Here is a 72,089-nt window from a genome sequence, read left to right as displayed (position 1 = left end):
GTGGCTGTGAATCCCCTTTTAGGTGAGAATAAAGTAGCAGTGAACTTGGCCTGCACTGCAGCAGACAGCTTTTCCTGTTAACGAGTCGGCGCCGCTGTGTTGCTCATCTGATCGACTGACGTCTAGCTGCGGTGTGTGCTTCAAGTTTCAGGGCTCAGACGAAGAGACACAAGGTTAAAAACTTAACTTCCTCAGAAGGAGTACACACTTTGCATCAGAACTGGCTCTCTCCTGGGTTGGTAGGTTAGTAGTATTTTAAACGTTAACAGGCTGTAATGTAATACAAAATTACCATCAGTGAACATTTTTGTTGACTTATGAGCCTCATAATGTACCTGCAGTGAAGCTTGTTCATTCTATTTCCTCTATATTTTTCAGTTTCTCATTTTTTTTCTGTGTTATTCTACAAGTTCAGCCAACTGTATTTGAGATATCCATAACTTTCTCAGTGTGTAACTCATGGAAACATATTTCAGCTCTAAAAAAACAGCATATCTGTTTGTTGCACAGTGATGTATGTGAAATCTTTCATCCATTCAAATGTGCAGACTTCTTCCTAAAGTAAGCAGGTCAGAAAAGGTGAGGGTAGTGTAAATATAAAAAAAAAAAAGACACTTCCTTTGTGTATGTGTGTATATAGGCTAAGCTTGTCATGTGTACTAGTGGGTGTGTTTTCAACCTAAATATTAGTCTGACACTAAATAACAAGTGTTTTTCTCCTGTTGTTTGCCCAGGGAGTGTCAGAGGTGAAGCAAGGGCACCAAATCTTTGTTGAGCCCTTCACACATCATCTTTGCAATTTTTTTATTTTTTATTTTTCCCCAAACACTTTGTGTTGCTTGTTTCTTGGAGCGGTGATGAGGCTGCATTTCAGATAGACTGGGCTGTGCAAACCCTCAGTGTGCCTGGGATAGGTCTTGTGATAGTGCTGTTAACAAAACAGAAAACAACAGCTTTGTCTCCATCTGATAAAAAGCAAACCTGAGGTGTACGTGCCCAGTGTGCTGTGTGTCCTGAATCTGATTGTTGCTGTTTTGGTCACAGCAGAGGTTTAAAATGCCAACATTTTGGTGGAACTATAGAATCTGTTCATTCTTGTGTGTGTTAACAGGTTTTATATTATTGCACACACACATACAGAAAGAGAGAGAGAGAGAGAGAGAGAGAGAGAGAGAGAGAGATGGGGGGGGTAGGCAAATACAGGATATGTGTCTCTAAGGCAGCTGCCATTGTCAGGCACACATTCATATCCTCCTAGTTGTTTTACTGCTGGCTTTATTGGCCTGATGCTCAACAAGACACCCATAAGCAATTTGTATTGGAAGTAACTACTTAGTTTTCAGACTCATTATTTATCAATGGTGGATTGCTCACTCGTATGCATGGCACCAACTGAGGTATTGTGAGTTTTGCTTTATTTTTGTTTTATTTTATCATTAGTTTCCTTGTTACTTTGTTTGCGGCCCAGTGGCATAGAAGAGTGTCTTATGTTATAGAGAAAAAATGGCTTTGCATCAACCTCTCTAAGATAAACAGCTGCTGTAGAGATGGCAGAGTTGAGTAAACATTTCAATAAGAATATTTTCTCTCTTCACTGAAGCAGAGTAAGCTACCACTTTTATAAAATTGAATGGCAATGAATAACAAATGATCTGAGTGCTTTTTCCCCTCCTCTCGCACCCCTTTTCCCTTGTGCTGCTCATTCTTTTTTAGAGCAAGTCCGTTTTAGCTTTGACACATCTTCACAATAATCATAAAGTTTGTCTTTGCTATCTTCTCTCCTCTTTCTCTCAAATGTTCCAGCATGTATCTCTTTTCCTATGAACTCTATAGGCCACAGTAATTCTGGTATCTTTGCATGTTAGTGATTCCTATCAGTGGTGTCAAAGTCTTGTCAGAAGTGCTCAGTGGTTGAGCAGAGGGTTGTTATCTGTGCAAGCAGATAAGAAAGAGGTTGTCTGTGTCGCTGCATGTAGTTCTGTTTATGTCCATTTAGTAAACCTCTGTTTGTGTGTTTGTATTTTGTTGATATAGATTGTACTGGGTGGGTTAGAAGGAGCTAAAACTGTTCATCATTGAAATTTAAACCTGGTAAACAAGATTTAGGTGTTCTGTGGGCTGGCCTGACCAGACAGGTATGAGGTTCAGGGTTAATCCTGTCAGTGGAAAACTGCACTGGGGAAAACAGAACAAAAACAAGACTCATCCACCCTCCACCGACATTACTGTATATGCCTCTCTTGCAGCCCTGTTCTCCAGTTTTTTGATTTGTAGATTTCTACATTTAGTGTCTATGATCTTTGCATCTCCAGCCAGAAGGCAGCTGGCATGTCTACTTAATAAGCAAGCCATTGGATATTATATGTTGCAAACTGGCTCTGGTATTAAAGAGCAAATTCAATCGGTATTCAAATGTACAAGAATATATTACCCAATTTGAAAAATAATGCAGGCGTCAGGAGCCACTTTAATACAGAGGCAGTGGACTGGGTTGATAAATATTTCCAAATTGGATCAGCTTATTATTTCACCCAAAGTGACTCTGAAAAGCAAATTGGATACAGAAGGGGGTTTTATTTGCAGCTTCTTAGGTTATTTGTGTTTGGAGATTTACTGCAGCTATTCAGGAGGCCAGAACAGCCCACACTACACTCCCTCTCCAATCAGCCTCAGTTGCGTGATTAACATCTTTTTCCAATATAGTCAACCAAAATACTCCTTGATGCTGTTCTGCTAATTTAGCATGAAGATAATCTTGTTGTGGACTGGGCCATACTTATTCCTTTGTGGCCCTACAGGGTAGACATTTGTCTCGCATGAAGGTTTGAAGAGATCATCTACCATAGCAGCATTTATAGATAAGATTACAGTGTATGGACAGATTCCTGATGCCTAGGTCTTTTATAAAAGTGCCAAAAACCTTATTCAAAGAATTAATTGATGTTGAGTAGTGTCCTGTTTCCATTCTTAATTCCCATGCCTTTCCATTCACCAAATATGGTTATTGGAATCTACTCACCATGTCCTGAGCATAATCCACTTCCTTAAATTGTAGTAATAAGTAGGAAACAGTAAGCTGGCAACTGTTGTGTGGGGGGTGAAGGGTGGGTGTTTAGAAATTTGCTGCTGTCCCTCAGAGTCCCGTTTGATAATCTGCACCTTAACAATGTGGGTCATTTAAGTTCTTTTCACATAGTCATTAATTATGGAGGAAACAAGGACACAATGGGCATGGCTAACAATGAAGAGGTGACTGCAGTATAACATTTGGCAGAAAGGTCATTGGGAGAGTTCCTTCAGAATTGAACATTGCACAAGTGACTATTGGTTTCTGATCCCATGCCAAACTCAGTTGCTAAATCTGACCAATGAGGCATCATCCGGGACCTCAACCAGAAGAGAGGTCATTCCCATGTTTACCCATTTTAAAAATATCACCATTCATATTGTGTTGGATACAGCTGGGGCTTTGTTTGGCAGGCAAAGAACATCTGCGTTTCACATCTATGGGATGGTGATGGGGAGCGGAGGTAGGGTTTGTTTTGGGGCTGTGCCATAAGGAAGTTGTGGCATTTTTTCGTAAGAACAACAGCACACAAAAAGACGTCACAGCCAGTGTAAGTGTGTCATTTTGTTTCCCTAATGAGATAAAGTTGGTGGATAAGTTAAATTGAGCTCATGCTTTTTCTTTCCCAATTAGTGTGACAGGGAATATTACTTAGCAGGATACAATAAACAAAAATAAAAGATTGATTTTGAGTCCTTTTTGTTTCAACAAGTGGAAATCATTGGACACTTTTTATGTTGCTCAACACCTGACATGACACCTGGGCCTTGCACAGCGAGGGGAAAATGTTGAATAGACACTTGTTGCCAGCTGACGGTGGCAGAAATCTCAACAGTTTTTCCTGCTGAGCTCTACAGGAAACAAGGTTGTCATTCACTGACCCTCTTGCCTTCACCCACCTCAAGATTGCAATCTAGATTTGCATGCATACTTCTAAACCAACCAGTTAAAACAGTTCAAGGACTGGTCGGTTTGGAATTTGTAGTTTTCCAGTGACTAGCAGTACGTGATCCTGAAACTAAAAGTGGCAGACAAGCCCCAATAATAGACAGAGTTTCTGCTTTCCATCACACTCTATCTCTAAACCAAAACACCAAGATTTCATACACATCAGTGGCTCTGAATATTAATAGCAGATATTTTTAACTTGGTCCCCCCCCCCCTCTCCACAGCATTTGAAGATGATGCGATTGCTGTTCCTGTGTCTGCTGCTGCTGCCAGCCGCTACTGGTATGTTCTCATCTCTGTGATGCTTTCAGGTGATAAACATCTAATCAGGGTCTATGCGTCCCTGCGCTGGTATGTTTTTCTCACCTACCTGCGTATGAGCAGTGTCTGCACGGTGTGCAACAGGATTAATGTATGCACTCACTTTTGAATTATACGACCACCTGAAAGAGAAAGTGCTACAGCGAAACAAAGTGCTGGCACATATAAGAATAACATTAAAGGAAAGCTCTGAAATTAGCAACAATATTCCCATTGCTTTACTTTCTTGGTATAACAGAAAAGAGCAGCAGATAGAATCCACCAAATAAACTAAATTAAACCTACTGTAGCCCATATACTTTATGTGTACAGTCCTCTGAGTGTAGAAGCATCCTGGAGCAGTGTTGTAATGAATATTAATCTTTAAAACTGTATATTGTGAGTACTTTGAGTGTATTCTTATTCCGCATCTTTTCACAGCTGGTTCAGAAGAGAAAGAAGGATCAGCTGATGATGGTATGTTGTTCATCTTTTGTATGAAATAAGGGAGGCTATCAACAAGGGAATGTAACTGGTTCCTGCTTGAAGTCAATTTAGGGCTAAAAAGTCTGACTCAAATAAATTAAACAAAATTTATTTGACTCAACAGAGAGATCACGGCCATATGAACCAACAGAGGACATATTTGGTTAATTTGTTTTGAAAGGAATTATCACACTGTAATTTTCATTCTCAGGCCCTTTGCTTGTTTCTACATGTTTCCTGTACAATTACTGTCAGTTCCAATATTTGGCTGAGCTCAGTGGGTCCTTTAGGCCATGTATGAAGTAATTAACAGATGTCAAGGGTCACACCAGACATGTTTGTTGACATGAGCCAGTGAATTTCATGTCAAATAGAATAATTTATAAACGTGTGACCTACATTCATAATGCAGCCTCTTGGACAAAGAGAACAAAACCTTTCCCAGCAAATTTCTATTCACTTTAACCAAGTGCACAACAGGAGCTGCATGATCGTGTGTGACACACCTGCAGCTCTCCTATTTGCTACTTAATGGTTTCCCTTCCTCATCTGAAGTTTTTTTTATTCAGTCACAGTTTTGGTCACATCACACAGTGCATGTAGTTTCTTGTTTAAGTTTTGTTATTGCATACAGTTTAGATATCTTGTGCAATATTGATTTTTGTTTACAGTTCATTTTTTTTGCTCCTAGACCTTTTGGCCCTAAACTGACTTCATAAACCCTCAATCAATATTATTGCTAAAACATTAAAGGTATCTATATCCTGACTGTTATACAGTAGAATAATTATTACACTATTGTTATGTGCCAAAATGCTCACAATTGAGAAGCATGCATTTCTGTGCCACAAGCAGCTAATTTCTTCTTATCTTACAGATATTGATGATGAGGATCTTTATGGTAAAACTGGTGAGTTTATTACTTTACTTCCCAAGGGTGGATAGGAGGGCCGTACAATTTTCTAGTTTCTTCTGTGTCACACCCACAACCACTGTAATAGCAGCTGTCCAGAGGAGAGTATGTGAAGGTTATGGCCTCTGTAATTGTTGTCACTCAGTCAGCATTATGTATAGGGCGTTCTAGTCCAGTGAGATGTGTGAAGGGCTGTGGCCCCTGTTGGCTTTCCCTCCTCCCAACCATTAAGCCCTGAATAGAATCAATTAGCTCCCTGGAGGGGCCCTGTGGATTCTCCCGAAAGGCCAATGAACACGTCCACATCTCCCCCATCCTGCCGGTCAGCTAATCAACAATGGCATTCTCATTCTCTCCCCCCGCCTCTCTCTGTCACTCCTCATCTTCGCTTTGATTGACATTTGATAGAATTACAGATCTGTTTAGAACAGGGCTGCAGTCAGTCGGTTCTCCGAGAAGCAGCCTCTCTTGCAAAGAGCTACGATTCCTCTGAAGCCTCAACCCTCTGTAGGCACAAACACATACGCATAAGCTTAATTCCATATATGTTTGTAATTTTCCTCAAGTACATTTTAAATGATTCAAGCAACACACAAGTTAAAATGATTATCTGCAAGAGCAGTCCAAGATTTTGGGAAATATGCCTGCATATGACACTATGTCACTATGATATGACACTTTCCCCCGAGAGTTAGATGAGAAGATTAATAGCACTCTCATATCTGTTTGGTAAATATGAAGCTACAGCCAGAAGTCAGTTAGCTTGGTTAGCACAAAGACTGAAAAGGGGGTCATAGCTTAACTGGCTCTGTCCAAAAGTAACAAAATCCACCTACAAGTACTTCTTATTCTCACTAATTAGCACGTTGTATCTTCTTTATGTAATCCATACAAAAAGAGAGAAAAAAAAACACACAAATTGTGGTTTTACAGTGGTTTTTGTACCAGACTGTTCTAGGCCAGGCAAACATTGGTTCTTGTAGAGATTAAACAAACAAGTGTGTTCATTAATGAGCTGAGGTGTTGGTTGGTGGCCTTTGTTACCTGTGGACAGAGTCAGGATAGCTGTCTTCCTCTGGTTCCAGTCTTTATGCTAAACTTAAGTTATTTTACAGACACAAGAATGAATCAATCTTCTCATCTTTCTCTCAGCAAGAAAACAGATAATCATATTTCCTAAATTGTAGAACTATTCCTTTAATGACTTTTACTCCTCTATTGAAACCTTTAACCATTTGTTTAGAAATGTAACTCTTGATCAGACCTGTGGTGGTATTGTAGATTTGGGGGTTGAATTATACAGTATACCTGAAATCAGCATAACTTGTGTTAACTCTTCTCTTGTTCTCTTGTTCAGGTGCAGGGTTTCCAGATGTTCACAGCAAACATGCTCAGGGTTCGACCTTTGTAGGTAAAACTACAGGTGAAGAAGAAAAGTCAGGTTAGAAAAATGTTTTATCATATTTAGCATAATACAGTCAACTAAAATCTTAAAATTCAAATCAATGAATATGAAGGATTCATAATATCATACACTGGTATCAACTTAACCCACTTGCCACTGCTTGTTCAATACACTCATAGCCACCCTTTCACGTTTTGTCTTTTAGATCAGCTCACCCTGATCATTATCGTTGTAGCTGTGGCCGTGGTGGCTCTTTCAGTTGCAGCGATAGTCAGTAAGTACTCTGTGTTTTGTTCAGACATGATACAGTGAAATTTTTCACTCCCACTGTTGACAAATGCTCTGCTTTAAAGCCATTCTGTTAAAACCTAAGCAAATATGAACTTTTCTCTTATGTAGCTCTGATCTTTTTTCCATTTTTTTCCCCTTGCAGCCATAATGTTAGTAAGACGCCGCATGCACAGTCCACAGCAAGGGTAAGGTTGAATTTCTTCACTTACAAAATTGATATTTGATTGGAAATGTTTCCCTTTTTGTGTCATTCTTTTAGTCTGGTTTGAAGTATGCTGTCTTTTTTTCTTTTTTTTTATGTACTTGTACTTTATTTCACACTCAACAAGACAGTACAGCCAGTGCACACATTGTATCTGTGTCTTACTAAGACATGCATGTTCCATTTGACACCAAGTCAGCCTGGAGGTGACAGAACCAGTTTGGTGGGTAACAGCCTTTCTGCTGCCTTGCCAATTTGCCCTACTTCATCCAACTCGTCAGCATTAAAACCAGAAAAAAAAAACACTCAGGTGGCAAAACGCAACTAGCATCCACCCATCTGAACCCGTCTAGACTTGCACAGCAATTAGTACTATAGCCTGAGGCCTACACTACCAGCACTGAACACACCCCCCTTGAACTCTTTCCATCTTAGCCATCAACAATAGCCCTAAGACAGTGCCACTGGGTCTGTATGACCGAATGGGACAGGACCTAACCTGTTCCAAAGCTTACCTCATGAACTTAGGTCTGAGGAGGTGACTCTACTCAGGAATAATACATGCCTGTAAACATGATCCTGGCGTCATGACAACAATCTGCCAACAGCAATCAGACAGCAGAACAGCCTAAACCAGTTATACAGAGCGATGTTCTCTCCTTGCACTTTGCCTACCCTCTACACGTTGCTTGTTTAGCCACCGTTAGCTCTGGGAAGGCTCTTTGCAGAGTAATCAGTTTCTTTTGTTCTCATGTGCAGTATTACATGAACCTGCACGTTGGGTCAGAGAGGTTACAGAGTTCAAATTAGTCTCCAGAGATCTTCAGGCAGCAAGAGAACTGCCATTGTGGAGCAGACACCCAAGTCAATCTGCAAGGGTTAAATTCCTCCACGGGATTACTGGCTGCCTCCCGAGGCTGCAGTCAGCTCTGGCAGTGTTTGGTGCTGACTGATCGCTCTGCTGAAAAGAGGCTTAATCACACAGCAACCTCTGGCTTGTTGGATCAACAGTTCCTTGCCAGCTTTATAAGTCCCACCTGGGGATGAGCTGTGTTTTGAGGCGATGCAGTCACTGTGCACCTGTCAGAGCCCTGCAGCATGAGGCAGACGTGCCGTTTCCTGAATTCCGACACACAGGGATGCTTCTTGTGTCTTTCTGCTAACAAACTGAGAATGAGCCTAAAAATATCTTAAAGATGACATACTTTTGTTTTTAACGTGCATCCCTCCCACCCTCCTCCCTCTCTCTTCAGGGTCTACTCCGTGCCTACAGAGCAGGACCAGAAAGGGGCCGTCTAGTTCCTGATGGAGCCGCACTTTCTAAAACACACAGGAAAGAGAGGAGCAATGCACCGGGCTGTGTCATCTCCTACTCTTTGACTCAGGACAGTTAGACTTCTTTGCACAACAGCCTGCTTCTCACCGTTCAGTTTATTGCTCGCTTCTACACAAGCTCCTATTGATGAATATGCAATATGTGTTTTTTTTAACTGTTGTATATGTTTGTCTTTGTCCCAGCCATTTATACTCCACATACACATAATTTAGCCTGGGACATTTGGAACACATTCAAACCTTCTAATTGGATTCTATTTGAGGAATCTAAATCAAAGCCAGTGAATATGGCTTAAAGCTTCTTTTGTTAAAAGGGATAATTTAGCACAGCCAGAGCCCCCCCCCCTTTTTTTTTCCTACCTGAAACAAGAAATGATTCCCACCAGCTATGCAGTGAAACTGTATTTGCATTTGATTTGGTGTATGTGGAACAGACCTGTCGGTGTGAAATGGTGGTTGAGTGAGACAAACCATGCTAATCCACACTAAGCCAGCCCAGTGCTCACTTCGTTCTCCTATTCACTTGTCTGACATCTTCTGTTCCCGGCCCATTAGGAGTGACAGGAGGCAGTGCAATAGGAAGATAAAAACCTGTTCCCCCTCTTCTCAACCTCAGTAAAAAAAAAAAAAGAAACAAGTGGAAATAGCCAGTGTGAACACCGTCTTGCAAGGCAGCAAATTAATCGACCGCCATGAATGATGATGTTTTCTTTTCCACCTCTCTTTTTCGTTTTGAAAGGCTTTCACTTCAGTCGTGCAGATTGTAAATAGCCCTGTGAATGTTGCAGAGAGTTAGATTAATGCCTCACACACTGGTAGAGAGAAGCAGGGTGTGAGGGAGGGATAAAATCTCACGAATCAAATAAAGTGTTGGGCATGATTGGGGAAATACCAGCTATTCCTTTGTTTATACAAAGCATGATGGCTTCTCTGTTTTCATTTAAATGAAAATCAATCATGCTCTGTGAAGGAAAGCTTTCTATCCAAGAACCCACGGCTCCGGTTGCCTTATTTGCTCTGATACAGAGAGGGGAACTTTCCCTGGGGAAGGGGACATATCCCTCTTTGACATGTCAGTTTTTCATTTGTGGCTTCATGAGGAGCACTTATTATGGAGTCAGCAATGCTGAGAATGGTTAAACACTGGCTCCAATCCAGGCAGTTATATCTTAATCAGAGTGTGCAGTGACTACAGGTCTGTGCCGAAGTGCCTTAAAAAGGATGCATCCCAGGTTATTTTAACAATGACAAGCAGATTGGCAGATGTGATTATTGTTAGTGCATTTGTTTTACTGTTCATATTTGAGCTGTGTGTACAGTGTGTTATTTCTCAAAAGCGTAGCATTGCGAAATAAGCCTGAAATAGGTGCCAGCATTTCAAAGGCAGGACAATTGGACAAAAATTGCAGCATCAAACATTTCAGTTTTTTTTTTTATGTTTGTGTAGTCTATCTCTTCATATTTACTCATATTCCCTTTACATTTACTCACATTTCCATCAAACAAACCACAGCGCAACAACATTTGAATGTAGCAGAGTCTCTTCTTTGAATGCTTTTCCTCAGATGGAGAAAGCAAGGAGACTTGTGTAAAAACCCAAAAAGAAATACAGTATTTAGTCCAGTCTGCCCCACACATGCAACCAAAAAATATTCTCTGTAATTTACTTGTAACACCTCTATGCTGTGACACTACTCATGTAAATCTACTGTAACAAATGTAACTACTGAGCTTTGTTTCTATCTCAGTCTTATGTATGTGGAAAAGGTTTTTGCTTTTTCATAATGGCTTATACTTTTTCTGACAGTGTCCATATGCAATTATTCCAGCTTTTAATGTAATATATAATAATATATTGTGTGTATTTACAAATTTTCTGAGCTATGCATTTCTGTTGTGTCTCTTGATGGAAAATATCTTTGGATAACTGGTCTTTTTTATATACTTGTCGAGATTAAAGGGCAATGTCTTCTCTCCACTGTTCATTTATAAATTGTTTGTATAAAAGTTGTGGTGGATGGGAGTATTATTTGAGTATAATAATTGTATTATTTAGTGTCATATTTCAGCAAAAAAGTTTGAATTTGGTCTTAATGTTAAATACGTATGTTTATATGCACCTGTGTATGCAGATTAACCCATATGTATTATTTTTGCTAAGGACATTCCTTCATGGTGGTTTTTCTCTATATAATAATTTACAGTACTGTGTGTAATTCATGACCTTATAAAATATCACAAGAAAACTATTGCACCTGGGAACTGTATCAAGAATTGATTGTGTTTGCACAGCTGTGGTTGTTCTGATAGCAAGTAGAACATTGAATACTATATTATGTACCTATGCTGAACTTTGGATTGTGTTCATTTTTCCCATTAAATCTGTTATAAAATTTGTTTGGTTTTTCCTAGTTTGTTGTTTCCATCATTTTCACGCCATATGGATGCAAATATAATGCGCTAGTGGATGTTGTTGAATCTAGGACTTTACTCACTTACAAGCATAGAGCCACTAAGAGGCTTTGACACCCCTCACTAAATATCACGCTTTTGCCGAGATTGAAATTTTAGAGAGAGTGTGCAGGAGGAAGAGGTGACCCAGCTTCATTTCAAGATCCTGACACAACATAGGTGTTGTGCGAGACGGTCAAATATGGGATGCCAAGGGGTTAGTTTTCATAACCTTTAATAATAATCCTGGCTGTGAGACACTGCCTATGGCTGTGTTATCAGTTATAAGATACAAAGGTCATTAGAAACAAGCCTGCTTCATGGCTTAAGGTGTGATTAAAATATGAATCATCCTTTCATTATTTGCGAAGATAATCACTTTAATTTTTTAGTGCACTTCTGTAAAGTCTAGAAATAACACTGACAAATATTAAGCAGGTGATGGCTTCACTTTTCTCACTTGTCTGCATGATTCATGTTTCCTGTGTTTATTCAGTGTTTTTTTAATGACACTGTTACTAAGCAGCATACAGTCAGTCCACATGCACACGCACACGTTTCCATGTGTTGGTTGAGTGTTTTCCTCCTGATGGACTCCTGACTGGTTTCTTGCAGCTCTGTCCTTGTGACACTGTGTACATGCTCTCTCTCTCTCTCTCTCTCTCTCTCTCTTTATCCTTGGACCACTCGGTATGATCTGGAAAATAAATACAAACAACATTTAAAGAACACTATATAAGAAATCAATTATATTTAACAAACACAAATATATCACAGCAAGGAAAACAAACAATGGGGTTTGCAGTTGTTGCAGCCCAACAAATGGTTTAATCATAATCCTTTTGATCTATTAATCATCACAGAGGTTTTAGTCAGCATTCTGCTGAGCTACTATATGTCTGATGTGACTGATTGTAAGCCATACATCATCCAGTAGCCTGTGATATAAATTAATTAACTCATTCAACTGCGGTCTCTTAACAGCATGATGTAAGCACAGCTACCGTTCAGGCACAATGGACTGTAATTTACTCACTTTTGTTTGACAGCTTTCATTGGCTTTCAATATAATGGCTGTAAATACTTACTTTGATGACCTCTTGTGACACTTGGGCAGCCGACAGACCTTGCCACCTACAGTTAGAGAAAAGCAAAGGAGTGAGAAGGGCGGTTGGATATAATTACAGTCGTTTACAAGACATTACGAAACACAAAAGTGGCTTTCAGTGTCATACTTACAGCTAATGACCATTATACCGAGGATGAAGAGGAATGCTGCAATGGACAGTCCAGCCTTGCGCAGGGTCTCATAATCTGGACATATGAAACAAGTCAAACACTCAACTATAGGCACAGGTAATAACAGAAAATACACAGCCGAGGCAAGCCTCTTACCGTAGGTGAAACCTTTGTCCCACTTCGGATCTATGAGAAGTGAAAGTAGAAAGAAAAATACTGAATTAAGTTTGACTGTTGAACACAGGAAGCCTCTGCAGGAAGAAAAAAAGAGAGAGGATCACCAGGGAACAACAGTCAGAGATGGCATGACAGATCTACTGGCCCCGTTGACATGCTGTTGATGGTGTATCAAAACCCTATCTATGGTAAGCCAGCACAGCATGAGGACACAAATATCTTATCTCTTCTTGCATAGGGTACAATCAAGCATTAATCTGTTGGCAAGAGAGGAAGTGAGGTGCTCTATTCTACCACCCCGCCAAGGGTTTTGTTTGGAAGACAGGGAATTGTGATACTGTCAGTCTGCCCTGAGATAACAATAAAACCGCAATGCCTGTGGCATTTAAGGTAACTATGGAGCAGGAAATTTTTAAGTTACCCCAGGCAATAACTTGATGGGTGCCTTTTGTGGTGGTTTCCTTAGCTATGGATCCGGAGGATGTCACTCTGGATGCTGAATAAAAAAGACAGTGAAAACATTAGATTCCTCTCATTTTTTGATTTTCTGGCTCCTTTCCCGCCATGTATTTAATATTCATAAAGTCTAATATTTATAATACACAATTTAATAATGTAAAAAGCATCAGCATCATTGCGTATATTGGAACCCCTTTTTTCTGGGACAAACTGAAGCCTTATCTTTGCCATACAGTCCATACATAATTACTTCCTATTAAATTACAGGTACATTCCTGTGTTTAACTCCATTTTTAATTGAATCTCTGAATATTTCAGCGGGATGATTCTCAGAGGAAATTTAGGCTAACACTTTTAAAAAGCATATCAGTGCTCTCTCTGTGTCTCTCTCACTCTAGTTCTGTCTCTTTCCCCGGTGCTGTAAAATGCAACAGAAATACTCCTCTGTATATCTCAACAAGGACAGGGAGTTTAACATTTTTCTAATTACCTCATAATTAGTTTTAAAGCTGTCTGCATTCTTGATAGGGAAGCTTTCTGTAAGCCTTTGCTAGTGGCGTGAGGGGATGTTATAGCCTACTGGAGAGCTCACAGTCTATCTACCAGCCAAACTCAATGGCTCCACCAACTGGGTGTTTAAACAAGTGAGGGAGAGGGTGAAGATGGTTACCTGGAGTGGATGTGGATGTCGTTTGTGGTTCTGCTGTTTTCGCTTTGGGAGCTAAAGGGATAGAACCATAAAAATCACATCAGGTGAAACTGAAATTATTGGTGTTAGGTGTGCTAACGGCACATCAGATTACCTGTTGAAGTCTTAATTTCTGATGTTGTGATGATGTCTTTCACTGGGTTGCTAGTGCCAGTTTGCTGGTTTGTGGGCTGGTCCGTTTCTGGGGAGGAGACAACATCCCTAGTAACTCTGCTTTCCACTCTCCTTTCTGTCAAACAAGGAAAACAACTGAATTAATTGAAGCTGAAAGATATATGACATTTTGAAATTAGATACAGATAGATAGATAGATAGATAGATAGATAGATAGATAGATAGATAGATGGATAGATAGATAGATAGATAGATTATGGATAGTAATTAGGCTAGAGATTGTAAAGACTACAAAATGGTATTTGTCAGAATAGCCATAAGTACAGCACCAGTGGGAGTCAGAGCCGTGGGCATTGTTTTCAAGTTTTCCATAGAGCTGCTCGCAGACACCATTTGATCTGTGACTGTGGGATCCTGAGCTCTTGACACTGCGGGGGGAAAAAAGACACATTTTAATCACCAAAAAACACGAGTCAGATGAAGCCTCATAGCGAGGCCTCGAGACTGTACACTTTACAGGGGGAACAAAGAACAGTGTTGTTTATCCCAGTGACTTTCTCAAACAATGCTGTGATGTATCTGGGAGAGACCAGACTTGAGAATTTGTCTGGCCATGCAGGGGAGAGAGGCCTACAGATGCACTGAGAGTATGTCACAGTAATAGTCCTGTGAGTGGGACAGTGCGGCACAGTCACAAAGAAGTGGCTCTTACAAAACCTCTGGCTACAACAGAGCTGGATTGTTGTGCAAGACGACAGGACAGTAAGGCCATTGTCTGTTTACTCACTCAGCACCTTCCAATTAATGCTGAAGCTCTACAAAACCTCTACTTTCCTGGGCTAATGTTGTGATTCTAACTACTTTAATGAACCAACACGAGGGGACTTAACTAAAGGTGTAATGTTTGAAAACATTTATTGCTGGCTCAAATTTGTGTAAGTTTTGATATGTCAGATAAATTGCGTGTACATGAAAACATTAATTGTTTGATTTTGTTTGTATTAAAGTCACATGCTCATGGCCTGAGCTCTCAAGAGCTTATCCCTTATCTGGTCTAAGATAAAGTTGGAATTCAGTCACAAACATCTCATCCTTCGAATTTTCCTGGAAAGATTGTCCCAAGTCCTTTACATAGAAATCAGTCCACAGGCTGCTACAGTCAACCCGAGATTGTTGGGGAAGGCTAATTTTTTAATTAACATTACAATCCATTCACACATTGGCAATAAAAAAGCCATTAAATTGCTTCACATTCTTACATATAGTACCTATAAATATTTGTGACAAGCCTTTATGCAAATTCTTCAACATTTAAAGGGGACCTCCATCTACTTTACATATAAGGATATGTTTAACTATAACAAGAAGTGCTACTCAGTGAAAACTGTGGTATAATGTTTTGCTCAGGTCTTAGAAAATATCCATTTTAATCTACCAGGCAGTTAGGGTCTAACTTGGGTCTTACTGTGGACTAAAAATCAAGATATCTTGGCTTCTGCTGGATCAATTTTGACTATGTCATTTGATCCGTCTTTCACAGTCCATCAGCTTCATGGAGGTACTCAATCACTTGCGCACCGCTTTCAGGTACAACTTAAAATGACACAATGTAACTTTTGAAAGAAGAAGTAACATATTCTTCCTCTTATAGACAATATGTTGCAATGAAATACACTTACTAAATGCAATAGACACAGGCTTTGCTGTGGCACGAATATTGATGTGTAACTGACATTGAGACAGTTTTCTGACTTCATGACCCTTCACTACTTGTTATAGGGTAGAGCTAGCCCCAGTTTTCTATTGCAAAACACTTCAATTGGAATCTCCCATAGAGAAGTGCTAGGAAGCTGCTGTAGCTTATATGACACTTAAACTTAAACAGAGGTGGGGCAGTTAACCATGCTCACTGTTCCAATAAAGCATAGCTCTCACCTTTGTGCTATTTGTCGAAGTTTGTTTTCGAGTGTTGAATGGCCTCATTCTTGCTTCTTGTGGCCGTTGGAGCAAAAACTCCCACTACAACTGCTCACTGCTCAAAAACCGTGAAGTACCAGTAGGTGTTTTCCACCCTCTGGCCTCAGGGGGCAGTAATGAGGCCATTACAATGTAGTGTACCACAGGAAGATGCCACACCACAAGCAACACAAATGTGACATTAATACTTTAACTATCTGCTTAACGTCCCCACCTCAGCAAAAGTTCCATTGTCTCTCTTTTAAACCGCTTCTCATTCGACCTCTCAGTGAGCCAATTCAACGTTGTGCACTCACCTCTAAACATGACACACATGAAAATGGAGGCCAATAAGATCTGAAAGAAAAGAAAACACATGCGGAAAGGAGGTGAAACGATGATGTAGAAAGAGTAAACTAGGTTGTATCTCAATTAGTAACAAACTATATTTTCAGCGTGCTGTTTTAAGATTGAAATAACCTCAGCCAGTTTATCTAAGATGCACAAAGAAATCCAGAGCCTCTCAGACATTACAGGTGACTCCATAAGTGAAGACAGATCACATTAATGCAGCCACTCTGGTGCATCTGCTGTAGAGGATTGGCACAGATTCACAACATCCAGACAAAAAATATCTACTCATTAGCACACAGAAAGAAACTGTTAATTGATACAATGTCTTTACAGCCATTATAATGATGTTGTTCAGGGCAAGAGCACAAGGCAAACATAAACTAACTGGCAAATTTAACGATCTGCGTAGATGATTAAAGCAAGACAGAATTCACTCTAGAACATTTTGTACAATGCAGATGTACCACACAGGAAGATGTACTCATTGAGGTTAGCACCACATGGCCACTTCTCCTTCCTCCTCAAGCACACAGGCACCCACACTCCTCACACAGTATGACAGAAAACCGATTCTTACTTTGAATGTCAAACTATACGAGATAGGCACATCATAACTACGGCTTTTTCTCCATTTGTCAAAAAATGAGTGATTGGGGAGGCACACTGTGTAAGCTATCCTCCCACACGTGTTTTGAACTTTGTGGCACAATTGATCAAACTTCATTCCATTTTTTTTTTTTTTTTTTTAAAAACTTTGCTACTGTCATCAATTAAAAAAAATTGCATAGGAGGATGTGTCAAAACAGTTCTTTTTTAATATAGTGGAAATTTCATACCGGTGAGCAGCGCTCTCTGAATCGGTGGAAAAATATACTTCTTCCTCCCCCTCACAACATATTGATCCAAGCTTGAAACAAAACACTATGGAAAAACAAAAGTAGGCAGAAAAAACGGCCCAATATTGTATGGTTCTTTTAGCAATACAAATAACAACAGCTGCCAAGCAGGTAAAGCAAAGGCAGGTAGGGTGACAGATGGGATTCTAGGCCAGTGGTTCGTTTAAATCCACCCCCAGCAGAAAATGAATCTCGATCTTTGACCTATTCTGGTGGCAGCTCGTCCTCCAGGCTTGGAACAGTGTGACAGGTGAGTGTCTGTGGCCGTCATGAGCTGTGACAGCTCAGATTAGCAGGTCATGCCAATCTACATTTCACTCCAGAGCATATGTCAAGATGAGGCCTATTTCCCCTGGGCTGTACAGGCGTCTTTCCCTCCTCCTAGCCTGACCTGCCTGGCTGTTTGTCACATGTAGCACTCGCACTCGGTCTCTGTCTGTCCGCTCATCCGTTTGTCTGTCATCCTCCATCAATCTCCTCTCAGTCCGCTCCACCAAAACACCCCTCAGCCCCTCTGATATTTAGTCATCCATCCAGGCTATTATGCTTACCTTCGTATCCATCCTGTGAGGTGCCGGAGTCCAGACGTTTATCCACAGCCTCATCATCCACGATACTTTTCTGTGTATGTGACCTCTGAAAGGCTGATGGGGTAACTGCTAAGCAACCACACCCATGTACTCATCATCACTACTTCCTCATCCAATTGTCTGAACTCTGTTTCGCTCACCCACTCTTTCTCATGACATGGCCTCCTCCTTCTTGTTCTCTGGCTTTCAGTTTTTCACTCACCCACTCCGCTATGATCTCTGTGTGTAGTACAGCTGTCTCTCAGCAGTGACGGCTTGTCGTCTCTCATTTCCCACAATACAGTGGTTTTGTACCTGTGTGTTTGCTTGTCTGTCACCCTGTCTGGATGACTATCTATTTCCATGTTTATACAATCTTTTCTATCCACAGGTCCATCTGCCATCTGCTGTCTCACAGACAAAAAATGAATTATTCTGTTGTAATGAGAGATTGTTGATATATTTACATTCACTCAAAGGATGCAGTACATATTGGTGCATATTTTAATTATATGGCTTCTTTTTTATTGTTGAATATGTTCACTGAATATCATCCGTTGAACAAACACACTTCCTTGACATTGAGCATGTTCTCGTATACAGAATGTGTGGTTGCAAAGTTAAATATACTCTTTACTTTAAAATGCAAATCTTTGCAACAACCATCTAAAGAAGCAACTTTTTTTCAAACTTCTGTTTTGCTGCCAAGAACTCTGACTCTATTTATATGAAACCTCATTAAAAAGTCCACATCTCTTTTCGACATATTAAAACAGAAAGTCAACAGCTCCATGCTCATCACACTTTACTGCAGTTACGCAGTGACATAACCTAAATCCACGTTTTGTTTTTTCTTTTTTAGACTAACTATTGCTTCAAGGCTGCATGATTGGTGTGTTTGATTGTCACCCAACAGCATTACCCATCTGAGAGGCACAAACCTAGACTGTTACAGCAGACAAAGCTAGCAATTCATCCACACTCGCAGAGAACAGTCTTTGTCCAGAGTGTCGGGGTTGCTTTTGGATCAGCTTGTCCTTAGTTTATCACATTTCTACACTTTATTATAAACACCCCCATACAGTTTGCATCCAGACCCTCTTTAAGTAAGTTTTTCTCAAGTTTTCAGACACAAAATATAAACAAAGCGTTGACTCATTTGAAGCAGATTCCTCTAGCATAATACTCTTTTATCTTGTGCTTCCAGCCATTTATAGTATGAAATGTGCTGTGACAAGTTATCACTGACCAATTACAATCTGCTTGAAAACAAAAATGATTAGAGGAACGACAATCTATATATAAATGTAATATTTTCTATCCTTAACAATTTTCTTTTTCCATTTATTTTATCACCTTGTTCTGCATTAAAATGATTTACTTGCATGATGACACAATTTATTTTGGCATTGTATTTTTCCCTAACAAACAACATATTTTCTGTGAATGGATGTAGGTTTACATATATGAGTAGATAAATGTTTGAAAATACATTTGAGATGTAAATACATGCAGTGGAATCATTCAAAAAGCGATGGTAGAAATTCTAAAACATACATCCAGGTTTAACTGGTTATTGAAGAAGAAAAGCATTTTGGGCAAAAAAAAACAGCAGAAAAGATAAAAGGAAATGCGTACACCACCTTCAATCATAGCAACTAGCATGCTTACTTTTCTGTTATATATTTGTATTTTGACTTCCCTTTTCATTTGGTCTGGTACAGTACATACACTATGGCCATTCATCAAAAACACCTGTGTTTTTTTTGTTTTTTTTTTGTACAACAAAGCACTGTATTTTTTCATGGACTACTGTTGTGTTTATTCAGTTGCATTCTTTCAACCACATTGGAGGGCAAATTACATCTTCATTAGAAACAACAAGAGATCAGAGCCACAAAATAAGTCATAATAACTGCCAGTAAAATCATGTTCTAATTTGTAAAACCTGTGGTCGCTTTTGATTTGATTTCTGTTTAGTTCTAATTGAAAAATCTGAATAATGAGAGCATTGACAGGGTTTGCAGAAATTTGAGTTAAATTTGAGTTAGCTCCCCACTGATACCCCAACCTGTTAAAATGATAAAGGAGGATTATTCAATCTCATATTTGTTGTTTTTTTTTTGTTTTTTTTAAAGAAAAAAAAGAAAAACATTCAGTGGAGGAATAAAATAGATGTGAAAACCCTCCTAGAGCTGAGGTAATTAAAGTCTCTTATTTGTTTCTCTTTTGACATAATTGCACACTCATGCAGCCTGTGTGTTCGAGCTCCCTTGAGATTCTTCTGAACGCAACACATCAAAATGTTCATGAGGCAATTGAGGAAAAATAGAAGTTGACATACAGTATTGAGCTGTCAAGCCTTCAGTTTAGCAGATTACCGTTCCTGCCTGAGCTGAAACGATGCATCATGAACAGGCTCTGGTATGAACACGGCGGTCAGCTTGACAGGAACTTAAACAATTGTTCAGTAATGAGACAAACATACCTTGACAGCTCATGATGGAGAATAGTGAGCCTAACTGAGGGAACGCAGCTTGGTGAAACATGGAGATTTATCTCCAGGCAGGCAGGCCCCATTGAGGAAACAGAATTTTGTAGGATGGAAATAAAATGCGTGGACCATAACAACTTCATCAGAATTTAATATTACCTTTCATGTACTGTAATTAAATATTTCCAAAGCAGTAATAACACTATAAAGAGTGATGGCGTGTGAACCTTGGTCCGGCAACTCACACCTCACCACATGTTCAACAAAAAAATGATTATTATATTTCTATAAATAGAACAATAAATGAAGAATATTATATGTGTATCTCACTGGACTGGATGTTGTTAGTGCTGAGTTTAATGTGTGTGCATGTGTATACTCATGAGAGCGATGTCAGGAATCTTGCTTGAGGGAAAAGCAGAAGCTGCAAGCAGAAGCAGGGTGCATGCACATCTGCTCTGTGTAAGGATATAATAAAAGCCCAGTTGCTGCTTGTGTATATTACCAGATAGCAGGAAGCTAAAAGAACCATGGAAACTTTGAGGAAGTTTCTAATATCAGCGCACTAAACATGAAAAAGATGAAGTTACACAAATACACAGGGAACACAAACGCTGTTATCATGATACAGAAACAGGATTCTGTATGTTCTAAAGCTGGCATGTGAATGAGAGCATCAGTCTGCAGTTTAAAATTGCACATCATCAATAGATATGCACTGGTCAGATATATATAAATACAGACTGTATAGTCATGGCCTTGAGGCTCTATAATAACATGTCTGAATAAATACTGTAAGTCTGGCTGAATCTGTAACATGTTTTCAAAACTCTTCTTAGAAAGTCCTTTTATCAGAGAGCTTATGTTGATTTCAGTTTAGTTCGCCTGAAATATCTCAACAACTACAGGATAGATTGATATGTACTTTTGTACAGACATTCATGCCCCATTCAGCCCCTGTAAATGCTTAGTCTCATTTACTTTACTTAAATTGTGTTTTTATTTATGTCATCTTAATGGAATTGGTATTATATAATTTGCTGTCTATTCTGTAAGATTTTACCTTTGGTTTTATTATTTGTCAGTTTAAATTTGTTGCCTTGTGTAAATCATCTTTGGTTGTGAAACGTGCTCTACAAATAAAGATGATGACTGCTATCATTGTATAGGCTGTGGACTAAAAGTGTACAGTGAACTGCTTTCCTTGAACTACAATTTGAACAATAATGAAGACCAAAGAGAAGGAGAGGAGATTTTTTTCTGTGGCAGTAACCATAGCTGCAGCTTAGCCTAACCCTCTCATCCTGTCTCTATCTCCCTTTGACTGCCCACAGTCAGTGAAACAAATTCTCTGTACGGCTTCCCCCCCTCTCACTGATGTTGTGAGCTGAACTTCAATTCGAGAGAAAACAGGATTAGAGTCTGGCCCTAGATATGGCTTTACCTCCTGAAGACATAACCATGCTAAATACCACTCAGTACAATCCTATTGTAAGGATTCCCACGGACTAACTGTGAGGTCTGAAACTCTCTATATCACACAGGGGAGGGACAGGCAACTGTTGTCAGGTTCTCATCTGGCTGCACGTAAGAAAATGCTGACGTCGGACAGGTCAAAAAGGATTGCGCCATGAATCTTTGCTGCTTCTGCCCCAGTGCCAACCACAGCGATGTCGGTCCATTTTTTTTTGTCTCTGGCTAACTGATTCATGTCTAACTGCAGGCCAAAGCAGGGACGGGGCTGTGGGTAATGACCAGGACTTGGCTCCGAGAAAGAGGTTAAAGGTGAAAGGACAAAGCGAGGTCCGGGGAGGAGGAGGATGGAGTAAGATCGCAGCGGGAGAAGAAAATAAGCTGGATTGCATGAGGTTATTGAGGTTATTGAGTCTTTCAAATCATTTTTTTTGTCATATTATTCTGCCATCCTACTTTGCTTCTGTTCGGCTTGTTCAGTTTGCCGTACTTTACCATTGGTGAACTCAATCCTTTGAGGAAAACGTTCACAATATACACATTGAAATTTCAAAACGCAATTCTAGCTCTATTCTACTCCTGGACAGGACAGGTTCATTCAACATGGCTTGGGAGATACCATTCAAAAGGAATAAAATAAATAACTTTTTTGCATTGAGTCACAAGCCCTGTCTTAGCGTTTGTTTGGTCTGACCTTCTCATTCTAGACTAACTCGCCTCGCAGTTCAAAGGGAAGCTCAGAATCTCTCTGCTGTTGCCGAACATCCGCGAAGTCCCTCACTCTCTCAGTACCCTGCTGAGACACAGTTTTCATCTCAGTTACCATTGTACACATGATAAAGCTGAAGTTACTTTTCAGCTGATTGGTGATATTAACAAATTTGTGAAACAGGAATCGCCGTCAAAGGTTGGGGGTTTTGTTTACAGACCTGAAAGAAGGTTGGTGGTCTGGAGCTGCTCCTTTGATGAAGTAATCTGTGGTCAAAGGACGGAGGGGAAGGAAGAGATGAAGCCTGGATGTCCTGGTACAGACCCCGGTCTCTTACATCTTCATACAAGTGGCTGTGAGAGTCAACAGGGAGGTGGGTGATACCTTGAAGAGCACGTGAAAACACAGAAACACAGAAACCTTTAAATAGGGAGAAATAATTTTACAATGTTTCAGATTTAATATACTCAAATACCATATTGAATTGACGTCACACTTTCTGTTGGCTGATAACTGTTGCATTGTTTACTTTATTCTTAGGTATTTTTATATCTCACCAGGCCTGAGTATTTCCTCCGCGTGCGGACTGAGAGGCGGCATGTATCCACCGGTGGGGTAATAATAATGGGAACTTTCCTAGAATTAGCCAAAGAGAAGAGATAGCATCAGATCAACTCTGACCTGAAGGAACTTCAGTTAAACAACAATTCCACATGTTTACTCCAGAGCAAAGTGGTTTGCGGTGAATTATTGGAGGGTCCAATGTGGATAGGTTTGGTTTTATTTATCTTTCTTTATATACCCATCTCTGAGATATCTGGGCTTGATTTCTGCCTCTTCAGTTCCATTCAGGTGAACAGACTTGCCATTAATGGGGTTTGTTGTTTATAGCATGACATGTTCCTGATTTCAGTGCTGTGAGGACCACCTCCATTATACTGGGTGGGAAATCTTACAGGCAAATATCTCAACCCTGGGCAAATCAAACCAAATCTATCAGCACTCAAGGTTAGAAACCACTACAGGTAAATGAGAAAATATATAATTTGGTGATTAAGAAGAATCAGCCCTTACATGTATGTACTGCTTTAAAATCAGGGATGAGATAAAGCCTTTCTCCACGGGGATTTGAGGTTTCATTATACCCCATCCTGACGGCACAGTGCTATCTGTTTTCTTTTACCTCGCTCATCAGTTTTCTTCAAGGTTCAAATCCTTGCTGGCCTTTTTAAAGTACAAAATGATAATTTCTCCGAGATCAATGGGTATTTTGAATACTAATTGTGAGGTATTGATTTATGTTCCATATCTGTGCACAGCTAAAGGTGTCATTAGTTTATTTGTCCATTTTCCTTTTATGGCTGAATTCTCGACTTCCTCTTCTGCCCCCCCCCCATCTGTTTACTCAACCTTCTATGTGTCTTATGTGTCTCTGCTTAATTTCTCAACTGCCTTTTTCTCTTTCCCTCATCCCGCTCTTTCCTCCTCCTCCTCCTCCTCCTCCTCCTCTCTCCCGTTCTTACCGCTGCATAGCTCTCGTAGACATTACTGTCCGTTTCAGATCCAGACTCGATGAGGAGGGTGCGCTGGGCTGCGGCGTTGATCTTTTCTCTGCTCTCATACTTGTTGGAGTTGCTCACAGTTGACTGACTGGACCTAAATGGAGAAATCAGATTTTGTCATCTACTTGAATCGTTTCCCAACAACTCTTAATCACCAATATGAACTCACAGAGATGAAAAACACTCAGCACATGTTGCAACCTGTTACCTGCAATAGCAATGCATCATGTGGTAAATTCAGTATACCTGTTCATTGCAGGATTGTGGTGCAAGTTTGATGACACTAATACAAATGGATATTGACAGAAGCTTCTTGTTTTGCCTGCCTGGCTGTTTTAGTGTCTGGGTCAGCCGATGGATCAGGTCTCAGACTTCTGAGAGTGGATTGAATGTGTGTCTATTTATTACTTCTACTGCAGGGCCTTAACTTACCCCTTGTCTTCATTCTCCTTTCCATCCAACACAGTGCCTGCCCTACCCCCTGCAGGGGGAACAGAAACACGAGCAAAGAGGCTTAGTGTTAGGAAATTAGAACTTGTAGAGAGGAGCATCATCTCATAAGCACTGAAATTGATCAGAGCAATAAAGAGGCCAGAGCGTGAGAGTGAATGAAAGACAAGTATACTGTGAAAAATCTATGTAAAAACCAGAGGGCAGAGGAAGGTGAGGAATGGAAAATAAACGATTGAGAGGGAGAGCTTGACAGTTAAACTGAAGAACAAATAGAAAGAGACAGAAGGAGGGATAGAGGAAGGACATAAAGCTAGCAAATGAGATAAAAGATATGGATGAAACACAGAAGTGACAGCTTTGAAGGATGAATGTGGCGGGAGGTAGAGACTTAGAAGTGAGCAGAAGGAGAAGAGACAGGATAGATGGATAGAAAGAGGGACACAGAGAGATGAGGAGAGAGTGAGAGGCTGAGCTGACAATTGCATCATGGTTCAGAGTAATCGTTTTGGAGTTTTTGTTGAGGAATCAGGACATTATAATGACAGAAAGCGACGAAGGAAACGCTTGCACATCCGTAGATGAAGAGATGATTATGGTTACCTGTCTGGCCTTGCCTCTTTTTCCACCTCTGTCCAAAGAAGCAACCCAGTGAATTCAACAGCAGGAGGAATCCAAACACCACTGTGAGCACTATAGTCAAATATGCTGGAAGTCCTCTTTTACCTAGTTCACAAAACATTAGAAACATTAGTTCAATGCATAACAATGAAAGTTAAAGAGGAAGTAATATGGAAATTCTAGGAGATAAAAACTGACTGAGACAGACCCAAACACTCTCTCAATTGTCTTTATTGATTAAAGACTAGCAGCGGGGAAAAAGTATGGGTGGGTGCCATGACAACCGCTACTCTTGCAGAGCAAACATTAACAGCCTTGGAGGTGCATACATTAACATGATTTAGCCAAATGAAGCTAGCTGCTGTGCAAACAGCAATTTCCAACTGCCCTTAAGAGCTTTTCTTTTTTCAGAGAGTTGTGATAAAAGACTTACTCTGTGAGACTGAGTCGTCATCTGTTGGGATTTCTTCTAGTTCAGGCGTCTCTATAAGGAAAGAAAGAGACAACAACTCACATGCCACTTATGTAATCATAATAAACTTCTGTTAAATCCATTATCAGATGGTGTGCGGCAGAGTCTTTTCAGTGTCAAGCTGGGGTTACTCCAAACTGACCCTTGGTGGTGATGGTCAGTACTGCATTGTTGTCAGCATAGTCACTCTCTCCCATTGCATTGAGCGCATTGAGAGAGAAGTTGTAGGTGGTTACAGGCTGCAGGCCAGTGACAGTGAACATTGTTGCTCTGGGAGGAAAGACGTCCATGTACAGGTAACTGACTGACTGATCCCAGCGGTATCTGTCAACCAAAAGGCACTGTCAAGTACAATTCTTTTGACTGTGAAGGGGAATCATTCTCAAACCCACATCTTTTCTCAGCGCCTCACCTTATACGAAATCTTTGCCGCAAACCTCCACTGAAGCCAGGGATCCACTCCAGAGTAACTGAGTCATGGGTAACACTGACTTGGCGAAACGAGGAGGGAGGATCTGGGTGACCTGAGGGCGAAAGAAAAGAGGAAAAGTGGAAAAAGCAAATGTGCTCTTGACTTTGTGCGAGAGCAGAACACCTTCACTCGACAGGTGGCTATTTGAAAAGGCTTTAGGTGCAAAGAAATTGAGATGTGTGCCATGAGACAGTCAAGTGATTATATCCGTTGTCTTTGAAATAACACAAGGGGCTCTGCTGGCTTATAGGACTGTGACTCCCCGACGGCTCCGCTCTCTGTGATGGGATTTTTATACTATAGACAATGTTACAAAAAGAGAGAGTGGGGCTGACTTTCTTCTTGATAGAAACAGAAGAAACATGTTTTGACATATTATTTCCCACTTTTCCAACTGGTCACTTTTTTTCTCCAGTGCAAGTGAGCGTCTTTAAAATCCTGTCCTATTTAAATGTATTGCATATGAACAGTCTTTTTGTTTTTCACAATAGGATGATTTTGTGAAGTTGTTCTCATCATGATATCTAAACAATGTGTCAGAGGAGGCAGTAGTAAGTATTTCTCTCATTTTTCATTTGACATTTATTTGTGGGTGGAAATATACAACACTATTTTTAGGTACAACAGTATTTTAAGTGCAGTAAATTTAATGAAGGAATCTTGCAACAACTGCTGATTGTAAATAATGAAAAACAGTGAATAAAATTAAATCAGGGAGAATATATGATCACTATAGGAAAAAACTTGTCAGTGAGCATCCAAAGCCTCTTTGTTTTTTTAACAGTTCATCTCTTCTTAATCACAGTTTATTCCTCAGGCTTCCAAAGAACATCTTTTTGACAGCAACAGCTTTGCATTTTTTAACAGTGTGTCACTCTTTATCTGCTTTTTCTTAAGGTTGTACTTGTACTTGCTGTATGGATGATCAGGAAACACGGGCAAAGCTACAGCTGATCCCTCTCAGAACAAAGTGGCTGATTTGTCCAATTTATTCAACCAAAATTGTGCAATGTAGGATGAAGCCTCTTGATTATTATCAATATTTTGAACAAAGATCAAAGGACGCTAACCAGGCCTTGAGACTGACAAGAGGCACTGCTTCAGTCAGGCTAGTGAAGGGAAAGTGGATTATTTTGCATTTGGAGCATGGAAAAAAAAAAAGAAGGGTGGTTTTAGGGGCAGAGGCAGAGATAGTCAAGGAAGGAGAAGGAGGAGAGATAGTTGAGCAGCTACATAAGAAGAGGATGCTCTACTCGTTTCTGGCTCCAGGCTGCAGCCCAGTTTGCAGAGTAAATAATTCCCACTATCAGCTCCACTCCTAAGATTCCAGGGCAAAGAGGTCAGCCTTATTTGGATCTTGTCTCCTTCAATTCCAAAAAGCACCATGCTAAGAAAAGGGAAAACTCTATCTTCCTCTTGGGCTCTAAAATGATAAGGAAGCATATAAAATTTATTATCACTGCGTCAGATTAATTATGAATATTCACAGCACTGAAAAAATGACTGGGGAAAACAGGGCCAATATTGGATTGTATTTTATGGTTTTTATAGTAAACATTAAATGTACCCAATGATGGCTGTGGGCCTTTGCTGAGAGCAGGGCTGTGTTGATAATGGTGGGGGTGCATGGATACGCTGGTAGCTTGGAGGCAGAAAAGTCTGAACACGCTGGGAGAGCAAAGCACATCACTGCAGCATTATCTGAGGGAGAAGTGAAATACTGCTACGGGCCCAATGATAAGGTAGAGATAGAGCAATGGAATAAGTCCCTTAAAGGGCTGACACTCAGGAGCAACAACTCTCTCCAGTTTACAGAGTTCTGCATGTTCCATGGCCCTCCCACACTATTGTAATGTTGCTGGAAAAGGCTGATAAACCTTGGACAAGGCAGCACAGACACAATTATTTTGAGATGCTGCCAAATTAGAACCAAAGGAAAAAAATTGTGCTCCACTGCCAAGTACGTGATATGCATAATCCCTACACATTGTGTGCCCTAACCACTGACTTTGATCATTTGCCACTCATTTAAAGCTGCCTTAGGTGAGTTTTGACCACTAGGGGGAAAAAAAAACTCTAATAACAACTGATAGCAACACAGACCTACTATAGAGAGCTGCAGGAAGTCTAAAGCCTAAAAATAGGTTAGATTTCTTAGATGCCTGAAACAAGCGCCGTGGTTAACAGGAGCTCAAGACATGTTCATGTTTTATTCTATCACATGAAATATATCAGTAAATACCACACTTGTGATTTTTAAACTTTTCATGTCTTAAAAAGGCTGGTTGCTAACAAGTCCCTAAATGAGACTGCAGAGCTTGTCGGGGACATTTAACATCATCATGCTGAACACAAAAACCAATCTACTCACAAGTCTGCCTTTACAGCCTTGTTGTGTTAATACTCTCGGCCTTGCAAACTATTACTAACTTTCTAAGAGGAAAGGCTTTTGTAGAAGAGGTAAGAGCTAAATCAAAGTACAAGTTGGAAGCTTGCACTGAAGTTATGCTACTGTGGTGGGGTTTGTACCTTTTTACATCTGGCTACTGTATTTAGGCTTTAAAAATCATAAAATTGCTGTTAATTTGTGAAGATTATCTTGCTGAATAAAATGTGTAAGAATCATGAACTATTGTTCGCCACAGATCTTTTTTCTGCCATAATCCAAAAGCCAATGGAAAAATCCCATGAGTTTTTTGTCAAGGGGACCGGGGTGATGCTAACAAATATATGTCATCCCTGTAACGCTCTAAGGTGTTGGTTTATTGAGTTGCTTCAACAAATAATTTCTTACACATTGAGCAGGCACAAACACTAAGGCAAGTGAGCACCCAATTTACATCTGACTTTCAGCTCTGGTTTAGTCCACTGACTCTGGGTCTTTATTGGGATCTTCACATTGGCAGATGCTTGACTTTCTTCACAGTCCACCTAAGGTACTGTGCACACTCTGCTTGCCGCCTGGAAACAGCTGCTAAAGGTCTTTAGATTGGGGTCAATGTGTTGATGGGAACAGTGAGACTGAACCACATAGACTACGTGTTGACAAGATAACCAAAACAAAAAGTTTAAGTAGCTAAAAGCTGCAATAGCTTTGTGGAGCTGCAGAGTTGGATGTCTTTTCTTAGTGATTTCTCAGTATTACCAGAGAGCAAGTTATTCATAAATTCAGTTGAAAAAAAAAAACAAAACATATTTTTAATGTCCAAAGAAAACCTCTCTCCATATTTGGTGCTTTTGAAACTCAGCTGAAGGATCAAGTACGTCCTTATGAAATGAAAACGGTCTCCTACATCTGAAGCTAAATGAACCATTTAAGACGTTATTATCTGAAAAATGCAACAAAACTGAAACAGAGTTGGTTTTTGTCACTCATGGAATTCTGGAAATACATGGTTTTAGCAGGGTACTGACAAAGCAATGCTGTATAAAGAGCCTCAGTCACCCAAGACACAAACTCACCCACACACACCCACCCAACCCACCACCCCACACACACCCACCACCCACAGCACACACACACACCACCACCCACACACACACACAACACACACACACACACACACACACACACACACACACACACACACACACACACACACACAAATGTACATAAATACTTGTGCTGACGAGCTGGATGTCGAGCTTGTCTTCCCCAAGTGAGTTGCGAGCAGTGCAGCTGAAGACAGCATAGTCCTGAGATGCGCTCACATTTACTACACGAACTGTGCTGGTGTGGAAGGAGCCCTCCCTCATGGTCTGCTCCTCATACCTGCAGCACACGCATGCGCGCGCACGCACGCACGCACACACACACACATACACACACACGCACGCACAGACACACACACACAGACAGACACACACACACGCGCACACACACACACACACACACACACACACATAAAGAGAGATAAATCCTGAGCAGGAGACAGCAGGGATTGTGATGTCCTGCAGATTGCACTAAGTCACCCAATTTCACACATCAAAGAGGCATTAAACAGGTATTTGCATAGTGAAAAGCAAAGTATAAAATGCACTAAATCCGGATTTAGTGGTGAAACAGCAAGAAATAGCAAAAGAATATATTATATTCGGTTGGAACCTAATCTAATTGTGAGGACTCATCAATATGTCACCAAATGCTGACATTAGCACCTAACTTAATAGTGAACATAATTGCAAGAGAAGATTGTAAAATAGAATAATGTCTACTGTCAGACCTTGGGTTTGCAAAGTCCATGCCTACACTGTTTTTTTCCCAGGAGAAGTCGACACGAGGAATACCCTCTGCCTGACACACGACCTCAGCTGTAGTGGTGCCGTCCCCTCTACTTGCTACCTTCCTCCATTGGGCTCCTTTCTGAAGCTCTGGTTTGACTACACAAGACAAGATGGACATCAAGGTTATTCACGGAGAAACTGTGTGCACATGTATTTATTGATGCAAAAACATGTATGTTCCCACAAATAAACCTCCATGTATGTTTTTTTCCCCTCTGACACTGAGAATAAATATTATAAGCTTACATTGCACTACCAGCTGCACATCTACGCTGGCAGGGGGTGCTATGCCATTATTGGCTGTGCACTGGTAAAGACCAGCATGAGCCCGAGTCACATCATGGATAGTCAGAAGGCCTGATCCGTCTTCCTGCGTCTCCTCTCCCATCTCCACCTCCCCTTCTCCCTGTGGAAGACAGAGTGAGGGGGAATAAGCGGAGGACAGCAGCCATCCCTCAAAACATACTCCCCCTCCTTCTGGTTGAGGGCTGGAGTTTTGGGGCTGTTCGAGAGCAAGACAGGTAGACAGTGAGGGAGAGTTGGGCCCCGGAAACCATCGGGGCTTGAGATGGGGATGGGAAGGGCATCGGGGGAACAGGCTCTGAGGACAGAGAAGGATAATGCCAAGGGTTGGAGAGCCACAGGGAAGGAGAAAAGGAGGGGCTGTGCAGGTTGAAAGCGGGACACACAGTATTGCCAGGGGGTGGGTTAGACTGGAGAAGGCATCAGTAGATACAGAGACCACGTCGCATTGACGAATGTGCCCTTTAGTCACGCAGCAGTAATGAAAGCTATTTTTCTGGATTTGGGCTGAGTGTAGAGCAGGAGGAGGTGGGGTGGAAGGATAGTTAGAGCCAATGAAATATGGTGCATCTGTGCACTTAGAAAGGCCAGTGATAAACGGTAAGAACAGATAAAATAATAGAAAGGAAGCCAGATAAAGGAAATATAATTCAGGGGATGATTGTGTTTCTTTGTATATATATGTGTGTGTGTGTGTGTGTGTAGCTCTCACCAGCCATTTCCAAGAGAACATGTCAGCTACAATGGGGTTGGCATCTGCCACACATATCAGGTCTGCTGTTCCCCCCATGTTCACAAACACAGGGTCTTTCTCTGCCTTGACAGCGGGAGAATCTGAGAGTAAGAAAAGGGGACAAAGCTAAGGCAGGAACAAAGGTTAATATGCCAACCTGGGGCAAATTAGTTGCCAACCCATTAAACAGGTTTGCTGCATCACTATAATTACTTCTACACTGTTTTGCCTTTGAACTTTTCCATAACCCCATCTTCACTGGCCTCTCTGTTTGAGATACAATGCCATTAACTCTCTATATGTTGAAGCAAAATAGATGCTTTTACATCCAAACCAAGATTTGGACATTTGACCCACAAGTCCCTCCTTTGACCCCCCCCGCCTTTCATTCCTCTCTTCCTCCAAGTGTTCATCGAATCATCTCTTTCCCAACTGCATGGTTGCTGTTCTTGTCTTTGTTCCCCTCTACCTCAGAGGCTTTTTATACCTCTCATGGGTGCCATGTACTTGCAGGAATGAGGCCATTAGTGCCTACTTGTCTAAACCTATGTTCACTCTAGAAGAACAGTAGTGGGAAACAGTAGAGAGACACAAACCTCTGACTTGGTGGGATCCACCCATGTTGGCCCGCTAACCAAGACCGACATTGTTAAGTGGGCTACACCGCCACCCATAAAAGCTACTACAATTCTCCATACATAATGAATATCTACAACTGTCAAGTCCAGTCATATCAGAGCGGCAGAATCCATTAGGCGTGTACCATGGGCTTTGGTGAAAGAGGCAGACCTACATTTTCAACGCCTCCATTATTAAATCATCAATATCGGGGCAGAGGGCCTAGAGCTCGAGGCTGGGCCTGGGGCAGCAGTGGAGGTGCACGGCCTTGCATGGAGGCCTAATGAATGAGGAATGTTTGCTGGGTAGCTGCTGAAAGTCAATGTTGTTGTCTGGGTGTGTCAGTGTGTGAGGATGCACTGACACTGATACTTAGCAGCTTTGGACACGTTCAAAAACATGCGGTTAGCAGGCCACAGATTCAGATCCAATGCACAACATTGACATTTATTGTCAAGAAAAATTCTACTCGTTCTCTGTATTTAAAGACTGACTGGTTGACTGGTGACCCTCGGGACCTACAGGTATACATGTTAAAACATGAAGATTCATTATAAATGGATTAAAGTAAAAAAAAAATGTGACTATACAAAGTACCATTTCTACATTTTCTCTCTTGTTCTCTAATTTCCATTTCTTTTTCTGTCTTCTTTGAGTATTTTATTCAATCCCTGCAAACTATTGTACACTATCAAACTAGCTTTCAAATGTAACTCTAAAAGATTATCGAAGCACAGGAAAAAATTACAGTGCAGCTGCCACTTGAGTCATCTTTAACTTGGGCAAAGTGATCTACAACTATGGGTATTGAAATTCTTTATTTGTACAAAAAAAAATGAAATGGTTACAATAAATTTGTTTTCATGATCACAAAGAATACCACATTCAACATGAAGCGCAGGGTACCCAGGTAACCTGACAAAATCAGAGCATGTGTGTGGGAGGAAAGATGCATGTGTCTGTGTGCAGGATCTTACACTGAACATCCAGCATGATGGAGATTTGGCTGACACCCTCAGAATTTGAACACGTGACAGAGTAAACTCCGGCATCTTTCCTCGTCACATTCCTGATCTCCAGTGTGTACTCATCCGACCAGTGGTAGTGCGGGTACCCCTCTTTACAAAAACACACACAAACACACACACACACACACACACACACACACACACACACACACAGACACACACGCGCACACATGCAAACCAATGGTAAATTAAGTATTCATTACACGCCCATCAACCGCATGTCCTCTGGCCACCGGTCTCTAAGTGACATCTAATCCTGCATTATTGATTGGCCTGGCTGGATTCCCACATCACGCCAACAATAGGTGGCGTTGGAGACACCTTCTGTACCACAGCACTCAAAATGTAATAGGTGGGTTTCTACATTAAAGATACAGTCATTTTATGATGGGGTCTGTGTATGATGAAGCTAAAAGAGTTAACAGAGAAAAAGAGTGGGTGCAGCAGGGCCCTGATGACACCGGCCTGGAGGAGAAGCCAGGTTTAGAACCATTGTGTTGTATTCAGGGAGACAGCAATCCTCATTTAGACTGCATACATTAGAGCCATAATGAGAATCACATTTGGCAGGGTCCCATGCTGGCTAACCTGCCATGTTTTATTCAGACCCTGAATGGCAGAGCTGAGTGCTTACTTGCTGGCTCAGCTCAACTAGGACCTGGTTTATAGAGCCATCACATAGCCCTGGATCACCTTTGACCAGCTCCTCCTTGCGGTGCAGCCAAATGCAGGAGACCTCCTCTGGGTTAGCTGAGACCAGCAGTGGGATGGTTGCCATGTCATCCTCCACCACCTGGACCAGCGTTGGCTGGTGAGGGCTGAACTCTGGTGGGTCTGACACAGAAACAGCAAACAAATACAGCTACAGTACGTTGGATTTACACCAAAAATACATGAGCACAGGCACGGATACAAACTCAGGCCCACAGATTGACAAGAAACAGCAAGAGCGAGCTCAAAAACACACAAAACATGTTGAGCATGAAAGAAGTAAGAGACACTAATGAGAGTCAAACCAGTAGAAAGTCGACATCCCACCAATAATTCTAGATCTAACTAACTTCACACGCTCAGGCGACGGGGGAGTAAGGCAATGCGGGAGGGAGAGGGACAGGCATTAAAACGACGAGTGACAGTACTGTTGTCCAACTGCAGCTCCGCACAAACACACAGTGACATTCCTTCATGCTCATACACAGTACCAAGCTTTGAAACAGTGGCTGGCTGCTGCCTGTGAAATGGCATCAAAGGCAAACATGGCCATGCAGCAAAGCAAATGCACAATTAGGACACACTGCCGCAGAGCTCAACGGACCCACAAATCACAACAAAGGTTTCCAGTAAACAAAGAAACACACACATACTGTATGCTGGCAATTCTGTGCAAAAGGACCCAAAGCAAAGCAGCTTTCATCCACAGCATTATAGATCATCATTATGCATCGTTTAAGATTTATGCAAACCACATCTCTTGGTCACTCGCCAACAGAGAGAGAAAGAAACAAAGAAACGAACAAACAATTCACCCTCCACTTACAAAGCACATTGAGTTTGAAGAATGTGTTGGTCCCCTCAGCGAGCACAGGGCTGTAGGCCTGGCAAATGACCTTCTGGTTGTGATGCTGTGAGCTCAGTATCAGGGATAAAGAACTGCGCACTGAAACACCACCATACTGAGCCTTCTCAGGTTGCTGCTCCGCTCCCTGGAACCTAAGACGCAAATCCCATCCAGCAAATCCAATCAACAGGGGACTTAAAGTTCACCAAACAATCCCCAATACTACCACATTTAACAAGATAAACATCAGGCATTCAGACTCATTCTGACTCAATTAACCATGTCATTTTGTCACTGTCTGCCTTTCCACCCACTGCCTTGACAAACCTGAGGGGGCCCAGGCTCCAGGAGATGTTGGCCTTGGGGTTACTGCTTCCAGCCTGACACTCCAGTGTAAGCATCTGACCCCGATGGAGCTCCTCCTGTTTGGCTGTGATCGTCATATTTATTGCTGTAACTGGAGAACCGTGGAGTACACAAGAAATACACTCACCAGCAATATCAAGATGAAGAGACTAAAATATTATTATATCAAATCCATTTATCTGACAGCGCTCTTTCCTTAAGAAAGTTAAAGTGGAATAAAGGTTAGGCTGTATTTATTATGCGTTGGAGCTCTGGTCTAACTTACAGTAAACCATAAGCTCAGTGTGGGCAGAGATGCTCTTCTTTGCCTCATTTTTGGCATCACAGCGATAGGTAGCCATGTTGTCACTTGCCGTCAGGACCAGGACCAGTTCTCGAGCCACACCTCGATCAAAGGACGTCTGCTTCAGCGCATCTGTCACTGGCTTTCCATTCTAACACAGGAAGGACATTACACAGAAAAGTGTGTGTATTCTAGACAGACTAAAACATTCATACAGACTCACAGACATTCAGACACAGACTGACCTTGAACCAGGTCAGAGTCCCAGTGGGATTCCCGCCAGTGGAGAAGCAGATGAGACGGACTTTGGTGCCCGCATGAAGGGGGACATCCTGAGGAGGAGCCTCAAGCCATACCTTTTGAGGGGGGTCTGTTATAAAAATGATTAACAAAAGTTTGAAATATGGTAGAATATTTTCACAATTTTAGTTTAGTTTCGGTTAGCATACGCATTTAGCAGACCAGTTGTTTATATTTACAGAACATCACCTGCTTCAGAGCTGACATCAATACATTTTATAACGAAGAATTTCAATTTGGATAAGTGTACTGAAAACACAAAACATGACAAAGCTGGCTCGGAAAATAGTTGCTCATTCTGTGTAAAGGATTATATTTGTGAAGATTTATAACTACAACTGACCCCTCTTGAACCGTGTTGGATGTGTTCTTGTTAAGATGCAAAAAATTCGAATCTCATTTTCCATAGTGATTTAAAAAAAATAAATATTGTTTCAAGTAGCTAGACCTAAGCTCACTGACAATAAACACTGAGTTTGATCATCTGGGTCTTGGAGAAGTGTGTGCCCTTGTTGAACGCCTCACAGGTGAGCTCCAATCCATCCTCCTCCCTTGAGACCTGGTGGGTCATGTTGGACATGGTTGTCATCCCACCATTGTCTCCCTACAGACACAAAGCACATATGACAGTTCAGTTTGGGGGACAGACAGCCTTGATCTCTAACGTTCTCAGTCTGAGGAGAGAGAGAGAAAGAAAAAAAAAAAAAAAAAAAAAAAAAAAAAAATCAGAGAAAAACAACCCACTCTGGTTTGTCTTGGCGAATACAGATGGCAAATTAGCTGCTGTAATAACTGATGTGGTGGTCTGTGATAAATAAGCATATTCATCTGACGCTCGTGCTGCATAAATTAAGCAAAGCATCATTTTGCACCTGCCTGATGGTGGCCATGCCTATGCAGCACATCTGGTTATTAAAGCTATTATTGTGGTGATTACTGTAAAAGCCACAGTCAGAAAGACTAACAAAGACACTGGACAGGAGCGTCAGTCTTCATTAACCTCACACTGTTTCAGATGCATTAAAGCTCGCACACAGCACACTGAGTGCCTTGTGTAAGATCAAATGAAAATGCTGCTGCCAGATGAATAAAGAGCTTGTTTAATAATGCTCATCTTCTGTGTCAGCTTTTATTCACTTTGATCTTATTAACATACACAAAAGAGGGGAAGAGCAGCAGAATACTCTTTTTGGAATCAGCAGCTGATTCATTTGCAAAGCTGTAGCCGGCCTATTCACAGAGCGCTCATGGTCATACCATTTTCTTTCATCTATAAAGGTTCACATGAGGTCAAATTTCATATTGAGGATTCTTTTAATTCAATGGGAGGTATTTTAATGGTACCCTAAAGGCAAGTTTGACTGACAAGCAATACTTTTGTAAATCATTTTTCATGGCTTCTGCTTTGTGTTCACAAAAGCTAAACAAAAACATATATAGTTTTTCTCTGTCCTCTTTATAGTGTATATGTGTCTACCTGCTCAGATGGATTTAAGCTTTGTGCAAATTGAATTCTGTGTAGTCTCACCTCTTCCATAGTGACAACAGTGGTACTGAGCTCCTTGTAGCCCAGCCACCAGCGAATCTGAACAGGGGGATTACTGGAGGTGGCAAAGCAGCTCAGATTCAACTCCTGTTCTGCAATGGCCGTGGATGAACCCAACAGCATCACCTCTGCGGGCTCAACTAATGTACACACACACACACATACATAGGCGAAACATACAAAGACAAGTCAGTAAAAATATCGCCCCATGAATAGTACATTCAACAGCTTCCAATTCTGATCACAGTGGCAGCACAACTATTTTTGGATGTGAGACATAGAGTTGTATCAAGACTGAGAGAGAAAATCACTTTGAGTGGCAACTTGTTTTCTCAGGAGGTTTTCAATGTGGTTTCTAAAGTCTGCTTCGATTCAGCCACAGGGGGAGACAGGGTACAATAGCTACAGGCAAAGTGACGCAGCTGCATAAAGCCTTCGGGGGAATACAAAGGCTGGGGACTGAGCTGGCAGACATGGGGAGGGAGGGGTCACGTATGTAAATCTTAAGGTATTTGTGTCTATCCTGCATATGTGTGGCATCCCGCTTGTGCATGCTACGCACAAAGACATTAAATTAAGCAGGTGCTGTAACGTAAAAGAGGCATATTCACATTACACCAGCGAGGCGTATTCTGTGCCCTCCAGCTTCTACCAGTGCCTAGAGCGCAGTCAGGCATTTCCAACATCCCTGAATGGATGACTGGGAGGCATGGCACCGGGGCTGGTTGGGGGCTCGGTGAGTAAAAGAGGAGCACTGGAGTAACTTCAGCCACCTTTACATGAGCATGAGCAAGAGATTCCCGAAAGGGCCGATTCTAATTCAAATCATATTTTCATAGAATAGGCGCATCAATCACACAGCATTTAGAGCTCTGACTTACATTGTCTGGCTCTGTAGTGGAAATCATGCTATTGTTAGACTCAGTGCACCAAGGCTGCTGAATATTAATTCTTATTTGTTTTATTGTTGCTGAAACAAACATTTTATATTCAGAGGGAAAAGTATAATCTATTAACCATGGGCGTTACTGTCGCAGAAAGTGTAGGCTTTACTGCCTCAGGATTGTGCATTGAAGCAATTCAGCTAAATTAGTGTAACAGCTATGAAAGAGCGTGATACTAATCTGGAGGCAATCGGAAATATGGGCTGCAGCCATAATAACCATTAGTTTCATTAATGATATTAGCATTAGAATTTGTGCTGGGACAGCAAAAGAATTGGTTTTGGAGGTAAGACTCTTATTATATTCCTCTGCCTCATGTCCATATCCTTAATAATCCATTGCTGTGAGTCCTGCCAGGGTTTTATGTGTATGTGTGTGTGTGTGTGTGTGTGTGTGTGTGTGTGTGTGTGTGTGTGTGTGTGTGTGTGCTCCAGCGCTGTGCACCATAAGCATTATTTTCACTCACAGAGCACAGTGATTTTGCGGCTGACGGAGAGAGGAGATGGGGACACCAGATTGACACTCTCACAGCACAGCTCTGCCTGGTTGTCAGCAGGGGTGATCATCAGGTTGAGGATGCTGCTGGACTTCTGCACAACGACGTCCTCTTCCCAAGTCGTAGACACAACTTCTCCATTCTGACACACGGATGAAAACGTAAAACTCAAAAAGGCAGCGTCAAGAATTATGTTAGCTGCACAGTCCCATATGATGCAGTCAATGAAGGACAGAAGCTACGAATAATGGGATAACTTCACTGCAAGTTCTTGAACTAAAATGGTTCATTTTGTGTGACAGTCTATTACAAAGCTTCCTTAAGAGATGGTGCAGAAGATTAACCTTGGTCCAGTGGAGAGTGGCTAGGGGGTTTCCACCATGAGACACACACTCCAACCCGAGCATTGTCCCTGCTTTGACTTCCTCTCTCTCCAGACCCAGAATAACTGGAGGCTGAGGTGGTGGGACTGCCAGGAAATGAGAGACAAAAATAAAAATGCACTTGACAAAAGGGGAATGGCACAGAGGGCAATAGAAAACTGCGGAGGAGAAGGTGAGGGAAGAAAAAGGATGTAGCAACTCACAGAAAGAGGGGGGCGGAGTGACCATCAATAAGATAACATAAAAAAGCAAGTGCACTGCGATGAGAACACTTTTGGCAATTGATTAGGGAGCATCCCTATTTGTTGAGGCAAGGCCAATAAATTGGGCACATTCAACATGACTGTGGGATAAGAGGTCCAGATCTGATGAAAGCATTAAGTATTAAGGGAGCAGTGAGCTGGATCCAGTCCATAAAGCAAAATAACAGATGTTCAAACAGTAATAAGGCAACGTGAAATATGAATAAATTACAGCCTCCTTAAATAAAATATACGCAGTAAAATAAATTAGAGGAGGACGGGCCTTTGTTATTGCTGCAATCAGTTTCAGAGAGCAGACTGCAGACCCTGGGCCAGCATGACAAATTGCCACCTTGCTAACAATCTGGCTGGCTGAAAATGGCCACCGCGCTGGCTTTGATGGGCTGGCATGCTGAGTAAGACTGCAGCGGTGGTCCCAAGTTCTGCAACATTAGCACTTAGTACGGAGCCCATGTTGTTTAATACAGAGCAGGGAGATAGAGAGGAAGGGAGGAGTGCTCACGGTTATTGGTGATTGTTAAAACAGCAGCGGCGGCGTCTAATGTGGAGGAGTATAGATAGAGACAACATTAAGGTGTCTAGTCAGCCTGTGGATAATACAGCAGCAGAGCTGGAGCAAGTGCTGGCTGCTGAAGGTGTCAGCAGCCCTGCTCCACTTTAATCAACAACATGATTTAGGCCTGGGAGAAGCAGGTGGGTAGACTCTCGGGCCTAAGCAATCAATTACTTCAACTGATCAACAGAGTAGAAAATACTAAACCTACTGTAGTAGTGAGACACTGTTTGTGCGTTCAATAAAAAACACCTTTCATTGTTGCCTTGACAAATAAGAGGAAAAAGGAACTGCAAATGCAGCGTGAGACAGAGACAGCTTATGTGTCAACTCACCTTTGTGTGCTGCTGTAACAATTTTATTAAATAACGTCGCACAGTTTTGTGATAATAACATGAAAGAAAAAGAAACAGAATCTGCCTTCCGGCCTGAAACAGAAATTTAATTTGAGCTGATGAGCACAAAAGTTGCTGGGCTAGTTTTGTAGGATTCATTATCATTAACCATGGTGGCCTTAGCCATTCATATTAGTTATTATAATATTGTTAAAAAATTCAGTACTTGAAGCCTGGCTGATATAATCCATCTCATTTAGTCTAATAATTGGTTTATGTGTTTTGGTTAACATGAGGGAAATAAGACTGAGGGTGTAAATACTGCTACTGAATAAAACAGTAAATCTAAACTAAACTAATTCAAATTGAATTGCAGGGTATCATATGATTTTACATTGCTAGCCACTGCTGCGGACACTAACATGCTTTTACAGTAAGAAAACAGCCTCCTGCTTTGGTCATATCAATCTGAGCCCACCAGAGGCAGCCTTGTGAAGTGGAGGCAGTCACACTCATGTTTTCTTGAAGTAGGTGTGAGTTTGCCTTCAGGTTGAATGTTTCTCCTTGGACCGCTAACGCAGACTGAGTGCACAAGGCCGGATACCCCTGGGCCTCCCTGAGGTTGGGTTCCTGTGTGGTTGAATGTGTTTTTACGTGAGTGTGTGTGTGTGTTCTGAAAGAGAGGGGGTGTTGACTGTCAGTTAACAGACACGTTGAGACACTCACAGCACACACTCATGGTCAATGTGGTCTCCAGAGGCCGGAAAAGGGCGGAGTTCTTGGCATGACACACCAGCTGCCTCCCGTTGTCAGAGCTCAGAGCGGTGACTCTTTGAGAAGTAACAAAGAAGGATGAAAAACTTATTTTACTGACTCATACAAAGTGCTTAAGCTCAAAAACATCACATCATGGTTATGTCCATCCAGTGGTGGAGGAAGCACTCAGATCCTTTACTAAATATACTCCGTTACAAGCACTTGTCCTGTAGTCAAAATGCTACTGAAGTAACTTACTTATGCATCAACATGTGAGCAGCACTTAAATAGCAAGAAGAAAAAAAAGTTTTGCTATACAAAGTCATTTTTCTCTCAGCTTTTTGTGAAGTATTGGATAATTTGAACAGTTATTTCAATGTAACCATGTGAGAATTTTAGAGGGGGAAATTGCTAACAACTCACAGACATCCGAAACGTGACCAGGAACTCCAACTAGACAGTGACTTTTGTAAGGGCAAGCCAAAAAGGTTGGGAACCACTCGGGTAATCTTTACCAACGTATTGTATTTCATTAGCTTATCATATGTTTTTCTTTCTTTTTTCTATAAATCTTAATCCTAAAGTAAAAGTACTGTACTTAAGTGCAGTACTTGAGTAAATATGCTAACTTACTCTCCCGCCTCTGTGTCTGGCCACTTGCATGAGCCACGTGACAATAAATCCAAACATGCACTCTATGTGATGTACATTGAAAGACCCACTAGTCGCTTCTCTGCAGTGGATTTATGCTAGTTTACTTTTTCAGTTTATGTCTTCTGTATCAAATTACAGTACAATGTCAAGCGTAACAATCACACACGGCCCACTGCTGTGTACGCTCAGTGTGAATATGAGGAAGGAGCATCAATATTGCTTAAGACCTTGGCTGTTCTGCAATAGAGCTGAACAACGTTGCAGCTCCTCAGTACCAATGTTATCTCAGGATATGACAAGAGGTTATTATCTCTGACACAGAGGAGACAAGCAGGATTAAAGTAATCTATGGTCCTGTTTAATGTATAGGCACCTGGCGGACCGGTGAGGATCGGATCTGTCTCGCTGCTGGAATGTAATTTTGTGCATTTGACAGAAACTAATTCAATCGCACTGTGCCAAGTAACAGTGTGCTGTGTGCAGAAATTCATTGTACTCACTAAGACAGAGGGAGAAAATAAGAGCGGGGTGAAAACAAGGGAAACAAGACTTAGAGAGAATGAGCAGGTCGGTGAGGAGAATGAGTTTGGCAAGCGGGCGAACACATACGTTACTTCAGCATGCGTGTTCAGGAGCTTATCCTTTGAGCCAGACATGATGAAAGACTCTGCACCTGTCAGCTTGACTCCATCTAAAAGACACAATGGGGGGAAAGAGCACAAAAAGGGAGAATACAGTGTGTAAATTTGTTCATGTGAAACAGCAACATCAGTGTTATTCTCATGTGGAATGGTAAACACTGGAATATAACAAATATGTGTATCTGTGTGTGCGCAGTGTGCGTCTGTGTGTGGTACAGTAACAGGTAACAACCACTATCTCAGCCTGTCTTTAAATTGAAATCAAATCACAATATGACCAAAACAAAACGACATCTTCCTGAATACAATAAAGGTGTACATTTTAACAAGGAAAGAAATATGTCTCAGACCTCCAGAACAACCCTGCAGACAAATTCACACCTGCAGAGAACAACAGAACAACTCTCTCTCTCTCCCTTTCTGCTTCGGGAATGTACAGTATAATAGGTGTGACAGGGGAGGGAAAGGTAAAAACAGAAAATGGGGAAATTGCAGCTGTTTTGTGAACAACTGGGAACTTGTGATCCATCCACTGTACATGCAATTGTAAAGTCAGTGGAAAATGGAAATTCAAATGTTCAGGCTATTTCCTCCCACACAGAGCCTGCTCTTTTCAACTCTTCCATCCGAAGACTATGAAATAAGAAATCTTCACTAAACTTGCATTTTATCCTCTGCAATATTTTTATGTTTGAATATTCTGGTTGCGACCTATGGAGATCCCAGTATGTAGAATATCGGAAAAGCTGTTGCCCTCTGTTCCACCATGTCAGGCTGACCATCTCTGTCATATTTAGTGCTGTTGAAAGGGTGACTCACCTTTATAAAGAGTGATTTCAGCCATAGGCTTTGCCTCAGGGGCAACGCAAGTGACGGTGTATGTCTTCCCTGCAACCCAAGGTGTTGCCATGTCCGCCTCAAAGTATGGACTGGACGGAGGAACTGTAAGAGGGAAACAAAAAGCTCAAGTTTCATGTTTCTCACATCGGTAACCTAATATTCACCACACTCATTTTGGGTTAGTAGAAGCTGCTAATGTCACAGATAGATATTAGCTTATGCAATGATATGATAATAAGCACTTGAAACATTTGGGAGAGACTGGAGTGTCACGCTGTCAGGTTTTGAGTGATTTACTACAACGAGGTTTGATGTTCTGTTGAGTTAGAATACAAATTGTGGACAAGAAGAGAATACAGAGATGAAATAGTGATGAAACCGATCCAATGCTAATCTATCATAGCAAACACCAAACACTTCTCTTCTCAGATCACCCCCAAGCTAAATATGTGCTTTCTGGGCTGATCAAAGCAGTCTTCACTTCTCTACTGTTCTACTCTACAATCCTTTTATCTGACCATAAATAGGAATTCCAGAAAAAAAAAAAAAAAAAAACAGCTTTTAACACAAGGGACCAAAATTGTTTGGCAGTAAATTGAGGAATCTGTCACCAACTACTCATCAAAAAGATTTCTGCAGATCTGTGAGCCACTTTTTACCGAGGCTATCAGTTTAATCATGCACACGCTACAGAAACCTGATCATCTATTGTGCCTGCTTGTAGTGAGCAGGTGAGCCTGTAGCATTAGAAACTATGGTTACTGTTGAGGTTGTTTTTCTTTCATCAGAGATCAAGTGCAAGTGAGTTCAGAGATGGAGCAGGGAGTTGGAAAGTACAGGAAGGCTACATGTGTTTGTGTGAGAGAGACAAAGACTCAGAGGCAGAGAAGTAAAGGGATATGGCAAGAACAAAAAGTGAGTATAAGATGGGCTGCAGAGGAGAGTAAGGCCAGAAAGATAGCTGCCGCTGAATTCTGGGATAAATCCACTACTAATGTGAGGGTAAACAGCTGGACCACGGGCAAGAGAACCAGCCAGCCATTAAGCTCCTCTCCTCTCCCTTTTGGCACATGTGACCAATTCCTGGCCACTAGGAGGAGCTGTTGCTGTGTGCAGAGCCACCCATTGGCCCTAGTCTGCTATTGAGACAGATGAGATGTGGCTGCAGCTTCAAACTGATTTAAAAGAAGCAATTGAATCTGTGTGGACTGTGATGGGTTACCCAGAGCACTGCAGAGGCGCGCACTGCAATAATGAGATGCATTTGTTTGTTTTTCCCCCCTCTTCCCTGAGAAGATGACTGGGCCATGCATCTATTGACAGCCCCTGCACTCTCAATCTACTCAGGCCCGCACGATTCACATAAGCGCATCACTTGTTGTGCTCGAGGAGTGTCTGGCAGCCTAACAAATCCTAAAATAAGAATAATGATATGTTCGCAAATGAGGCAGGCAGGTATCTAATTTTTTCCTGGCTCGCTCATGCTGGCCCATTCCTCTTATCTCTCATTCACTCCATCATCCCTCTCTAGCAGCCGGAGCACACCCCCCCCCACCACCCACCCCCACCCCATCCCCACACTATCCTTCTTGACCACTGCAGTTAAACTGCAGAAGAGCGGGGGAAGGTGTGTTCTAGCTTGGACTGGGAATTACAGCCAATCATCCATCATGTCCACTAAGGCAAGAAAGTGACCCAATCAGCCAAGTCAGGTTGAACTTAGATGCGCATACACATTTGTACAAATATGATTCAACATGTGGACAACAACAAAACACATATTATGTTCAATTTACTAGACGTGCACTCAGAGGAAAGAACAGACAGCAAACACGCTGTTCTCTTAATTAACTCTTTCTGCCCTTCTTTGTCTACTTGCCTGTCGGCTTTTTCATTTTGTCTCCCTGTCTGTTTCTCCTCCTCTCTGCTTCCGAGCTCCATCTCTCTTATTAAGGCACATATATGAACACAAAAATAGATAGGCAAAGACTTGCTCCTGCCGTTCAGATGAGAAACAGTGAGCCGCAAAATTCGATTCATTAGACAAATACAGACGGATGGATGGATAAGGCAGATAAGAAGCAGATTAGCAGACACACATCAATATGCATAAGCAGCTTTTTCCACCTATCTTTCTCTCTCATTCACATACAGATGCACACACTCTCTTTTTCTCCCTTACACACAAACACCCAAAGATAAACTCTACATAAATGTCTACAGTGCATGCAGATTTGCACGCACAAAAACACAGACGCAGGTGAGTGAATGTGCAGACAAGCTACGTTCATTTCACTTCACTCTAAAAACAGGCGTCCGTGTGTGCACAGTCTAACATGTGGTACCTAGCTGATTCTCTGCAAAAATATCAGAGAAGGCCCAGAGGATAAACAGTCTCTAAAAAGCGTATTATGCTGAATTAAAAAAATAATGGAGACCAGAAGGTCAGACTTCTCAACACCAGACAGACACAACTCATCAGTTTTATCTGTGGAAGACAAAGACTGATTGGCTGAAACCGCACATGCAGGCACATGTACTTGCACACACTGCTTTTCTTCTCATGCATAAAAACCCACAAATTCACTCATTCACACACTCTCTCTCTCTCTCTCACACACACACACATATACACACACACACACACACACACACACACACGTAGGTCTCAGGTGTGTGATCTCTGGCAATGAAAGCCTGAGAAACAGTGCTCTTTTTCAGCCTTCCTCTTCTGTCTCTCCCTTCCCTTCTGTGTCTCCTCTGTTCTGGGGGAGAAGTGGAGCAGGTGTCTAGGACAGAAATAAGACCCCCCACCCCTCACGATCATCCCTCACCCACCCACACACACACACACAGACAGACACACACACACACACACACACGCACACACACACACACACCTCCTCCTTGTCCCACCTCTAATGTCTCTCTTACCTTTGGTTCTGGGTCCATTACAAAACAGTTCAATTTGTATTAATCAGAATCCATCTCCCAAATGACCATTTACAGAAACTATTTTACACAACCAAGGTCTGAACTGACTCAATTGACCTTAATGATAGATTCAAAACAGAATTAAAAGCACTGTCTCATTTCACTGTTTAGCAGAACTTCCCCCACGCTAATTGTAAAGACCCTGACACTGTAACATCAGTCTGGCGGTGTAATATGCGCACCGTCACACCAGTGTATAACACTCCGTCCTCTGATGGGGTTATATCTTGGGCAACTGTCAGAACTTTTTGTGAACGAAGATGAATAAAGTCACTATGTTCTACGTTGCTTGTGCCCCCATTTATAAGTTGTTCCATTATTCATAACAGGGAATCATAAAATGAAGGCTCATTATATACTCTTCAAGTGCTAAACTCATTAGCTACCGCAAAACCTCACCATAGCCTTGGTTCCTAAAATGTCCTCTAACCTCCAACCAACACTGATAATAAGCTTACACACATGGGCACACTCGTGCGCGCACACAGACACACACACACACACATATCTCTGTAAGACCCAACTATGGCAACTGAATGAGTAACACAGTCTAAAACCAGAACACATCAAATAACTGTTTTGAACATTTGCAGGAGGCATCTGTACAGGCATGCAATGCGGTGAGGGAGAGAGTTGTTCATTAACAGGATTAAATGCTAAGGCTAATGGTATAAACCGAGACACAGGATGTGTCAGGTATGTGACGGGCACAGTGCGGGGTAAGTTTTAGCAGAGGAGGGGGTTTCAGCAGAGGGGGTAGAGGTTGTTATTGTCATGGATTACTCAGTGCCACTTGATCTGCCTATTGCGGTAATCCCCTATCTAAGCCCTGCAGGAAGGCAAAAACACACAGGAGTTATGTTGCACCAATGGAAATGTCTTGAAAGCATCTCTTTGTAAGCTCATGGATGGGGCTTATTGACATTTTTGCCTCCATCCCTGCTATTTACTGCCTGTGGTGATCCATCTTGAATTAGCCAGTCATTATACCACTCCCTCTGACCCAAGAATCCAATTATACGACCAGCAATCTCTGTTTTGTTTTCGCATTCCTCCCCCCTCTACCCCCCCACTGTATCTCCTCATAAAGAGTTTATAGTGTTTTGATTTGATGCAGGGCTTGATGGGATATGCCCATGGTTGACTGGCCAGGGGTGTGGGGCCTTGGGAGCTGTAGTTCAGTGATGGAGAAGTCCGTGGGGAACTCATCAGAGACAGTGCTCTTCAAAAGGATGCACAGTTTCCAGTCCCAGTTCAGCACTAACAGGAGATTGAATTCATCAGCTCATTATCAAGCCCCAGATTAGTCACGTATTTTGAATCAGTTGAGTTGGTGGGGTGGAACAAATGACCCTTTAGGACCAAGGTTGCAATGTGCTTTTTTAAGTCAGTCGCTTCACTCTTTGCCCTTTGCAACTGTACAGCTGCAACTGTCCATCTTAAACTGTCAACAGCTGTAAAGTGTTCCCAAGACGCTGAACAGAAACACTGGCTGTGATGTGCGGGGAGGATTCAGATCTGAGCATGTCAACAGCACAGGGCAGCAGTAGGTTTCAGTCATGCTAAATGCAACTACCACCAAACCCTGACGTAACACGAACATTATTCCCACACAATTTGACCTTTTCGACAAAGCCACAGGCAACTTTGTTGACTTTGTGCATGTGGGCGCACATGCAATAGGCATTTCAGAGGTAATAAATGTGGGAGTCAAGCCTGCTGTGGCTGCAGGTGTAGGCCTGCTGTAGGACATGAGACTGCTGCAGTGTAGAACAGAGCGCAGCCTTTCAGAGGAGACGTCTGCAGTCTATGCCCCTTCCTATCCCACACCACCCGCCATCCCTCCTACCAGCCCATTGATGTCAGAAAAACCTGCTCTCTTCCCAGAGGAGAGAGAGGCCGCTAGAATTGCCACGGCAACCCCCCCTCACCACCACCACCAAAAAAAAAAAAAAAATCCCTCTCCATGGTCACCAAAGAGAAAGCTTGAAGGCGAGGAAGAGAGGGAGAAATTGTGCAATGGAGAGAATGGGGAGGGGGATGTAAGTAAATGAACTGCGCCTGGAGAAGAAAGGTTCTTTTAGAGTCCTTTCCTTGCCACATATGGGCTCGCTCCCACAAGCAAGAGGGATAGGGAGAGAGAGATACTGGTTGTTATAGAGTGACAACAGGTGGTCTAATGTAGTTGCACAATTACATCTATTCCACCCCATGTCTGAGTAGGAACTTTTCAATCACTCCTATTATAATTTATTCCTGTGCAAGGGAGAGACATGGATCGCCCTGAGGCTTGCCAGGGAATCCAGGCTGTACTGATACTTTATATTGTGCAGCTGCTGTGTAAAGCCATGGAGCTGCTGGAACATGCAGGGATGGCATAGTGCTTGTTAAAGAAATAAATGTTTGAAAAGTTACAAAAAATTGCGACTTTCTTCATGGTCCATACATGCATCAAATATGATTTGCATTTGAAGGAAAGCGCTGAGTTCTACTGTAACAAGAGCCCTGCTTCAAATGCAACTGCCTTATCTCAAGCAAATTAAAGCTCTTTATCAATAGAAATGAATATTTAACAGCTCTTTATATGCTGATTACCGGTCAAGAGGTTGTGCATACTACTGAAGTGCTGAGGACACTCACTGTGCCTTATTACATACATTATTTCATCATTCTGGCAAAAAAGTACATGTTTATAAGCCCCCACATCCCCTCTGTGAAACAAACTCCACGGTTTTGCTCACTTAACATGTTGACCCAGGCTGTGTTGGACACGAGTGCGTGACTGCTCTCTGACTGGCCCGCTTGACATTCATAGGTGGCGTCATCTTCCAGTTGGGCCTTTTCAATCTGAAGATGATACTGTCCTGGAATAGAGATGGAGAGATCAATTATTTGTGTTACACATTATGCTGTGATAAGGATGTGCACACTGAATACATGTAGAGGAGGGGTTCATGTAGTTTTCTTGTTCACGCACATGTATATTAATAATAGGTACCTCCTGTAGGTACTTTCTCATCTGTGTTGATTTCAGAGTGTCTGAAATTTGAATTTTGGCTATTTTCAACTTTGGAAATGGGAAAATTAACAATCAAAGCAATTTGTATATTGACAACCTGGCATTTTGATTCAGTACAGTAATATACTCTACTACTAATGTTTGTGTGTTTGATTTGGTTAAAAATAGACTGTATTTTCTTATTTCTGTGGAATGAAAACATCTCACTTGCTGAGAACCTCCTGCTGCAGGCATTTTCACTGACATGCAAGTGGTTGTCTACACTCATAGCAGACACATTTTGTTTCAGTATGAATTTCCAGTATGGTAAATGAAATCCAATCGCGGATTCACAACGCAGACTGAATAAACTGTCTATTAATTGATGCCAGGCAGAGTCCTTCTCTCTGTATCTCTCTTCTGAGATGGGCCCTGCCAACAGGGCTTGATTTGTTTGATGCATTGCCATAACCTGTGGGGATTAGATGATGTTCAGTGTTGGTTTTCCAGCTCCTGATTCTCTGGCTCACAGCCTACTAACATGTGCAAAATAGTATCTTGGTCTGACAACCACCCAGGCCTAAAAATGCATGTGTCAAGTAAGCTGGCAAGATAATTAACACCAACCAGAAGCAATTTTCACATCCAAGTTATCATTGAGCGCACAGAGAGAGAGACATTGAAGTTATTAATCATATTCCTCTTTCCTGAAATTACTCACAAATAGTGCAATCAAGTTGCAGAGTGTGTATTTATGGTAGGGGAGATGGCGGATGGCTGCAACGTGATTTGCTTACTTGTCCATTACCCTGTATTTATTTCAAAATTTTGGGATACAGTATATCTACATAGTCATTATGTCTGCAGCAGAGTATGTTCTCCTCTCTGCAAATCTGAATTAGTGTTTTGTCCTTAAAGCTGAGAATACATATTGTTACATAGGCTATTTGGGAAAGGTCAATCCTAATGGAAAGGGAAAGTGAAAACTAACCAGTGTCGGTTGTGTTTTGTAACTTGAAAACCGGGTATTATCTTACTGTACATTATATCGTCATATGTTTAGTGCTACGTCATTATAACTGGTATAAACTGATTCAATATAAAGTATGCTCTACGAAGGCTTCATTATTTCTAAAAAAAAAAAAAGAAAAAAAAATTGCAAAAGTATTCACACAGCTTGACAGGTGTGACCCAGGTGAGGGGTCTTTAGCACATCTTTTTCTGGCTCTGTTCAGTATTAAATTAAGGGTAAAGAATAATTAAATACTTTTCCAAGGCTTAGACGATTTATTAATAAAAATCTAATTTGCAAAAACATTCTAGTGTTGCCAACATAACACATAGAAGAAATCCCAGCAAATGGCTGAGATAATATTCATGTGTGACTATGGTTTATCACTATATACATATTTGATATTAGTTAAGAAAGCTAAGATAGTTGCAGTATATATGATGTCATGTGAACATTGTCTTCATGAATGTTCATTCATAATTACGTTTTGCCCGATTTACTGGCTCCATGCCATGTACTACAACTGAATTATACCTGGTGGATCAATCACTATAAATAAATTAAGAAAAACTCCCTTATTGGTGCCTTGAAGCTGTTTTTTCTACTGTTCTGTGTGTGTTTGTCTTTACAAATGCTTGAAATTCTACATCTACTCTCATGTCGATACACATTTACATTACTGCAGCAGCTTAGGGAAACCAAGGGTGCTACATCTACTGTAAGTATATGTTGAAATCAGTAATGGCGTCTCCTGTGCGTGTGTATGTGTGATTTCAGGCTTTTTTAAGCATCAATAAATATCGCTGATGGTGACAATCAGTGGAAAACTGGTGGAGTAACAAGTGCAGTCAAGTGTCATCTTAAATGATTTAGCTATTTCTGTGCAGTGTTAAGTGATTGCATACATCAGTCTGCAGTTTGCTGTTTCTTTTCCTGGATATTTTATCCCTGAGTGTGTTCTTGAGTGTTTGAAAAGCTGGTGTGTGTTTGTGGTTCGTGTGTACATGTTCTGATTTTTTTGTTACTGATGTTAAAAGATGCAAGATTTTTTTTTTTTCCAATCCTGTACCTGCTATAATGCTTATTGTAATTTGCTCACTGACAACTAATCAGCTGACAAACAATACTTTAGTTTCTATATATTAACTCTCAGCATTAATAAGAATGAGCAGTGTGGGCATGGGCATCTATGCATCTCTCAGTGTTCGTGTGTCACTGGCAGTCTCCGACACTGTGCAACAGTGAAGTGCGGCTTGTCTAGTTGCGGGCTGATCATGAACAGATGCTCTTCTCTTACTCGGGATTGCCTTCTAATTGGCTATTACTTTTTATAGACTGTGGTGCAGATTCTGCAACACATTTTATTTCCTGCCACATTTCACTGATTTGCTGACACTCTGTTGCTTTAATTTCTTTTTTTTTTTTGTCTTTATATGTGAGTGACAGTGGGATGTGTGAGAGGCTGTTGACAATCACATCACCTCCTCCGTCCCAGATGCTTCCCGTATAGAGAGCATGTGTGCCATAAGGTTCCTGTAATGTCTGTGTTGCTTTATTACAGCACTTTGAAGCCATAGCAACAACATCATCTCATTTACTTTTAGAGTAGCCAACATCAAGATGGACTGTTGGATGCTTCCTGAACTGTCAGCCGCACTTATAATTAAAAGCATATGAAATATGTCACAAGAAAATAAATAATATATATAGGATAAAAAAATAATAAAATAAAGTGTATAGGATTAATTTAATACTGCCATCTGTTATTGTGTTATTTTCTTTGATACACCATACTTTCAGTTACCCTTTCATGCTCTGGCCTACACAGCTTCTTGACTGGCGTTATTTATCTTTTTCCACTCAACTGGATCTTCTGAGTTGATTGTTTTTATGACATTTTTTTTTTATTCTTTACCAGACCCATAAACTGCCTGGCCATAGACCATATTCTGTGAGTATCCCTGTTTACCTCTCTTGGGGTTTCCAATCATGCTGTAGCGTGGAAAGCCTGGCAGGCTTCTCTGTGGTCCCAGGAGGAGGCCATCTTTCACCCACTGCACAGTCCCTGAGGCCCGCAGCACCTCACACCTCAACACAGCTGTGGCTCCCATCCGCACAGTGAGGTTCCTGGGCTCAGTCCTGAAGGCCTGCTGGGCCTGCGTGCCTGGAGACATAAAAGGAGAAGGAGGAAAGCAGCTGGAGTGGAATCATAGAGCAGGAAAAGGATGTGATTGGATTTAATGTAAAGAGGTGGACAGGAACAAGAGGTGGATATGTGTGAGGAGTGTTAGAGAGGAAATAAAAGGAGTAGAGGGAGCATGACATAAACATACACCACAGGGATGCAGTCTTGTGTCTTTTGTCTGAGAAGGCACCCCATTGTGTCTGGCCACATTATTCATCCTGGCATATGTTTTATTGATGGGAAACTGCAGTGATACGGCCCTGAAATGAGTCAATAAAGTAATTACTGTGAATTAAATCCCCCCTCGGCTATGCAGATAGGGTACTGGGAGGAAAAAAGCATGGGGTATCAGAGACCTCTTTCACCTGCGGTTTTTCTTCAATGTCGATGTCCTACCAGCTAATTCCTCCTGGGAAGAGTAATGATTATCACTTTAATCCCCCTTGTTTGTCATAGGTGGGGTTGGCCATCCTTCAGCCAGGCTCTTAGGTGACATTCTGTGGTGCGAAGCGCTTGAGTCGGGAAGGTAACCTTACAGCAGACCACCTATGAGCTTCTAACACTGGGGCTAGGATTATATGATTATTATACATAGGGGTTTATGAATAAATTCAGTTCAAGGAGCCAAATGCAACTGCATACTCCAATTAGTGCCTAATATCTAAGTGTGAATCTCATTTAAACAATGCCCCACAGAGAAGCAAGCCTGATTCAGCAAGGCTGTTTGAATCTTGACCTTCATTGAAGCAATGACCAAGTTGTTTGTGAAGTGTATGCTCTGTTGTGTCTGACAACATGAGTGAGAGGCAGAGCTCTCGGATCAAGGCTGAACCAGTCACCTCACGTCAAATATGAAGGGCAAGATTGGCCATTACAGAGGATGCATACAAACAACCAAACACTGGAGCACATTTGCATACAGTTTACATAAATGAATACTCAACAGTGATCTATAGTGGCTGCTAAAATAGGATTATGCTGTATTATTCTGAGATACAGAAATACTAAATGCCATATTAAAATATAATGTGATAAGACTTTTCATGTCTGAAAGTGAGTGAGAGTATTAAACTTTTCGATGATGAAATAACACAATCTTGCTCTTTTAACCAGTTGAATTCCTAATCAGTAAATCGAACCCTTACTCATTACATTCAGGTGTTTTGCCGCTACAGTTTTAGCCTACCTAGTAGCTTATGGTGCCTATGGTTAGCTAATGTTAGCAAACTTTAGATTCTGTTGTGTAACTGGTATTACTGGGTCAGTTTTACTTAATGACTCTTCTCTACTTCTGCTACTGTTATGCAGCATTTTAGCATATCACAGATAAACATTTTAATGGTTTAATCACTAAATTAAACAAGTTAATAATGTTTGCTATTTCTTGCTTGAGGTCTGAATCCACCACTCTCTTAAATCTCAGTCAGGCTGCCTAATGATAATGTCTATGTCTTTGGACCAACTGAGTCAGTTGGGATTTCAATGTTCCATTAACATCAACGGCCATCATCCTGTATTTCTGCCACTTGCGACCATGGTGTTCAGCTATTAATATTCATTATTTTTTGGCCATTTCGGGGGCAGCAGAACAAACTGTAAACACAACACTGACTTATAATATAATCACCCTCTAAATTTGATATAGCGAATGTTTTAACAGGCAATTGCCCTGCACGTCCAGCAAACACGGAACAACATTAGTATTCATTTGGAGTAATGTTTCTGGAGCAGATGTAAGTCCAATATTCACTCTTCGTTTTGCTCTGTTTTGGACTCCACCAACTCCTGGGGGAAAAAGTTGCTCTTTAGCTGCTAAATGTTACAATAAGTCACTGATTTTCTGTGTGTCTTTAGGTGCTGGGAAGGGATTTATTTTTATTTCTTATTTTTCGCTGACAGCAGCTGCCTTCTGCAACTGGAAACCTGGAAATGAGGTTGATGACAGCAGTGATACTAAACCAAAACAGTAAAGCAGGCATAAAACCAAAATAATGAACTATAGTAAAAGATGCTTAAAACGCTCTATAAGACTAAGGTGAATTTCGGAGACAGGTGGAAAGCCTTTGTAAGTTTGTCACAGTGAGCATTTTTGACCCAGTATTGACATAAAAATACAAATTACTACAGCTTTAAAGGAAGAGGGGAAACAGGCCTATATGAAGTGACTGATTCACATTTTCACCTGCACAAGTGTAGGTAATAATGACGCATTTGAGTGCCCGAGTAAGCCATGCCAGAAAGCACGCATATACGATACCATGGTGTTGGAACTAAATGGACTGCAGCCATCATTAATTCATGTTATTAATTACACCTGCGCTTTCCTGCTATTGCATGTCAAATATCTGCCGTGAAATATTGATCACCATTCCTTATTCAGGAGTGGATGCCTACAATTAGTATGCACTTTGCTTCTCAATTCTTATTTCCACATTCACTTTTTAATATAAATATGTTATTTAAGAGTAGCAGATTCTTTCCAGACAATCTTTTACCACTTTGCCACTTACTACAGCAGCCACCTCATATACCATCATATACCAGTAAAGATGTCTTTTGAAGAAAAGGTTTGTTTATTGCTAAATCCTTCTCCCCAGTCATAAGGTAGTATATTAGTATCGTGTTTTCCACTGCATTGTCAGATAACTTAAGTTTTCTGAACTAGAAATTATTGCAGTAATCACCATGGAAACTAGTGAGGAAATACAGTGAGCATAGTACTCAGTAGCAGAAGTGAAATTATGTTGGTGTTACTTATTTTCTATATAACTACTAATAGGTGAAAATAGGTGTCCGCTACACTCCCACTCTCCTTGGACAGATTCACCTTGAGTTAAACTGTACGAAACAACAACCCCGTTAGAACAGTCACAATGGTTGCATTGGAGTAACCCTACTGGCAATACTACAGCTGAGGCGGTATTCAGAGCATGTTATTTGCGTGAAACACTAATACCCTAAGAAACCTTGAGTTTCCACTTCGCCACGAATAAACCAATTAACAAAATGTTCCTTTCTACCTGAGGTCCTGTTCATAGGAAGAATGCTCACGCAACAAAAGTGGGTGAAAAAGATTGCAGCTGCTGGTTTCCTATTTGACTAAGCAATAACAGCAGAGGACGGAAACAGCGATGATGTGAACAGTTGGTCCTGTTCAGCACCTTGATTTGCTAGCTGATGTCTGATTTGCACAGATGCTGAGAAAACAAACATGAAAACAGATTCATATGTAGATGCTACAGTAAGGCAGTTCAGTACCTTAAACGCGATTTTCACAGTATAAGATTAAGAGATCAGTATGAGATTAACCGGGTGCATTTAACTGACTTATATTTACAGCACATCCATCACTGTAAACCTATTAAAGCTATTATGCTTTACTGAAAATTAATTTTAGCCTTCAATAACATTAAGGTTGAACTGCTCAGCTGAATGACCTCAACATGAATGAGACTTGAAAAGGCTACAGTTACTGTAATGATAGGTCCATGTGACATTTGATCCTCTTACCCCAGATGAGACAGAGAAAGGGTAGTGCTGAAGGAGACACAATCCATGCTGACAAGAAGTCCATGTCACCACTGACACCTGACCTGCGGCAATCCTGGAACAAGGAAGAAAAAAAAAACACATGCAATACGCGTCAACATAAACACCACACCCCCTACAATACGACTATAGTATAGGCATATGCTTTTCAGATGCATCTGTATTAAGTCCAGTGTTGCAGTGTAGTACATGAAGCTATCGATTCAAAAATGTTCTTTTTATGTTTCTTGTTTATTTTCAAATTTTGATTTTCTGACATACCGTAGGTTGTTTGCAATATTATATACTGTTCAATTTTGCATCTGATTTCAAAGCAGACTTTTTAAAATCAATCAGTCAGTCAATCAGTCCATCAATCCTGCATCAGCATGCAATCAAAACATAACTTTAAAAAGCCATAAGGCGTGTTAAAAGGTCTCTGTGACAGTCTAATCACAATCTTAATGGTTACAAAATCAGTTTTGGTAGTTTGTGTTTTAGATGGGACGTACATACAGAGGAACTCTGTAGCTAGTTGAACTAGTGTTAGCTCAGTTCTCTCAAAAATGTACATCTGAATTTGTCATTAGTTGTTACAAAGACCTCTGTGGCTTCTTTCTGCATTTCTTCAGGCTTCTCTTATATGATCAGCTGAGGGAGTGAAGAACAAAGCAGAGACAGTATATACAACATATATCTCTTGTACGTCCTTAAAAAGGGCTAACAGACAACTTTGCCTCCGTTTTAGTTGCCTGACCGTACAATACCATGACAGTATATTTATTTGTGATGATAATAGTTTGCTGGTTGACTAATGTAAATAATACCTTAATATTAAGCATGGGAGATCAGAGAATATATGGCTTGTATGGGTTAGGGTTAGACGACCTATTTTGCTGTTTAGAGATGAGGAATTGGTGAATAAATAGGTTCAAACATGTAAGAAAATTGGGTCAAAATCCCTCTCAATTACAACTATGTATTTGTTTTCTGAATGCACATAAGGAGAGTATGTTAGTGTGATACTGTCAGGATCAGGGCATGTTTTCATTGTGAATGTTGAGAAAAGAACTGTTTGGAATTAAGACTGTAGGCAGTGCTGTGGGTCTGTGCCCACTGCATCCAACACTCTCCCTTATTTGACCAGGAAGAGCCCTCTGTGGATTTCAAGTCAGTTTGTAATCACTTCAATTTATCTGCTGGAGGAGTGGAACAAATAATAGTGATTTACTTAATTGAAAACTAAATATTTTCTCATCTGAATAGACAAAATGAATTGAAGGCAACAGCTCTTTGACGCATCTCCCCTCAGTCGATTAGTTGCACTCCAACAGGCTTTGATAAGAATTAACTCACACTCAATTATTTTTTCACTCTCAAAACATTTGTGTATTTCAGAGCCCCCAGCATACTCTTTGAACACACAAGGGCAATTACTTCCCTCTTCAATGAATAGAAATTCTCTTTCTGAGGTTAAGAGTTCCCGTCTTCTCTTTATCCCTGTCTCTTTTAATGCATCGTGTAGGTAAACACAAACACAGTCATTATACCCTGCCTAATATTAACATTTCTTCTCATATGCATTGGAATTTAAATTTATCCATCTCTCGATAAGAAGAACTGGATTTCTGTCATTTGCCTGCAGGATGATGACAAAGGACAGAATTTGGGATTTGGAGTTCAAACAACATTTATCCTGTGTGAGGAAGAGAAGTGTTTGGCCAACACAGAGAAGTTGCTGCTGACCTCATGAGTCATCATTTTCATTCGGACTCTTAATGAAAGCAGATACAGCCGGCCTGACCTCCCCACATTCCCATTACCTAGTCAAACAACTGCCTTAATTGCTTTAAAAATACAGCCAGTTGTAAGAATGTCAATTCACAGATACATGTTTATATTCAATGTATGAAAAATCTGGGAATAACTGTGACATTGGATAAATACAAGACTGAATGGCAATTTAATCCATTCTCAAATTTAAGAAAGACCCATATTTTACTACAGCACAGTCTTTTAAATTTTTTTTCTTTACCTTGTTCTTCAGCAGCTTCTTACAAATGCAAATGAGAAAGTTTGATTTGAAATTTGATTCGCTTTCAGGGACAAGGCTGCCACTCTCCCTGCAAAGGGCATTAGAGGTAGCTGAACCATTCAGCGTGACCCCAACAGGTAGATTTTTAATGGCGTCTTTCATAAAATCATCAAACGACTCAATACACTCAATCCTAGACCAATTTAATGTGAAACCCCATGAAATCAGTCAATGTGCAGAAAATGAAGTTTCAACCACCACGCAGCCCCCCAATTCACATGTCGTCCTACATCTTAATACCAACCTAACCTCTTACCAATCTCTCCACTTTCCTGTGGGTCCAATTACTGTAGATTATAGAGGCAGCGTTGTGAACCATTACTGCTTTAACACTGAACTGCAGATAAAGAAGGTTTCTTAAAGATGCAGATTAGATTATCATCAGAAAAATCTAATCGCATCCAAATCACCGATTGTGTGTTTAAACATGCCGTTCTTGAAGCAGTCTGATTAAGATCTGACTTGCCGTGCTAAACACAGGCCGGACAGACCTCAGCCTCCAGGGAAGACAGGTTAAATCATATCAGCGTGGTCCAGCAGTTCAAGCAGCAGCTTGACAATGGACATGTCCAGCACCAACTTCGAGGCGCTCAAAGAGAGTTAGACGTTCGTGTGTGCTTTGTCTGCGCTCCCTTCAGCTCAAAGTGTTCAAGTTTACTGGATTACTCCGACTTCGCTACACACATTCACAAACCCGCTCTCCCCAGGAAAAAGTTGAGAGACAGAGAGGCAAAAAACATCTTTCAACCTCCACCAACTCAAGCACATCTGCCTGCCTAGGGTGCACAGAGAGAAAGAGAGTGAGGAAGGTAGGCGCACACACACACACACACATGCACACACACACACAGAAAGGGCGTACCTCCACTCTTAAAAAAGCCAAGAATCTTTGAATAGGTGTGTGGATTTGCATGAGAGAAAGAGAGCTGTGCTTACCTGTTGAGTGACGCCAAGGCTCAGGAGCGTCTTTTTGTCTTCCTGATCTACAGATGGTTCTCTGAACACGAGTGAGCCACGGAGATGTTAAAGAATGCCAATGGGACTCCCCCTTCTCTCACTCCTTAGTCTAAGACTGAGACAAACAGATAAAGAGATGGGGAGAGGCAGTAGCACAGACTGAAGAATGAAGGAAGGTGTGTTTATGAGTTAGTGCTGTTGGAGGTGGTTACACGGGGGTCACCTGAAAAACAAAATAGGTGTCAAAAAAAAAAAAAAAACAATAACAATGTCATGGCCGCCCCAAGGATTCAATGGATTTTTAATGCTTTTGAGGCCAAACAACAAAAAACTGATTTTAAAAGTTGTAGGACCTTTTGTTTCGGTGGAATCTAATAAATAACTATAAAATCTTGATAAAGTTGCAGTGAGCCAGTAATAAAATCGGAGGAACATGCCTTTAGTTTCTCTCTATTCTGCCTTTCTGTGGGAGTACTCATGGATCCCATTATTTAGCATTTCACTGTGCTGGTTTGGAAGGAGCTGAGCAGCCCTCACAGATACAGATGCAACATGGATGTCTTCACAGCTGCTAGTTTGTAACATTTATGCTCATACATAATGAATGGAATAGAGTATCCACATTACTGTATTTCCTATACTGGCTACTCCTGGGGTGATCTGCTCTGCTGCAGAGATGGAGACAGAGACAGGCCAAAGAATTCACTTTTAACCTTGGAGTGTTTTTTTTTTTTCCTGAACACTGCCTTCTCCCTCCCTTCCCACAACCCTTTTGTCAATTATATACTTCCAACTGAACGGTGGCTGGAGAATACCACCATTTGCTCAATGGAACATGCTGAAAGCTGTTCTAGCAAGACAACTTAAAGGTCATGTTTATTTTCCACATACATGTATTTTTCATTTGATCTGCTGATGGTCCATGCTTGTGCTGTGCAGCTCTGTGTTGACTATATGTATGAGCTATTTGCTCAGTATAAACACAAAAGCAGTTGTACTGCTGCATCTGTTGTTACACTATGGGTCAGCCATGCAGTAATGATAGACCAACCACTGTCTGTGAGAATAGTGCTGAGAGACTCCCACATTTGAGCAGTAGGCAATAAAGAAAGAATGATAATGACACACAGCCTCATAGTGGCACAAATTCATGGACTGTAACCTTATGTTGTGCATACTGCATACTGCACAGTGCCAGTGTCCACTATCCGTTCTGTGTGTAGTGTGTGCGTGTGTGTGTGTGTACAGGCGGTGCAAGCGGGTGTGTGTGGCCCAGATGTTAGCAGCTGGGTTGTGTAGTCGTAGCCGGCCCCACAGACAGTCATTAAGCCCAGCAGCCCAGGGCTGGAAGGTTAATTCCCCCGCCTGGAGCGGTATGTAGGTGGGAGGCAGGAGGAAAGAAGGGAGGGAGGTGGAGGATGAGGTGGAGAGGCAATGGGAGGCGAGGGGGCTGTGAAGCTCAGCACTCAGTTCACACAAACAGCACTGTCAGCAAGAGTGGAGGCGCTCCACTGCCAGACGAAGGAAGAGGAGGGAGAGAGCTGCGGCCTGACAGAGAGGTGGTGAGGGAGGGAGGGGGGGAGATGGACAGAGGACCTGAAGATGAATGGCAAGAGGGGAAATGCAGGGAAGAGGAGGGAGATACAGTAAGAGGGTAAAAAGAATTCATGTCAGGAGGTTGGACAGGCAGAGGGTGAGATGAAGGGGACACGAACGAGCAAGGTAATGGAGCGAGAGAAACGGATGGAGGAAGGAGACAGAAAGATACTGTAAAATGGGCTGCGGAGTGATGAATAGAAGACGAGGGAGGAGCAGGGGAAGGGGGGAGATGGGAGGAAGGAAGAGTTGTTTTGAAAACCAACAGGAAGTCTACTGACTCAGACCAGTGCGGCAGGGAAGGCAACGAGGAAGATTAATCAAAGAAAGCAATAAGCGCTACGGTGGAAAGCAACACAATACGTGGAAGAGGGAAAGATAGGGTCACTTCCAGGAGATTGATTCAGAAAAGTGGAGTAGGAGTGAGACTGCATGCAATATGTTTTTGTGTGTGTTTGAGTTCCTGCGTATGCCTGTGGGTGTGTAAACTATTTGTAAGGAAGGTACAAGGGGTAGGGGAGTAGGGGGTGTGCTTAAATCATCTGGATTGCCATAAGCAATGTGGCAGCTCAGATTCTGTCACTTGTCAAAATAAAGACCAAAGAAAAAAAGCTTAATTACAAAATGAATATGACATATTGGAGTCAGTAGCTAACGGTTTAGACAGGCAGAGATATTCACCGCCCAATATGTGATTCACACCAAGAAGAGGATTTAACTAGTTCAGCGCCCACAGTTCTTAGGAAGCGGTTAATTTAATGAAAAAGGTGCCTCACTAACCCTTCAAGACTTCTGAGGGCTTTGACAAAGACCTGAAAAATTGTCTTTGAGCATTGAGCTGGAGAGTATTGCATCCACACTCTGAGCCTCTGCATTAACTACAGCCATCTGACCTGATGATCTGATTGGAGCCCCGGCTTCTGTTGCCTGCCACAGTGCAGCTGCCATATCAGCAATGCTTCTGGGTTCTAAATCTGTAGACAAGGACAGCATGTTTTTTTTTTTTTTCTTTCCTGGCCGATCTGGCTACCAGTCGACCACAGGAGAAGGAGATTTAACAGGCAGCCGCAGACTAAGAGCATGCATCACCAGAAACCAGAAATGACAATTACAGGCATCACTAAAATAACAGTAGCAAACAGAGATAAGAGGACTTTCAAAAGTCTGACAGCATAGATAGTTGCTTAATCCCCTTCAGCAGCACTTTCTTCAAAAGTCTGTCACAGTGTTGAAGTCTGAATAGGGACATGAACCTTGTCCCACTGCTGGCAAGTTTGCAAGATGAGATTCTCAAGTTGCTGCCTCTGGGTGGGTGACCTGTGAACCAAGTGATGCCAGAGCATGTGGAAGGTACATGTGTCATGGTTAAGACGGATTTGGAAAAACCCAATTAAACACACCGACACACTCTTTGCTGTTCCCCTTCAATTCCCATCCCTGTGTCCCTGTTGGCAGCAACATGGAGTTCAGAGCTGGGCATGTGTTTGTGTGTTTGTGAAAATTTGTGTGTATGTGTCAGGATGGATGGAGAGGCTTGAGACAGCCAGCTGTGGTGTCCAGATTGAGGAGGGATTATTTCCCAAATCTCCCCCATTTACCTCAGCTGCCTAACAAGCTCCTATATAACCATGTTAATTCACTGATATTGTGACTTTGATTCTGCTTTTAATAACAAACAAACACTGTCGACCAATCAAATGAGTTCTTGTTGATGAGATCTTATACATATCTTTGTCTAGGTAAAATACAACACGAAGAGGCTTACTGAGCAACTGTGAGAGGATCTGCATTAGAGAAAATCCTCATCAGACTAATAAACTGCATTAGACACAGGGATGTAACTGATAGATGAGTAATGCTAATTCAATTGACAGTAAAAATATATATCATTAAGTTGCTGCTAGTGTGCAAGGAAGAAGCAAAAAGCTAAAAAAATAAAAAAATTTAAAAAAAAAGTACCAGACTTCTATGGGAAAGTGGAACTCTCCATCTAACAGATTCCTGTGTGAAGTCATGAGGTCAGAGGCTGGACAGGATCGCTGAAACAATATTATTAGGTCACTGAGGGAAGAGGAGCAGGGTCAGATAATGAGACTCAATCTAGCCGAGTGAAAATGCATGGGAGGGAAAGTGCTGACACCTCCCTCGCTCTCGCTCATCCAATTCCCAGCGCTTACTCTGTGCCACTGATATTCATGCCGAGCTGTCCATCCACAGCCCACAAACTTTAACGTTCACACCGTCTCCACCAGCTCATCTATCACCCCACTGTGGTGATGGACGAATGGAGAGCAGAGCAGAGAACATGGTGGTGGGTGGGTTGGGGGGGGATGGGGGTGACTGGGTGGGTGGGAAAAGACATGTGGGGACAATATTGAAATTTGAGGTCAGAAAAGACAATTGTTGTATCCACTCTTGTGTGTCCCATTCACTTATTCAGAGCCACCTCATCCATGTATAATAAATACACACACAAACATGTGCAGAGGCGCGTGCGCACGCACGCACACACACACACACACACACACACACACACACACACACACTCACACACACACACACGCACACACACGCACATGCACACGCACATGCACACACACACACACACGCACACACACACACACGCACACACACACACACACACACACACACACCACAACACCGGAGCCTCCTATCACAAGCAATTCAATATAAAGATACACAGAGCTCAGGCAATAACCTGATCCTGGTGAGAGATGTTATAGGCTTTGACAGGCGGGGCTGAGCCACACAGCCCAGGCTGTTCTCCCAGTGTCACTAACAAAACAGAAGGATTAGAGGATGAAACTGAGCTAAATCTGGGCGAGCTAAAAATGGGGGCAAAAACAAGGCATGGAAAGAGACGATACTGAATGGATCCAAAGCAAGCATTTAACAAAAGCTATTAAGCAATAAAAGGCCACTTTAATAACAAAACCCTTGTGTTCTATTATTTATGTTCTGCTATTCACAAATACACCCACATACTCTGCACATGTACAGACATATACGTCTATACGTCTCTACACACACACACACACACACACGCACACACGCACGCACACACACACACACTGCTTTGTAGGCTACATTTATATCTTCTATGAAGGAAACCTCCATTGACTAGATTCATTCGTCTACCAACCTTTCACAATAACTGTCACGACCACAGCTTTAACGACAGTGAGCCGAGGTTAGCCGTAATGTTCCTCCTCACTTCTCCTTCACAGCATTAGTATTACCAGAGAGGTGAATCTTTTTACCTCAGGAGAATGGGATTTTTTTTTTAATTTTTTTTTTTTTATTATTATTATTGTTATTATTTCTAAAGGAAGTATGGTAATGTAGTTTTCAAAGCAGTGATTCAATGATTCAAATCCAGTTTACATTATTTGTGATTGTTACTGAGTGAGGCTGCTTGCTGAAGGAGTTTTGTCACCTTAACCCAACACCCAAGGCAAAGTTGCTGTTAAGATAGGCTTATGTAATGAACTGCACTTTGAGTTGAGAGCCATAATTCAGCATTGTCGTCTATGGGTTAGCCATTGTAGTCTAGCAGTTAGCTGGTTGTTTTCTTTCAAATGCAGTGGTAAGGTTGTTGAAGTAAGATGTTTTTATCACAAAGTGTGGGTGGTCGTGTTTGTTATTGCAAAGTAATGCTTCTGCTCTGTGCAATATGAGTAAGAATCGGATTCTTAAATTTTGCCAAATTTAGCAACAGACACTAACAAATAAGAATGAGTAATAGACGGTGTATTAGTCAACCCCAGTGTTTTCCCTGTCATGCCTGCAAGTTTACTTTGAATTCACATCAACCTCTAACAAACTCAGTCACCCATATACTGCAAAAATGTGTAGCTGCAAGAGGAAATGTCTGGCCACCTGCTAGTGTGTCTCATATTTTATCGACTTTAATCATCACACAGAACTGACCAACTTTTATTTTAGCTGTGCTGGCTGAAAGCTACAAGGCAAAAAAAGTCAATAGGCTACTGCAGACTGACCTATACACATTACCTGCTGCAGACCAAGCCATTTTATAAAATAAGAGGACCAAAAACACAATGCGGTGCAGAAAACCAGTTGTGTGACAACAATCAAAGAATTACGGTGGTGTGTTGTACATTATGTGACGCAGGAATCCCAGGCTGAACCCTATTAATTAATTCAAGTCTCAGATGTTATCTGTTTATGAAACAGATTTTTTCTTCCTTATTTTGGCTGCACAGCAAATGTCTTAAATCCTAACACTATCATGCCACTTTGAACAGAAGAAGGAATTTTGTGGATCCCTTTAAAACTAGCTCCTCGCTAAACTGATCACAGGCCAAAATGACCTCTCTTCACAAACATGTCCTCATTCTGAGAGGTTCAAACTGGTTCTCACAGGGATAGAAGTACAAGAGCACGCAGACATAAAAAAAAAAAAAAACACACAATCAGGCCCAAATACACCTCTGCCAACAGATGGGCTTATGGCTTTGTTGAGGTGGAGTTTGCCATCCTGCCCGTCCCATTTTCAGAAAATCCACTTTAATTAACATATCAGAGCTCCAAACGAGGCTAAACCTCTTCTCTGCAAACTGTAATCTGCCCAGTTTGAACTGACCAACCATAGAGCCTACATGATAAGGCTTGCCAACCGAAACACAAGGATAATCCAGTTATACCTGCTTATACAGCGGAGAGCTAAAAGCACTGATCTGACAGGCTCTCTCAGAAGTGCCATGGCTTGCATTTTGATCAAACCAAAGTATTTTTGATTTACTTATATCATGTGGCTCAATCTGATGGGATTCTCTAAGTCATTTTAGGCACATTCTCTGGCATGTGCTCCACTTGAACAATAAGATTAAATATATGGACTGACAGTGGCTTAGAGAGCATATGCCTTTTTTTTTTTTTTTTTTAATGCTGCCCCTGTGCCTTCTATCACCCATACAACTGCCTCTCACCCTTTCACTCTGTCCTAATAACCTAACCCTTAACCACCCCAACCACAGTAACGCTTCATCCCTCATAAAATGTACTTATTTTCCTTCTATTGAGTTTTCTCCCAAAACATTCTTCCACTCCCTCCCTCCACTGCCCTCCGTCTGAGTATCTATTCCAATCTGAAGGTGTCACAGGAGCAATGGCAGGGTGACTGTGGTTCCCCCCCACCTGCAGACTTAGAACCCCCCTGAGGACCGCCGGGGAAAGTTGAAGGGGCCAACAGATGGAGGCTATTGTGTGAGGGAGGGTGCGGGGACGAGTGTGGCAGCAGTGCCGCAGAAGACGTAGGGAGTCGTGAGAGTGTGCGCGCGTGTGCGTGTGATTCCAAGTGTGTTTGTGCATGTGTACATGAGCTCTACACTTGTTTCTGATGCGTGTGCTAGTATGTTTTGTGTATGTGTGCCATTGTGCCTTTGTGTTTGTATATGTGTGTGTGTGGGGTGGGGTGCTGTGGGTAGGGGGGAAGAGGAGGGGGGCCACGGCAGTTTAACACAAGATGTTTGAAATCTGTTGGCCTGACAGCATGTCACAAGACTGCTTGGTTAATAGAGTCTCCTGGAATGTCCTCTCCTGCAGTTTTAATGAACCCCAAGCCAAAAGGCCTAATGAAGCGTGCTCCGTTTGCCAAAACAGTCCCTCGGCTTGACCTCCCCTGACCCGCACCACTCCCACGCCACTTAAGGGTGGGTCTCCATGGTGACCGGCCTAAAGAGCCTACTGGGCCAAAGTTGTCAAAGGGACAAAAAAGGACGGGAGCTAAGTTAGAGAAAACCAAGCAGTTAAGACAAAGGATATCAGCACATGTGCCTGCATATGTTTAAATATGGCGGTGGTTTCAACAGTTTAAGATTTTTAAATGCTGCATATTCTTCTCTTTGTTATCCTGACAAAAAAAAGCCAGTTAGCAAAAACTGCTGTTTACTGGCCAAGAAAACATTTTTCTTAACAAGCTCTTCCTCCATGTCAGCATCCAAAAAGATACACATAAGAGTATACACACAGACACAAGTGCATGCACACACACACACACACACGCAAGGCGGTCCTCATTGCACTTTAACTATTCTTTGCTCAAGCTCAGCAAGAGCCTCATTATTCAGTAAGTTAAGACTGTAATGCAGGCAGCGTTGTGTGTATTCAGGAGGGATGCTGGTGTGTGTGTATGTTGTGTGTATGCATGTGTGTTAAGTATGAGTTAAGGACTAATAAAGTGCAAGGCACCTAATTAAACAGTTTTTGTTTATGCTCTATAGCAGTGGTATAAACTCAGCAGGCACAATGCAGGGTGGTATGCCAGGTCACCATGCTCTCATTTGAATAACTACAGACAAAAGCAATGAGAGAGAAGGGGGCAATCAACTTCAAAAGAAATTCTTGCTTAATTGCAAAAGTGTGAGAAAACCAGCAAAGACAAAGGAGAATGAGCTGATTAAAGTTGCACTGAACATTCTTTGCAATTCTATAAACCATTGGAGTCTGATTTCTTTTTACATTGGTACACTGAATATCCTTAGGGGATGCAAGTGTGATCGATAAGATATAATTTGATTAAAGGTCTTTATTTCCCCTTTCTGATTGCATCTTGGCAGGTCCCAAACAAGGAGCGTGAATTCTGTCGAGGCTGAAAATGGACCAAAGATAAACAGTTTTTGGACTGAATAACTTTAGATTAATGTTTTTGATGTTTTGGTTTTTTTGCGTTACTGTGAACCGTTGAAGCAAAACACTATGAAGTTTTTCAAAAAAGAATAACAGGCACAGGAGTACAATGGTTCCCTTCCAGCAACAAAAATATAAAGAAAAAACGGAACATGGACGAATGGACTTTTTAATTATAATGTGGATCAGTCCTGAGACCCCTTCAACACTACCCAAAGCACCCCCCCTCTAAGAAAACAGGGTGGAAAACCTGAATGGGCAATCAGTGCTGTTCCGCCTGTGCACATTCCTGAATTCAGCACTCTAATGGTGCCATTCATTATAAGCCTTATTAAAATAAACACAGACTTTATGATATAATAACAAATAAGCCAGGCTGCACACACACTGTCATAATCGACAGAAATTAAAAATGCCAAGGAACACTACATTACCTCTGTAACCTGTCTATCTCTCTCTTCTCTCCCACACACAAACACATGCGCCCACTTCACACATACACATACACACGTTGAAATAAAGTAATCAAGGTTATTTAAATGAGTGTGCGGGCTGCATAAACAGTGCAAACAGTAAAGAACATTATGGGCTGAACGTGTCTAGGCATTCCTCATCTAGCAAGCTGGTGAGAGGGGGTGTGCTGGGTAGGTGGTTAGGGTCCATTTATAGACAGTAGTAACTGCAAGTGCAGGTATATGCATGTTAAGGGACTGCACACGGCAAGAAATATGCAGATTTTTTACATACTGTCTATATAAAATAACATCGACTACATATATTACATGCGTTTGGCTTACTCTGCTTAGTCTGTGCAATGTTTGTTTTTGTTTTTTATTCCTATCTTTTGTCAGCAAAGTTAAGTCCGATCTACATATTGCACATAGACAGTATCCAAAAAAAAAAAAAAAGGGTCGTCAGGGGATGTTGGGGGCGGGATTGGAGATTTAGTGTGATCTGCCTGTGTGTGTGTGTGTGTGTGTGTGTGTGTGTGTGTGTGTGTGTGTGTGTGTGTGTGTGTGTGTGTGTGTGTGTGTGTGTGTGTGTGTGAGGAACTGGAAGGGTTCCTGAGTGCTACCAGCTGACAGTCCCATGCAATCCAAAGACTAATTGATTAAAGTGTTATGAACATGTGTGTATGGAGATGCTATTGAGTGTGCATGTGTGCATGGCAAATATATGACATATGGGCAAGGGATTGCACCTCAATTACTGTGAATGGGGTAACTGTGCGCAGCGCCGCCTCTTTGGTACACATGCTCTATGCTTAAATCTCCACAGTCAGGCTTAGTATATTGTAGACTCCTAAAGAAGCACGCCAAATATTTCAACATACCGAATCATGGAGACCATTGACCTGAATATTGATGTGATCATTGTAAGAAACTTTTTTGTGACGTGATTTCTGCTACAAAATTTGATTTGAAATCAATTGCTACATTTTACAGTGCAAAATATGGCTTTGGTCATATTTTGGCCAAATAAGACTTAGACATGTTCCTAATCACAAAAGATTAGACAAATAGAAGTTAATAGAATAGTTTTTTTGGGGGATATAATCATAGTTGTTCTTGATGAGAGTTAGCTGAGAAGATTGATACTGATCTCATGTCTGTCTGTTAAAGCTATAGCCAGCAGCTGGTTAGTTTAGCTCAGACTGTGAACTGGGGAATACATCTAGCATGGTTCTGTCTGAGGGTAACACAAACTGCCTACCAGCACATTTTAGCTCGCTAATTAACACATTGTAGACTATCTCTTATGTTTAATCCGCACAAAAACCGAAGTGTAAAAAGAAGGCCTTGTTGTCATTGTGAAGTTGCCAGGCAGAAGTCACTGTGGCCAGCCAAAACATAAGCTCTGTCCCAATTCCGGGGACACATTCTTCTGAGAACGCTGTCTACAAAGGTGGGGCCTCCGATGACCGCATAGACCACAAAGGCAGAACCAAAATTAGCCAGTCTGATCTATGGAGGATTTCCTAGTTATACTCAGTGTTTTATTTGTTGAGTTGACCATATTCTGTGATTCATCACTGACGCACGATGAATCTTGGATAGTTTGGACTAAGAAGAATCCACCCGTTGGATTCATTTGTAGGAGCCTTCGAAATGGGACAGCCTTGTCCCGCCACTGTGACACAATCTCTCTTAAAATGCAGCCCTCATAGGATGCGGCACCTGAATTGAGACACAGCAATAGTCCAGCTTTTGTTTTTTTTCAGATTAAATAAACATATAATTTTGTAAGGTTTAGAGGTTTTGGTAGCTAGATTTTTTGAATGGAGTCCGGCTAGCTGTGTCCCCCTGTCTTCAGTCTTTAGTCTCAGCAAAGCAAAGCTAATCATCTCCTGGCTGTAGCTTCATACTTAACAGACAGATAAATGAATGGTTTTGATATTCTCATCTAACTCTCAGCAAGACAATAAGCATATTTCCCAAAATGTCAAACTATTCCATTTTAAATTTGTATATTCAATTATGTGCTGAAATAAAATATCCCAACTACGATTACAGAAAAAGGGTTTGACTATTAGGAATGTTTAAAAAAAAAGATGATTAATTAATTTGCTGATTAACAGAAAATTATTCAGTTACAATTTAGGTAATCAGTAACTGGAAATTGGGTGCCCTACTTCAGGTCTTTTTGCACCATACAACTGATATGTATGAGAGAAATCTATCTGTAATTGCAGTAAGTGCAAATGCCTTGAAACACACGCACACACACACGCGCACACACATATACACAAGGGCTGCATACTGAGAGTGCATTTTAGGCTGACACTGTGGATTCATTCAATGCTATGCAAAACTTCGGTACCAAAGTGAGGATTAGACCTATTTCATAGTGCTGTGTTTTATTGTAGTGAGAATATACATTGGGGGCTGCTGTTGGATGAATCGACGCTACCCAAATTGAACTAATTGCACTGTTGCCTGCCCAGTGGACCCTGTCTGGGACTCAGGAGAGCAAAGAGCTGAGAGCAGGAGAGTACATTACTGAAGCCGGCTAATTGCTCACACCTGTGCCTGCCCAGTTCACTCTGCTGGGGATTCAAGGGAACGATAAAGAGCAAAGCTAGAAACATATGGGTGTGGCAACAAGAGTTTACAGATCCTATCTATCTCAATCCATCTATCCGTCCGTCCATCTGTCCGTCTATCTATGTCAAGGTTTGTAGGTCTCAGACACGGGTGTTTTTAGTCGATCTAATAGTGTAGTACATATATAGTGTCAGTTTTCCTCTCAGTAACAGGAGGTGGATTAATTCGTGCCTTCAAAGGTGTATTTATTACTCACGTTGGTTCTGAAAGCTGGTAAATGAAAGTGGCCTGTTTTGTCTCCAGCTCAAATGTCTGACCTCAGCCACCTCTCTCTTTTCAGAATGAAAATAAAAACACAGAAAAAAAGGCATGACTTCTTAGGTGCAGCCAGAAAGAAAGCAGTGAATGCGGATTACTAAGTTATGAATCAGACTGTTTCCAATTTCGGCCCCATCTGCTTCAAGTTACCTGTAAAGTGGAGTACCACATGATGGACATTAAATGGAAGTTACAGAAGATAAATAAAAAAAAACAGTTGAGATGAAAATCCTTTTGGAATGGGGCTTTGTAATTCAAGGCTAACATACCTGTTTTCACAAAGGGACAATTACTTTTATTTCTTCTGAATTTCTGTGTAAATATCATTTTTTTGTCACATTATATTGTGCATGATTATATTCATTTTTTTCACATGTCTATTTCTTCACATCACAAAGTGAAGACAATAGACAGGAGGTAAACAAAGAGAGTTTATGAGAAGAGAGGGAGTGTGCTGAGATAGCTGTTGTCTGACCAGAGGCTTCCTGGGCAGAGCAGAGATGATCTCTAAGACTCACAGCATGAATTCCACACACCCTTCACCACACAAACAGCATGAATCCTGTGCACCGCATGCATGTGCCTTGTGGGTCCCGCACACCACACACCATGCCTTGGAGAGAGAGAGAGAGAGAGAGAGAGAGAGAGAGAGAGACACACACACACACACACACACACACACACACACACACACACACACACACACACACACCAAGTGAAACACATGGACAAAGCATTACTCCAAGCAAGACCTCAAACTCTGACCGATGTGGAATCCACAGTTTTCCACAGAATTTGTCTTCATCCAGAGGCAAAACAAACTATAAAAAAAGAATCCTCTTTATCTTTACAACTTTTTCCATCCAGACCTATCACTTCAGGGACGATGACTTTGCTTATGGCCTACACAGAAACATCAAACCAGAACCATAAAACAGCTGCCCAACTGTAATTTAAAGATGCTGCAGCTCAGTCGTGTTGGAAACACCCAAGCAAGCAATATCTACCCCGGTGTATTCATCAGCTACTTGACTGTGACTTTTACCGGGCAGGAAAAGACTTTTACTGCATTCGGCTTCACTTTCCCCTGGCCATAATATAAAAAAAACAAAAACAAATGTGCAGTAAATACACACTTACACAACTTTCACTGTGTGTAACCATCTGTTCAACTTCACTGTGGGAACTAACTTTTTGTCCTCACCTCAGAATTTATACATCTGCAGGCACAACACATATCCACTATGTCTGGTCATGTTTTCCTTTATACAACTGTGTAATTGTGGGCCCTGTTTATTGTTGTTTGTCACCCCAAGTTCATTGTTGTTACACCTTCTGCTTGTACCTAGGTAAGGTTGACACATCTCTCAAGGGGTATGATGTACTGTGCCTTATGTACAAGATATAACAAAGAGAACACCATCTGTATGAGTTTGGAAGCAAGCGAGGTTTGTGTGTGTATGTGTGTGCCCATCTGAGCGCGAGGGAACAAAGCCATCCCCTTATGGCCCATTGTTTTGGAAGGGTATGACTCTTGCACCCCTCCCCTGGATGTTGGGGGAATAGAGCACAGTCTGGCTAATATTTAACTAATGACTGTACCTTCCAGACTCGACCGCCCTCCTCTCACCAACTGCCAGACCTGAGCCATCTCTGCAGTGAACGTCACTGAAGTGTGGCTG

The 72,089-nt window shown here is 41.5% G+C and overlaps 2 protein-coding genes across 3 annotated transcripts; both read right to left on the bottom strand.

Annotated features, from left to right (window-relative positions):
• Positions 1-11,616: 11,616 nt before the first annotated feature.
• Positions 11,617-17,962, bottom strand: LOC111234024 (FXYD domain-containing ion transport regulator 5-like). 2 transcript variants are annotated; one of them, XM_022761917.1, is made up of 10 exons: positions 17,854-17,962; positions 16,370-16,409; positions 14,426-14,524; positions 14,077-14,211; positions 13,944-13,994; positions 13,236-13,310; positions 12,794-12,823; positions 12,638-12,712; positions 12,487-12,532; positions 11,617-12,095 (listed from the first exon to the last, which is right to left on the bottom strand). In XM_022761917.1, the coding sequence occupies exons 1-10, from the start codon at positions 17,908-17,910 to the stop codon at positions 12,071-12,073; spliced, it is 633 nt and encodes a 210-aa protein (XP_022617638.1). In that variant the 5' UTR covers positions 17,911-17,962; the 3' UTR covers positions 11,617-12,070. The 2 variants fall into 2 exon arrangements, with proteins under 2 accessions (XP_022617638.1, XP_022617639.1); XM_022761918.1 differs by lacking the exon at positions 13,236-13,310.
• Positions 17,963-22,474: 4,512 nt separating this feature from the next.
• nphs1 (NPHS1, nephrin) lies at positions 22,475-58,793 on the bottom strand. Its single transcript, XM_022761944.1, has 30 exons — positions 58,757-58,793; positions 55,708-55,801; positions 51,982-52,176; positions 48,744-48,866; positions 42,988-43,110; positions 42,137-42,218; positions 40,847-40,947; positions 38,928-39,052; positions 38,554-38,725; positions 37,126-37,283; positions 36,060-36,201; positions 35,543-35,667; positions 35,280-35,448; positions 34,976-35,105; positions 34,628-34,800; positions 33,784-33,924; positions 33,040-33,180; positions 31,424-31,545; positions 30,655-30,814; positions 30,348-30,504; positions 29,745-29,896; positions 26,065-26,176; positions 25,795-25,976; positions 25,614-25,664; positions 25,163-25,285; positions 24,542-24,590; positions 24,071-24,203; positions 23,105-23,183; positions 22,768-22,931; positions 22,475-22,631 (listed from the first exon to the last, which is right to left on the bottom strand). Exons 2-30 carry the CDS (start codon positions 55,769-55,771, stop codon positions 22,542-22,544), a joined length of 3,738 nt encoding a protein of 1,245 aa, XP_022617665.1. The 5' UTR covers positions 55,772-55,801; positions 58,757-58,793; the 3' UTR covers positions 22,475-22,541.
• Between the last annotated feature and the right edge of the window lie 13,296 nt (positions 58,794-72,089).

The sequence above is a fragment of the Seriola dumerili genome, unplaced genomic scaffold, assembly GCF_002260705.1.
Source record: "Seriola dumerili isolate Sdu_G_001 unplaced genomic scaffold, Sdu_1.0 BDQW01000433.1, whole genome shotgun sequence".
NCBI lineage: Eukaryota > Metazoa > Chordata > Actinopteri > Carangiformes > Carangidae > Seriola > Seriola dumerili.
The sequence above is the reverse complement of the archived record's forward strand: the minus strand, read 5'-3'. Positions and strand labels throughout refer to the sequence as shown.

Bases quoted from the DNA above. Each gene is read 5' to 3' on its own strand.
- LOC111234024 (XM_022761917.1), bottom strand. From the start codon at position 17,910: ATGATGAGGCTGTGGATAAACGTCTGGACTCCGGCACCTCACAGGATG. The intron at 12,824-13,235 runs GTAACTTAAAAA...CACTTCTCATAG, and splicing joins CCATCAAGTTATTGCCTGGG to ATCCGAAGTGGGACAAAGGT. The intron at 12,533-12,637 runs GTAAGTATGACA...CTCTAACTGTAG, and splicing joins CGGTATAATGGTCATTAGCT to GTGGCAAGGTCTGTCGGCTG.
- nphs1 (XM_022761944.1), bottom strand. From the start codon at position 55,771: ATGGACTTCTTGTCAGCATGGATTGTGTCTCCTTCAGCACTACCCTTT. The intron at 43,111-48,743 runs GTGAGCAAAACC...TCCCTCTTACAG, and splicing joins AGCCTGGGTCAACATGTTAA to TTCCTCCGTCCAGTCCATAC. The intron at 35,106-35,279 runs GTAAGTTAGACC...ACGGTTCTCCAG, and splicing joins CACTGAGCTTATGGTTTACT to TTACAGCAATAAATATGACG.